This window comes from Protopterus annectens, chromosome 4.part0, assembly GCF_019279795.1.
Source record: "Protopterus annectens isolate FY-2018-M chromosome 4.part0, PAN1.0, whole genome shotgun sequence".
Classification (NCBI taxonomy): Eukaryota; Metazoa; Chordata; order Ceratodontiformes; family Protopteridae; genus Protopterus; species Protopterus annectens.
In genome coordinates this window covers 307,685,129-307,757,217 of record NC_056733.1, presented here as the reverse complement: position 1 = coordinate 307,757,217, position 72,089 = coordinate 307,685,129, and positions in this window count along the sequence as shown.

The window sequence follows — 72,089 nt, the reverse complement described above, 5'->3', positions numbered from 1 at the left end:
GTAAAAGACCTGGATAAGCATGGCTTGAAAGGTTCTAGCACTGGTTTATAGCTCACCATTTAAAAGACAAACCAAGACAGCATTTTATTTTAGGAATAGTATGTTAACAATACAACTCTTCTGTTTGAAGTGATATGAATCATGTGATTTTGTAGTATTTATTAAGTATTCAAAGAGCCAATAAGCAACCTCTGGCTGTATCTAACCGTGGTTGAAAGATAGAGAGGTCACTGTTTGTTCTGGATGGCTTAATCTACCTGCCAAGCTTCACCTAAATAACTCTTGCCAGCATTATGTTTAAATATTTAAAAATATTTTCAGTTTCTAGGAAGTAGTCCTTGGGTCATTCTGTTTACATCGAATGGTACGCTTACTGCAGTACAGACAGGCTGCCAAAATAAGCCTCTTTGTTCTGCATTACTTCCGCGGTGTTTATAAGTAAATACATTGTAGACATTGGTCAGACATGGGCTCTAGCTGATTTTGTGAAACACTGTGTGATACGATGTAACATGCACTACAAAGTTATCTGCATACACTGCTAGTGGGAGGTGAAAGACAGCATATGGGAGGGAACTTACAAATACAGAGAAAGTAACGGCTCTGATTTTACTGGACAGTCTTACACATTCACTGGTGATCCTGCACATGTGCAACTCCCTGGGCAGTTCATGCAGATGTGGGCACGTCGTGGGCTTCACGTGCATAATTGACATACCAAATGGCCATATCATCATATTTAAATTATGCTTGTGCAGATGTGACGGTGACATCATGCATGCAATTTACCCTTTTCCGCAATGTAGTGTGATCTCGGAGATGGCATATTTAATTTGCAGGGGGTTTTAGGGGGGTGCAGCCTCCCTGCAAAAACATAAAAAAACAAAATACATTACGTAACTGTAGTGCCCCCTTGAGCTAAGTGAATATTCATGTGGCCAGGGAAGACATCATCATGAATATTCAGAGTTTAGGCCGGACTTGCAACTGCATTCCTGAGGAGATACTCATGTACATGATTGCCCATTCATTAAGGGTTGCAGAAACTGTGCAACACTTTTGTGACTAAAGTTATTTTAGCCAGGTAGCTACTAAACAGTTAATGTTTGTGGAAAAGCCAGGCGTGAGCAGCTTTTAATTCAAAACAATTTCTATTTGAATGCTTAATCCTAAGCACCAAATAGAATTAGTGTGAAAATACAATTAAAACTTGTACTAAAATAACAAATAAACACAAAACCAATAAAGAAATGCAAGAAGCAAATGGCATCCGCAGTTAAAATGCTTAGCTACTTAATTTAAAATAGGCTTTGTGCAATATGCTGGTCTTTAAGGACCTCTTAAAAAGAATAATGTGTACTCTATTCAACACTTCTTTAACGCTGTTAAAAAATGAAGCAGCTAACCTTCAGATGACACAGCGGCAGTGCTAACATAAATTGCTTTTACAATGGAAATAACAGTGCCATACAGCTCCAGAGAAACTGATTCATTTGATTTCCGTGTGAGGTACAAACACTATAACTGTTTCTCACTGTATTTCATACTTTCTCCTGTCTGCCATTATATTTCCCACAAGTATAAAAAAGGCTTAATACAGAAAGTTAAGTAACTGTACACACAGAAATTTTAAGTTAGTTTAATGGACAACTGTTGTCAACCATGCTGGGGGTTTCTTAGCTGAAAAGATAAGACTCTTAAGGGAAAACTCAGCACCTATAAATTCAAATTGGTCTAGCTGCTGTGGCATCAGCAGAGTATTCTGGAAGTTATGTGATCAAGTCTCAAATGAGATATAATACTTTCCTTTTAATTCTATGATTCTAACAGTGCCTAATCACAGGGCTTTCTCTGTATTTGTGTGTGTTTATAATTTTTACTATGTAGCCCCAAGTCATGGCTGAAAAGGGCCCTCATACGGCCCACCTACTTGGTAAAGAGAGAGACAGACTGGTATGCAGTTAGGTATATACCTAGCTAGCTAGATAAATAGAAAGATAAAAACAGATGGTTTCTCAGCATCATCTAAGAGTCTGTTGTAATGGTTTGAGTGGCACTTGTGTCATTATATCTGCTAATCCTGTGAATAAAGCCCTCTACCTATGTGGATACTGGCTAACAACTTATCTGATTAATGTGTTGTAAGATTGCTCCCTGGGGTAGGTCTCTTAATTTTTTTTTTTTTTTCATAAAAAGAAAATATGAATTAAGTGAATTAAGGACATGATATTCCTTTAAAGTTGATGGCAGAGGTGCATTTCTGAAGCAGTGGAGACTGCGAGTTTCACAGCATCCGAGTGTAAGAGAATAAGGTCATCTGCTTGACATTGTTAAATGCATCCTATGAACCACTAGTAAGTCCCCCATCATCTGAGCAGAGACCTGAAGTAGATATAAGGTGACAAACACACCTTTACATTAATAGGATCAAGATGATGTAGGAAGCTGTGTGCTAATAGGAATATCTTGTAAGCCAACTTTCAGGCCAGTGTTAGCCAGTACACACCATGTCCAAGGTGCAATATAGACATGGCAGGTTAAACCTATCAAAAGTCTATCTTCTCAGAGATACCTTCAAGCGGTAGCATGAACAACTAGAAAGACATGACAAAGGTTTCACAGACCCAGTATTGTTAAATGGCCTTGAGGAAGTATTTATTCCTGAGCTGAGAGAGCTCCCTGTGAATACATTACAATGTAAGAGGATGGTCAAATGATAAGTGCAGCAGAATAAACAAATAAATAAAAGACCACAGGTCATCAGTCAAGGCACTGTAGTCCATGGTATCAAACATCAAAAAGAGGAGAAACAAGCTTGCAGCCCTCTTGATAGAGTTTATTTTCTTACTAAAAGAGGGTAGACATGGTGTAGTGACAGATACCAGAATGATAAGAAAAAAAAAATTCATGAGTAGTTCAAAAACTCAGGCTGTACTCATAAATACCTTATAAATAGCATTACAAATGAAAGGATGTTTAGGAGATAGAGTGGAAGTTTTCTAAGTTGTAGGACTCTACAGATGACATTTTGCAGGCTAGTGTGATAAAGGGCTCTTTTACTATTGCAATAAATGTACCAGTCTTTAGACAAGTATAGGCAGTCTGGAATATTACAAGACCAAAGACCTTCAAAGTATGACTGCATGAATCTAGTTGGATGAAGACACAGTCCACAAAATTGAAAATACACCTTAAATTAAATTCTCTGAGAAGTCAGTACAGTGAAACTCTGCCCAGCATCATGTTTGTGACACATACACAAGATCAGTGTCAAAGTGTAAAGGCTCCCCTGCAAAATTTTGACCATGGTTTGGTCAATATTACCAAAGAAATTATCAACAGCCATACATCTGGGGGGGGGGGGGGGTAAAGAAAAAATAAAAAGATTTCTAGTTCACAGCTCAGATTGTCCATGGTCTAATCAACACTGGTTAGCTTGAAGCCAGAGAGATCTTGCTGGACAAGAAGACTACCATTTTATTGGATATTTCTGACTGTCGGGTACAATAATGTTCACCTAATCTAAGACTGTCCTCAAACAAGCCAAGTGTTGTTCATCACTGCTCTGACATCTGTCCCAATGCTGTAAATCTACAGAGTTACGGCCATACCAAGCAATAAACAGTGTTCCAATGAGCTGCAAGTTCTTTCCAAATCTACAACTGCTGCTCCAGTGAGTTATCATTGCCCTATTCCACTGTAAATGGACTACGTCAAAATAATTACTGCTATTGAGGAGCAAAAGCCATTTCTAATTAATCTTTTTGTTAGTGTAATGGAATACAGCAGGACAGATAGTTATGAACCTAGTGGAAATGAGGGTGTCTAATTCAAAAGTAGAAGACGAGATGCATCAGCCTGTTAGAGGTAGTGGAAGAGTTGTTAGCTTTATATACAAGAACAACAAGGACAAGTTTCCAGTCATCAGGCAAGACAGAAAAACATACATGTTTATAGATGTGTACTGGAGCTACTGTTATGAGTTTTTCATATGTTTTAATCGTCAGTGGTGCAATAGGTAGCTTACTTGCCTTCAGTACAGAAGGCTATGGATTCTAGTCTCACACCAGGTAGGTCAATTACTGACATGGCAGTCGGGCATAAGGTGGGCACTCCACTGTACTCCTGAGTGTGTCATCCTCAAAACAGAGATTAAATTGAGGTTCCATCTGCTTGCACTGATGAAAGCTCGGGTGGATGTAAAAAAGATCCTATGGCACCTATCTTAAAGAGTAGTCGTCCTTTATTTATATACAAAAAAGAATTCCTACTTTGGCATATTTACAAATATTTACAAATGTACAAATGCACAGATATAGAAATATATTTACACATACTCATAATTGTCCTTACAATCATAGAACACTTCATCCTTATTAGACCCCCATTCCTTTTTCCATTACCACCATCTGATTTTACTTAATATTGTTGCGAAAATCCATTTACTATTAAACGCAATTTAATTTATTCTTTCATTCCATATGACAAAATAACTTATCTATTCTTTTAACATATTCTTTATCTGTGTTCTTATAATATCCATATTTAATCATATCCATATTCATTTAATCCACTTCTTTTAAATCTTTGAAGAAATCTTCTTTACACAGTTTCCCTTTAGCAGAAATCCTTGAAAAGTGCGCACATTTCCAAATGTTAGACTATATACATACACAAACTCCTGTCAAATTCTCAGCACGGCTTTCACCCCTTCCATAGTATCACCACTGCCCTTCTGTCCTTCACCAATACAGTAAACACTCATAGAAATAATGGTAAATTTGTTTCTGCCACCTTCCTTGACCTATCAAAGACCTTTGATATGGTTAGACATGACATTCTTATCAAAGAACTATCTGAAGTAGCACTTTCTCTATCCTCCATAGCCTGGTTCCAAAAATACCTAACTGGCCATCAGCAAGCAGTTCTGTGGAAACAAGAACTCCCACCACTTCTTCCAGTCACTCTTGGTGTTCCCTAGAGTTCCATATTAGGCCCATTACTTTGTACCTTCTACACCAACAAGCTCTATTCCTCCACTCCTAATGCATCTGTCATACAGTATGCAGATGATTCTACGTTAATTTGTGCAGCTTCCTCTCTACAGGAACTTCACACATTAACACAGGAATCTTTCCTCTCTATTGAATCATGGCTATCCAATATCCAACTTATCCTAAACCATGATAAAACCAAATTACTACTCTTTAAACCTACTAGGTCCACCTCATCAACTACCACCTTTCATATAATATCCAGCAACAAAACTACTATCTCCCCAACAGAACATACCAAACTTCTTGGTGTAGAGATTGATAATCTAAGATTTGATACTCACATCTCCCACACCATCAAGAAAGTCCACAAAAAACTAGGTACCCTCTATAGAAATAAACAATTCCTTACCCAACAAACTAAGGCAACCATAGCCCACACTCACCTTGTTGCTACCCTCCTCTATGCCTCCCCTATTCTTACCAACCTTAGAAAATCAGACCTAGCTAAGCTCAAGTCGTGCTACTACAAAATCACCAGATTCACCTCAGACTCTTCTTTTAGATCTCACCACTGCTCATCACTGAAACAGCTTAACTGGCTTGAACTTCCCCAACTGTTACACTACAATTAGCTCTCTCTAGCACATAAAATTATGTTTCAAACTTAAAAAATCCTGCATTAAAAAACGTACCCCCCCCCCCCAGCAATAACAGGACTCCTGTTTTAACTACCTCCCCCTCTCCTATAATCAAACCTTCTGAAACAATAAAATAACCTAGTTCAGTTCTATACATACCCCTTTGGAAAGTCAATGAATTGTTGGCCCAAAGTTTTAACATACCACATCTTATAACTTCTAACATTTTTCTTATATCATTTCCTTTCTTTTTATGCTTGTCTCTTAAGTCACAGCTAAAGTTTCCTGTTATTATAATATTCATAGTTAGTTTAAAATCTGATGAAATAAGCTTTTCCTTTTTTATATTTAGTATAAGCATACAGTGTTATATGGGTGGCCACGGTAGTGCTGCGGTTAGTGTTGCTGCCTTACAGCAAGAGGTTCTCCGGTTCGATCCTCAGCTGGAGTGCCTTCTGGGTGGAGTCTGCATGTCCTCCCTGTGGTCGCGTGGGTTTCCTTCGGGTGCTCCGGTTTCCTCCCACATCCCAAAGACATGCTGTAGGTGGATTGGACACACTAAATTGGCCCTAGGTGTGAGCGTGTGCCTTCTGTGGAAGGTTGGGTGCCGGGCTGGCAACTCGACACCGTAAAACTCCACTGCCAATCATGAGCGGACAGGTGATCCGCTGTGGCGGCCCCTAACTGGGAAAAAGCCGAAAGAAGAAGAAAATAAGCATACAGTGTTATAATTCTGTATACTTGTTCTTTCTACTTTGAATCTGCAGTGGTTAATCTTTCCATTTTTGCAAGTTACATCTAACATCTTTACTGTATTCGTATACAGTACATCTATCCAGAACACCTCTCATTTCACAAATTCCAGATTATCTTTCCTCCCCATCATTTCTCTGTAATATTTCTTAATTTGTTAAAAGTCTTGTATCTTCTAATATAATTGCATCTACATCACATGTACTATAACCAGTGTTCCACACCACAGGGTATCTATGACATTCCTTTTCCCTATTTAGTCACAAAGGACATTGGATTTAGACAGAACTTTTATACCCTTACTTAATCTTCTCTAAATTCCACTTATTGTTTTATACCACTTATATACTCTTTCATGTCCACAACTCAAGACGTTCTTGTTTACAAACGTCATCTCCTTCAAAAAAATATACTTCTTTCCTAAGGTGATATTTTCTACACTAGTGTAATATGTTGTTCTGATTGCTTCTATGATGTGATATACTTACTACAAATGGCATTAGAGCATTTATCATTTTACAAGCTGATTCATGTCTCCTATAATTGTTACTATAATACCACTCACTACTTAGCAATATAACATTATGTCCTTTACCTTAAGAACAAACATTGTATAAAGTTCTATTATGTCTTTGTAGCTTACGTATGTGCTTAGCTTCATACTGTATATTTCTATATACATTTTTTGTAACACAATGTATTCAGACTTACTTTTTGGAGTTTTTCACCACAGGCTACATTGAAAATGGGATTCTGACTCATATGGACTTTCCTGGTAAACAAATGCAAATAAAAAAATAAAATAATAGTAGATATGGAACTATAAGCTGGGGAGGGGTATACTGAGTCTAAGGCAGACTTTTCCAGCAAAAAAAAAAAAAGAAAGGTTCACTGATTATGTTGTACATGGAGTTTTGCTGTCAGCCAATGTGTTCTGGCAAGAGAAAAGTTGGCAGGTTTACTATCAAAAAGATGAACAGAGATGCTCTGCACATGGAAAATCGAAAGACAGATGTGTGATAGCTATTTCTGTGCATTTAAAGTGTTTTTTTGATTGTATCTGCTTTATTTTCTGAAAAAAAAAATATATATATACTTGTTTTCCCTCCGCTAGTTTAGTTCAGTTTTCAGGTTAGTGCTGAATTCAGGGCTGTGTTACAAGTTTCTATGTTTACCCATACCTTACTTGGATAGAAGGAAGTTTCTCTGTTCACTGTCAGAGAGGGAGCTTTGAGCAGCCTATCTGTCCCTGGAGGAGTGGTTTCAGCTCAGAAATTAGTAGTTTATTGGCGATTTTGGGCTAATTTCTATTTCTTTTATTTCCCTGCTATAAAAAATGCATTTGCAAGGTTTTTGTGCTAGTATACAGCTCAGCAAGCTCCTGCCTGGTGCTCTGCAGAGTTCTACAGCAGCAGAGAGACTGGAGCGATTAATTATGATTTTCTTGCTGCCTTTAGCTAATTCTGCCTAAAACACAGATTTTCTACAGTTTCTATGATTTAAAAAGCTTGTTTCAGCTACATATTGTACTTATTTTACTGCCTGCACTTTAACAAAATCATTTTTGTGTTTAAATTACCTGTTTAACTGTAGTAGGCAACACACTCAAGTATGATAGCCATTTCTGTACATTTAAAGTGTTTTTTTGATTGTATCTGCTTTATTTTCTGAAAAAAAAACAACCCCCCCCCAAAAAAAAAAATACTTGTTTTCCTGCCTTTCTAAGCTGGTTTAGTCCAGTTTTCAGGTTAGTGCTGAATTCAGAGCTGTGTTACAAGTTTCTGTGTTTGCCCATACCTTATTTGGACAGAAGGAAGTTTCTCTGTTCACTGTGAGAGGGAGCTTTGAGCAGCCTATCTGTCCCTGGAGGAGTGGTTTCAGCCCCAAAATTAGTAGTTTATTGGCTATTTTGGGCTAATTTCTCTCTCTTTCATTTCCCTGCTATAAAACCCGCATTTGCAAGGTTTTGCGTGCCAGGCAGCACCAGTTAGCTAGGGTATAACTATTTCCGGCTCCACAAAGTCTACTCCTAAATTTTTCCCTTGGAACCTGACAAACTTTCAACTTAAGCACTCAAATCATTCGCTTCTCAAACCGGCACTTGCTCAAAACTCATAGCAAGTACTAATAAACCTTAGCACTAGACCCCCCTATACTGTAGAGAAGGACAAAGCTCTCTATTCGACCTTACCAGCCAATCAGTAAAACAGTTCACTGTACCTATCCAGGCATGTCCAAAGGGCAGTTTCAGGTGTACTCTCTAGTCCAACTGATGAATCTGGGCATTTTGAGGCAATGTTACAATTGCCTCATGTACACAGACAACCCTCTCCTCCTTCCACCAAACACTACTACATGCAAGAGATGCAATTATACAGCCAAACTGGAGGCTAAGCTCTCTTAACCCAAGACTGGACCAGGCAGTCAAGAGGAGAAGGGAATTACTTGCATCACACTACCAGTCTCACATAGACCTATGAAACCAGCACTGGCAAAAAACACACATAAATACACAAAAACATACTCGGAGGCTCTAAATAAAAATCTGCAAAAGCAGATATCCAAGCAACCTCCACCCCCCAACACAAACCATGAAACACATACTTCACAAAACCAGTGTGCCACACAATCACAGCCCTTAAGGCAAAATAACATACCCAACATACTAGTAATAGGTGACTCTATAGTCAGGTACAGTAACGTCCTACTCACTAGGCTGAACAAGGAGAAGGCTACTGTTAGTTGCCTGTCGGGTGCCAGGATTCGCCACATAACACAATCACTCAGGTCACTCCAGAACAAGTACAAATATGACTCTGTCATTGTCCATGTTGGTGTGAATGACCTGAGCCGTACCTCCCTGGACTACATGAGGAGCTCTCTGATCACGTAGCCTAGGCCAGTATGACCCTAACCCTGAGTAGCATTCTGCCCTCACCAAGAATGATACCACGGTATAGAGAAAAAAATATCAATTTTAACAATTGGCTAAGCTTCTGGTGTCATTCAAAGGGGATCCAGTGTCTGCAGCATGGATGACATGCTCGACAAGCCATGCTGCTTCACTAGAGATGGCTTGCACTTGTCACCCTTAGGCTTTCGAATACTGGCCATGGCTCTTGCCACCCCCATAGTGCCTTTTTTAGGCAAGGCTTAAAAGACAAACCCACCGCTGTAAATTGCACAAGTAACAAAAAACTGAAGGTAATGCTGCTCAATGCCAGAAGTCTAAACCTCAAAATGCATGCACTCGAGGCACTCCTCAGTATGGAGAAAATCGATATATGTGCAGTAACAGAAACCTGGTTTAAGGCTCCAGAGAGCACCCCAGCACTACCAGGCTACAACTCATACCATACATTTCGACCACAAAACCCAGACCGAAATACAAAAGGTGGGGGGGTATCCATATTCATCAAGGATACCCACACCTCCACATTAGTGGCACAGCACAATGCTTCAGAGATCATCCACGTGCAACAAACAATGGGCAAAACTGCTGTTCAAATTATAGCTTGCTACAGATCACCCATCATTTCCAAGGACCCCCACTCTGCATTCCTGGAAAAATAAAGGTCCCACCAAACACCCTGATATTGGGTGATTTCAATTACCCAAACATTAATAGGGAGAACTACTCAAGTATGAACTCCCTTGCCCAACATTTTGTAGAATTTATAAACTCAAACACCCTGGATCAACTGGTCAACACCACCACCAGAGGTGACAACATATTGGACCTGGTCATCACCAACATGGGTGACCGGTGTTCCACACCGGAGGTCAACCCCTTGCTAGTTAGATCTGATCATAAACTAATCACTCTGGATATCCACATTCTGCCACCACCCTCGGTCAAAGAAACCACCATGAAAAACTTTTCAAAAGCAAACTTCACGTTACTTAAGACCGAGGTGGGAAGTTTCAAAGTCCCCATGCTAATTGATAACGTTGTCCAAGCTGCAAAATCCTTTACTAATGCACTCTACGGGCACCTACAAGAATGCTTGGATCATGCTATCCCAAACAAAACCAAGACTCACTCCTCCAAGAAAAGGAAACCAGTCTGGTGGACCCCTGCCATAAACAAGCTATACAATAGGGGGAGGAAACTAGTACAGAAAAGAGTAAAATCCCAAGAAGGGAAGACATCCCTGATCAATATCAGCAAGAAACTACGTTCCCTCATAAAATCATCCAAGGCTAGCTTCGAAAGAAAAATTGCCATGGACTCCAAAGATAACCACAAGGCATTCTTTAGCTATGTCAAGAATCTAAGTGGCAATTCTCAGATCTGCTCGGAGTTAGTGCAGAATGGCACAAAATACACTGAACTTGACCAATATAGCCAACATGCTGGCAGACAGGTTCAGCGCAAACTTCACCCCCCCCCTCTCACCCCTAAAAGGGCCCATAACTTTACCAGAAGAATGTAGTGCCTCTGAAATCACAGACACTCAGGATAAAACAGCCCTCTCCAAAGCCAAAAACACAGCATCAATGGGACTGGACTGTGTCCCAGGCTGCATTCTACACGAGCTCAAAGATGAACTAACCCCTCACCTAAACACACTGTTTAAACTCAGCCTCTCCACAGGCTACGTGCCCACAGAGTGGCGCACAGCAACGGTTATTCTGCTCCACAAAGGAGAAGCCACAACGGACCCTGGGAACCATTTCCCTATAAGCCTGACTAGCTTGGTCTGCAAAGCTATGGAGCGCATCATCATGGATATCATTAACAAAGACATTGGAAACCTCCAAACACTGGACCCTATCCAGTTTGGCTTTGTTAAGGGCAGATCGTGCCTCCTAAACCTGGTGGACTTCTTTGAGACAGTTACCAAGGCTATAGACAAGGGAAAGGTAGTCCACACAGCCTACCTAGACCTTGCAAAGGCCTTCAACACCATTCCACACTCAGGTATTATAGACAAGCTCACCAGCCTGAACATAAACCCCTACGTCATGAGATGGGCTGCCAACGAGCTCATGGACAGAACCCACATGGTAAGAGTTGCGGGAGCTAGGTCTGACACTAAACTGGTTACAAGTGGCATTCCCCAGGGCTCAGTCCTAGGACCCCTCCTGTTTGGCATATACTTCTCAGAGATACAGGCAAGCACAGGAGGACTACGGCTGACCAAGTTTGTAGATGACTGCAAACTAGGGGCTATAATTGACTCTCTGGCTGACACAGACAACCTCCAAAAGGGTCTCAGCGAAACAGATACCTAGTGTCAAAACCATGGCCTCAACCTAAATGCCAAAAAGTGCATAGTCATCCTCTTTGGAAAAAACAAAGTAACCACAAACTACCACATAGGTGGTAGCCCCCTAAATACAGAAGACATAATAAGGGATCTGGGGACCCAAGTAGATAGTAACCTCTCCTTTGATAACCACATTGCCAAAGTGGTTAGAAAATCTTTCTATGTAGCCTACCTAATCACAAAAGGGTTTGCATCCAGATCGAAAGAGGTCATTGGGCCCCTCTACGCATCACTCATCACACCCATCATAGAGTACAATGCCGCATTTGGGATGTACCTTACAAGACACCTGCAACAACTGGAAAGACCACAGAAGTTCCTAACCAAGAGGATCACTGGTCTCAAGCAGATGCCCTATGTAGCTTGACTGAAGAAACTCCAGCTGTACTCGGTTGCAAACAGCCTACTCAGAGGTGATCTCTGCCTGACATACAAGGCCATGTCCAACCCAGATTTGATGGACATGCTCCACCTAAAGAAAACCATATCCCCTCGAGCCACACGCTCCAGGGATCTAAACCTCACCACAACAATAAATAGGACGTGGTGGAGGGATAGATTCCTGTCCCAGAGACTTCCCATGCTCTGGAACAAGATTCCAATCTACATTAGGCAGAGCTCCTCGCTAACACTCTTCAAGAGAAACCCTGAAGAGTGGATGGGAAACAGAAAGTTTACCCCAGGGATCACTTTAATGGCTCTGCTGGACAGAGGCACAGGAAACTAATCTAAGGGAGCGGCGAAAGCCAGCACATTCCGGCTAGGCTTATAAATGCCTTCGGGCAGATAGCCTAGCACCTTCCTATGAACCATGTTTCTGAGAATTCCATGTTCAAAAGTTCATATCAGCAAATGTTACTGTACATTTGCTGATATGAACGAAGTACGGTACAGAGATTGCAGTACAGTGTGGTTTGGGACAATCATCCCTTTTCTCACTGTAGTGCAATCTCGGAGCTGGAATATATAGGTAACATGGGATGTGGGGGGTGCAAGGGGGCTTGCCCCTCCCTGCAAAAACGTGATGTGAGGTGTAGGAGTTTCTATATGGATATCATGTGCTCTGTTCGGCAAAAATGTCAAATCTGCTGAATTCATTCAGCAGATTCGACATTGTGTCCTGACATATATTTTTACTTTTGCTCTTTCCTTCCATGTTTTACATGGGAATTTGTTTTTAACGGTGACATTTTGATAGTAAACCAAGCTGGCAATTTGTATATCATCTTCAGTCCTGTATTCCAGTTATGATGCAGATCACTCTTACTTTAAGAATCCCCATTATGGAGCATTTTCAGATCTTTAATTTTCTTACTTGAATGCATCAGCTGGAAAAGAGGGTGTATAATCCTGGAGTTTAACTGTAAGCATAAAGCACTGTCAAGGTTTGAAGAAGAATATTTGGACAGCTTCTGTAGTTATGGTTTGTACATGTGTATGAGTGGCTATCTATCATTTTCTAAACACTGTTGTACTGAAATGCATTTTATTTAAGCTGGCTTCCTGAAAACTCAGTGCCAAGAGAACACAGATGTTTGAAGTGTATAGAAGAATTAGGAGGAGACACCAGTGAAAGAATTTGATTCAGGATTGCAGCAGCTTCAGGAACTGAATTACAGAATTTAAATTCATTAATTCTAGCAAATATGTTTCATTAACATGCATGATCTCTCTTAGACAGAGACAGACACACACACACGCCAACAGAGATAATACTATACAAGGGTCAAACCATATGTCGGTTTTAGGTTCCAGATGTTTAGAGAATATTACCTGGAGGGTAACAAATCAGAAGACATCTGGTTTCATTATGTCTCAACATATTATGTAAGCAGTGAATAACAGCTGTAAATATGCCCATATCATGGTGTCACTTGATCAGAGCTACTCCACTCAGTTCTCAGCACTGGGTAATTATTCCAAGTACTCACCATGCCATCAGAAGAAGCCATGTTACGTTTGCATCTCTTGTTACTCTGCACATGATGTTGCTACCTTCCCTACTTATCGTAGTACGCTACTCAATAGAAGCAGCAAGTCTTGTCCATGGCAGACATGTTTTATGGATTCAGTACACAGCACCTCTAAAGGCATGTCTACTATATGAAAGAAAACTCTCAGAGCCAAATTGAAAGGCCCTGTAAAGGTTGGAAAACTGCATTTGTGTTCCCTTTTATATAATAAGCAGAATGCTTAGGTTATTCAACATATGGAATGTAGAAAAACTCAAAGAATAAAGGCAACATCTTAAAATTTGAGATCAAGTCATTTAACTGGTTGTAGACAACAGAACTTGACAGGGTCACCAAGTATGACAAGAATTTATTAATGCTACAAGTAGGTGCCAAGAAACTGGCATATTTGTTAAAATTGAGCAGAAAGAAGGGCAGTAGAATAAAGCAAGAAAACAACCAGCATAAACAATACTAATGCAATAAAATGAAAAACTGTGATCTATCCAACTCAATTCTATGGAAAACAAGATGTTTGCACCTCAGGACAGGTGTGCCTTCCAACACATACACATTTGCTATAGTTTATACCCTGCAAGGAGTGCTACAATGCTAAGGATTCAGCTTTTAAAAAAGAAACAAATCTTTTATCTTTTAAACTGTATCTAATAGTCTATACTCTGAAGGCAGCACCATACTGCTCAGGTTTGACAACAAATGCAAGACATGCTTTTAAAAGCTGGTATTGCAGTAAAGGGCATTCATGAATCAGGATGTGGATTGGCTGACCGATCATGCCTAACACTTCACACTCTGGACAGTCGCCCCCTTCACGCTGCCCTACCTACACCACTGCTATGTAGCAGTGAGGTCTACCAAAAACTCTACAAAGATGCAATTACCATCTTCATTTGTGCAAAACACAATGGTTTTCAGGGGAAAGCAATGGAGTGAAATGTCCTCCGAGACCAAAAGAGACACTGGAATAAATAAGAAATATAAACAGAAAGAAAAATGAAGGAAGGAGGAGGGTGTTGATATAAAGGATTGTAGCAGCATATGATAACAACAGAAAAGCATACATATAGAGAAAAGGAATAAAGAAAATATTTAATCTTTTAGATCAGCATTTTTCATCAAGACCCTCTGGCCAGAAGTCCCCTTAGTTCCTCTTCTACACTGCTTGTCAAATTGAACTCTCGCACTTTATTTTTTTTATTTACCTCTCTAATGTTATTCTTAACTTCTTTCTTACAGGGGGCATATTGACTAGAAAATTCTACCTTGCATTTTTAGTTTAATTAATTAATTTGGCATTTGTTTACTGGGAAAGCCCAACAAGGATAATTTTAAATTTTCAGAGGAGGCCTGGGGAGAAAAGCTCCACTTTGGTATAACATGGTTACAGTTAGATGAAGTTATTATAATAACCAAAGACAAAACAATAGCATATTAATTAATTAAAACATTCAGCTTCAGATCATATAGTGTGAACCTATACAGACTGTCACAATAGGAGGTACTGCCAGCACAGCTAGCTGTATTTTTTAAATGATTATACGTCATTTGTGAATATCAGACTGATTTTTACAAGATGCTTGTGTTACAATGTATTAGAACTGTATGTGATGTGTATATTAAACTGATTTGCACAGATGTTTGTGTTGAAAATGTATTTGTGAAGTGCTTGTGTTTGCAATGTATCCACACTGTGCCCTACTGTAGAGAGCAGAAATCTACCTGCACTATTGTAACCATGTAATGTTTTAACAGAGGAAACTAGAAGGTTAACGTCAGTCCAGCAAACCTTAAAGTATATCGCTGAAATTAAATCACTTTACAGGCTAGGCCATAACTTTGCTATCTCACAGGTTTTCAAGGCAGCCAGAGACACAAAGTCTGTATTAGGAAGCTTTCTGCATTGTCTTTAGGGTGAAGTAATTATTACTCTGGAAGCATGGAGGTATGAAACTGTTTTAGAACTTCCAGCACCTGTCACAGACCTGAGCAAAAACCCTTGTGTGCGTATTTTTACAGGTAGGTGCTAAATCCTGCCAGCTTCCAGCAATGGGGGTTTGTATGAGAACTAGAAGTCAGATGACCAGGAGTGATGTCATTCTGCAAGCTATCCCAGAAGTAATGTTTTAGATATTATTTTGAGAAGTCTCTTAGTGAGACTGAGCATTCTGTATTCTGCCTTGGGCCAGACAACAACAAGGACCATTCAACACATCATCTGCCTTGCTCTATTAAGTAAGTAGGGAATAGTAATTCTCTTAGATTCAGTCAGGAATATATTGAAGCTTAGTTTAGCTATTGTTTTTCTTTATTTGTTTGAGTCTGTCCCTCAATGTTATTTTAAATATTGCCTGTGTTTTTAACTCTGATATCATTGTGAATATATACTTAATATTTTCTTGTTCTTTTGCTATTTATTATTAAATATATTTCAACCTTTCATTCTGGCTGATCTTTGTAGCAATATTTAAGTTTTGAGAATTTTTGCATATTTATTTGGTGACACTGTGTGGGCCACTCCTAATAGCCTTGACCTTGGATAAATTACCATTTGTATTACTATTAATTTCAGTCAGTATATTGGATACCCTTGGAAGAGCCTTAAGGTAGCTGCCAGGAGTGTCTGGTGGCAGTCATAACTACCTTATAAGCTGGGAAGAAGGAGGCATAGCTAGTAAACCTCTGCCAGCCTTTCCCAGGGGGGTGTGTGTAAACTAAACCTCAAAGAGTGTGTGCGTGTCAGCTACTTGGGCAGGGATGAGAAGCACTGGTTGGACAGAGAGGGTGCTGGAGGTCTTGGCTTGGACACTAAGCTGAGATCTCAGCTCTATAGCCATGCCAGTGGGGAGACTTACTGGAGATCTGGAGGAAGAGGGAGAAACTAGTCCCAGACTGACTGTACTCTTTGTGTGCTCTTAAGAAAAATTGCACTTGATGCAGAGAGCTGCATCTGAAAATACTGTGTGTATACCTGTTATCCTCTCAGTGAACATCCCCCACTGGTGCCAGTGGTGATGACTGATGCTTCTTGATTACTGGCCCAGAGGCGGGTTGTCACATATTGGTTGGCAGTGGTGGGATCCCCACATCACATAATGGTAACACTGGTATGGATACTGAACTTCTGTACCCTGTAAGCATTTGTCACGAAATAAGGTCTTTGTACTCTCAAGCAGTCACAGTGACCATTAAGAGTTTCATATTGCAATAGTTTTACTTATTTACTTTTGTTAGCTTAGTTAGGCAGGGAGACCAGGCAAGGATGTCACCAGAGGATTACGGCAAGCTGACAAGGACCCAGTTGCCTGAGATGTGCAAAGCCAAAGGACTGCTGCATGCCAACCTGATTAAAGGGGAAATGACTGCAGCCTTATTCTCAGCTGCAGCACAGACAAGCAACCAGAACGACAACCAGACTGACATTGGGGATGTACAACTTGCAGAAATCATACAGTTTAACTTTTCCTCACAGGATTTAAAAATCTATCTGGAGTTAAAGAAATTTGAACTGGAGTCCAAACATTTGGAATTAGAATCAGCAGAGACTGTGACATTTGGAAGTCAACGCAGAATCAGCAGAGAGAGACTGCAGCATTTGGATGCTGAAGTAAATGAGAGGCAACATGATAGGGAGATGCTGACTCTTCACCAGAGTCATGGAGCTAATGGGGAAGGGAATAATCGAGCCCCAGAAGGAATAAAAGTCAGTAAATTTTTTCCACAATTTACAGAGGGTGATAATTTTGATAGTTTTATTCATATGTTTGAAAGGGTATGTAAATAGTATAATGTTGACCAAGGGCTCTGGGTACCATTCCTGACACCCTTATTCCATGGTAAAGCTGTAAACGCTGTTTCTAAATTGTATGATATTGACTGTCTAGACTATAAAAAAATGTTCTTTACTTTGTTAGAGTATTTTAAGTTAACACATGAAGCTTACAGAAAAGAGTTTTGTGAGTATAGATGCAAGGCAGAAAAGTGTGTGTGATTACATTGCTGAGTTAAGCACTTATTTTCATAGGTGGATGAGTGTAAACCAAACCTCAAAGAGTGTGTGAGTGTGTGTGTGTGTGTGTGTGTGTGTGTCAGATACTTGGGCAGGGACAGAAAGCACTGGTTGGACAGAGAGGGCACTGAAGGTCTTGGCTTGGACACTCAGCTCAGATCTCAACTTTATAGCTGTGCTAGTGCGGAATTTTACTGAGGATCTGGAGAAAGAGGGAGAAACCAGCCCTGGACTGACTGTGTTCCCTGTGTGCTCTTAAGAGAAAGCTTGATGCAGACAGCTGCATCTGGAGATAGTGTGTGTAGAGCTGTTATCCTTGCAGTGAACATCCCCCACTAGTGCCAGTGGTGAGGATTGAGGCTCCTTGATTACTGCCCCAGAGGTGAGGCATCACACAGACAGTGCAAATATATTTCAACAGACATAACAAGCTGAAAAAGATCATTGTCAATAGTTGAAGTACTCACAATTTGCAGTTCATAGAAATAACATTAAAAACACTAGTACACTTGGTGGAACTGAGATGACTAGACAATATAGCCTAGGCAAAATTATATTTGTCCTTTATTTAAGAAACTGATTGTGCTTGGAAAGATGGATGCTGAGGGTGGAAGTGGGGAGGGACAAGTTCAGCCTGAGGTTGCAGCAGTAGGAATACATATGCTGGATCCCTATCCCACTGCTAATTGCTATCAGTATTTGCATTTTGTCTGAATTAATCAACATCATGGTTACTGTAAATATGTTTGCTACTCACTGTATACACCAAGGTCATGAAATTATATCTATATTCACTGTTCATTTCCATTGCTACACTACCAGATTTGCTTTTTGACAGATTATAGATTATTAATGCTGTATCAAACTGCAAAGTACAGTTGCGGCTGATCAGATATTGGATACATGAAGTTCTTCAGTTGTTGCTTATCTATTTATATTTCATTTATACTTTGCTGTCCACGTTAATCCCACTGGGCTACTGGTCTCTTTCCAGGGGAGACCCAGGGAGGTATTTTTACTCTTGAAATTCGGGCAGGGCATCAAGGAACCTCCACGTTTCTTTTCAATAGATGCTCTGTATCTCCTGCATCCATCTGAGCTACCACCAACTAAAGCAGATGGGACCTCAGTTTAATGTCTCATCTGATGGACAGCATGCTGAGGACTGCAGCACCTCCCGAATGTTGTAATGCTGCGTCAGCAACCCAGTCACTTGGAGTGGGGAATAGAAGACACAAGCTTCTGGTACTCTATCACCAAAGTTGTGTGCTACCTGTAGCAGCAGTGATATCACTCCACTCATGCATTTACTTCAAGCATATTCCAATGTGCATTCTGATTTCTGGAACTGCAGAAATTATGTTTATACAAGAGATTTTCTCTGTGCAAATCTCACAAAGCTGAAACTTTTCTCCCCTGGATTTCCACTGTAAATAGATACAGCCCAGCTGGTCTTCTTGAGTAGTAACAATGAATAAATGACTGAATAAACAAATAAATAAATTGACAATATGTATGCATAACTTGCGTTTTGTTTTGACTAATGTAATCCTTAAATGTCAAAGAGTTAAGCTGTCATTCTGACATGTCCATGTCTGAAAATTAGTGTTTCTTTAGTGGTGTTGTGATAGTTTTGTTTAGTAAATCAATCATTTGCTGTTCTTTAATGTGACTGTGCTTTTATTTCATGCAGGTTTTTTAATATGTTGTTGTGGCCAGATACGTAAGCATTTAAGCATTATTCCTTGGAGTGTTCTATGACATGATAAACATGGTTTATGTACATGCTGGGATCTGAATGGAAAAGGTCAGCATGAAAACTGTTTGCTGTTCCTTTGTTCTGTTATTGATCCATCCTTTAACTGCAGCCCATCTTTTTTTTTTCTGGTCACAAATGAAACAGAGCCTTATTGATAAGTCCACAGCAAATTAATAAATGCAATTAAAAAGAGATAACCACATGGGTATAGTCATCAAACATACTCATTTTCTAAAGCTTATACTATTTGCTGTACAGTGCCGTTGAATATTATATCTTTAGTATGCTACCAGAGTTTCTGTGCACAAGATTTTCAAAAAGGCAATGCATTATAGCAATGCATAGAGCAAAATAAAAAAATATATGAAGCATAAATTGTATTGTGAAACCAAAAACTGGATGAAGTAGAATAAAAAGAAAGTTAACATCGAAAAGAAGCTTATTAGGCATATATATATATATATATATATATATATATATATATATATATATATATATATATATACACACACACACTAACCAAAAATATACCTTTGTTAAACAAATACTTTGAGATCTGCAGAAAGCAACATTAGCTCACAAGAAAGTCTAACTACAGAGAGCATTATTTCTGCAGACATCAATGTGTAGAGTATTTAACTTGAACAAAGTGAACACTTTATAGAAGGTATGAATGCGTGAACAGCACAGCGAGTATTGTTCACTAGAATGTTTCGGACAGACACTGCAAAATGTCCCAATTGTCATACAAAACTGAAAAATACTAAGGATGTTTTCCACTGGAATGAAATACCCAGGATTGTTATTATAGCCAGGAAGCTCTGGGATGTACAGCATCAGTATGAAAGTCTGCAGTCCAGTGAAAGACGGCTTTACCTTTTGCAGGTTGCCATAGAAGACTGAATATTATTACTTCAGTGCAGGCCCATGCAATTTCATTTACAGTGTGTGGTGGGGATCCACAGAAGGATAAAAAAAAAACTCAAGTGGACTTGCAACACAACTGGTGAGGCCAATGGGCTCTCATTTCTTGACAGACTTCAGCCAAAATTTATTGATTCTCTAGTTAAATCAGTAATGTTTTCAAATTTTCAGGGGGTAACATCTATGCAAGGCTAAGTGGCTTTTCGTCATATTACTTCAGTTGCATTACCCATAAAAATGCTTCTGTTGTAAAAAGTGATAACAAAGCTCTTTGGTCTATCACTGAGAATGCTGTAAATAAAATGTAATCAGATAAAGGAAGGATGACATACTATTGTGAATAATGAAATAAATGCTACATCTGTCATTAGAACAGTGGTCTTCAAAAAATAATTTCATGTTCTGCCTACATACATGTGTATGTAAACATAACACTCAAAGGCATAGAAAATCACACATAAATATTGGTGTTCATAGGAAAAATCCATATATAATTTCTAGCAGTAAGGACAGGCATTCCCTACAACATAAAACACTGAGTGCCAATTATCTATTTTCACATGTAATGCAATAACATTTTGTAAGTTAAAATCCCACAAGTGGGAAGCATTGTAACATGAGACAGAGATCCACTGATAGACAGGAGGAGAAATTATAACATAAAAAGACAGTGAACAAAGGAAAGAGATACGGACCAACAGTGCAAGAGTGATAGGCAATACAAGGAAATGAATAGAGGATTAGGGAATAATGAGTGGATTAACAGGAGATAAAGGGAGGTGGAAAGTATATTGAATTATAGGTGATATGTTTATTGCCTGTGCATGCACACACTCCACAATAACTGTTTACAGAATGTGTAACATCATACATTCTACAAATCTTTGCTTTACAAATGTCCTTGAAATTATAAAAGGGGTCAAGTGTATGCGTGTGCATGGATTTTTGCAGGTCAGGGTTAGAGCACGGGCAACGGAACAGATGTTTTGGTATATCTAAATTGTGTGTGTGTGTGTGTGTGTGTGTGTGTGTCTGTTTTCAGTGACTACTTGATGGGTGGTTTTACAGATGCAGAGGTAAAGTTTCAAAAGTTCTGTTGGACAGCGATGGCAGTGAGGCCTCCAGTAATTGCAACACAGCCAACCTGCCAGGAGGAAGGGTTGCATTTTAAAATTGTGATCTTTATGGTCTGAAAAAGATAAAATGTTTTATTTTAAACTTTGATATATCACTATCATCACAAAAACCTAAAGGTTTGACTGACTGAGAGCTCTGTCAAAGTACATTTTGCAGTGCAAGTTTGATTCTCTTCGCTGTCTGTTTCTTCTGTCTTTACTTGTTTCTTTACTGGGTAGATGACCTGGTTCATGGTCCATTTTCAGACACAACCTGGACAATATGACAAAACAGAGTACATATTATAACACAGCTGTGACCACATTTAAAACTTGGTATGGTTGGATACTATATGGGATCAGTATATTTGGTCACATTTTTTTTGGCTGCAGGATTTTCCACTGTCAGAAATGGTTGAATGTTTGAGGGCTGAAGTGTGCAATGTTGAATATTAGGTAAGTGTAACAAATATTTCAGTATTACAGTTGGGTATGTGTGTGCATGAAATTTTGCAGGTCAGGGTTAGTGTATGGGCTAGGAAAGGGAATAGATGTTTTGTTATGTTTGAACTGTGGTGTGCACATGTGCGTGTGTGTGTGTATCCTATATAGTGTTAATTTTAGGAAAAGGATGATTAGTACCAAGGATAAGGTATAGATAAGTACTCCCCTACATACGTTTCTATGTGCTAGTCTTAATCCTAACAAACATGGATCCTATTCAGAGGCTGGACACATCAGAAAGTTGAACTTCATATGGTCTACACCACATGATCGGCTTTCTGAAAAGTCGAACTATGGAAAACAGCAAAATTCCCTACATCCCCTGCATATTACATATTCTAACTCCAAGATCGCACTACAGTGCGGAAAAGGATACATTCTCCACTCCCCACTGTACCGCAATCTCTATTCAAAAGCCTCAACTTATCGGGAAGTCGATCATATGGTCTTAACCATACGAGGTTTGACTTTCCGATGAGTCGAGCTTCTGAATGGGACTCACATAAATACAAATATAGTCTAATTGATCAGAAAAGGAAAACATTTTCCTTTTCTTGATAGGTTTAGCAGTACCAGGGATTAGCATTTTAATGAAAGATAAATGCAACAACTGTCTGATTAAACGTATCTCAACAATATATGTGCAGCACCAATGGTAATATACTCATGTGTATACATTACACAGACAATTGTTCAGGTGACAAACTTGATTACTAGTAAACTTAGGTGCAAACTTTTCATGGACTTTAATGAACTAAATTCCAAGCATGTGGACATGCTGTTTAAGCTGAGGACAGAGAAATGGTACAAAACAAACCTGGCTCAGAAAAGGTAGACAAACGTTCTATTAACCTTTTTTACTGCATGGCTTTATCTCTAAATAGTAAGGAATAACAGCATATTTATAGAAGTATGTTGCAAACCATGACCTGTATTAAATAATGAAGAGCAACATACCTTCAGTAAAAGGTTAACACATTTAAAGTTGTGCTGCTGAGATGGAAACAAAAAAGGCCATTTTGATGACTTCATGCTAAAATAGTTTTTGGGGCATAGAGCTTAATTTCTGGAATTCTGATCCATCTATTGATGGATTTAAGAATCTCTGGTTTTAAAGTATATAAAAATAAGGTGAATGCTCCTATGCAATCATATCCATATGCAGTTCATTACAGGAATGAGCTTCCTTCTATAGGCAGGAGAAGTCCACCAAGCAATGGTTTATTACAGCGGATAGACATCAAAACAGAGCTGATACTGCAGAGAAATGCAGGATTAGACTTTACCTGCAACACAGGTAATATTCTGCTCTGTCTCTCAAAAAAAATGATAGAGCTCTTTATTACAACTAGCTCAAGTTTAAAGGTTCAAACCACATACGTTGCTTTTGGAGTGACACTGTCCACATTGCTGGTTGATGAAGATTCTATTGCAAAACACTTCAAAAATCCTCTAGTCTTTGTTTACAAGATTTTTTCATATGGTCTTCATATCATATTAGCTTATTCTGTTTAAATGGTTTCCGGTGCATCTATGTACCATTTTAGTTAAAACTCTCTTTACATAAATCTTGGTGCAATCCCTTGAACCACCACAGATTATTTTTTTTCATCTTGTATTCTTTCTGGGGTAGTCCCAGTACCACATTATTTTATTTTCTCTGCTTGGCTTGTGGAGTATTCTCTGTACCACATCAGTTCATTTTTCATTTACAATGTTTCTGCTGCAGTCCTTGCATCACTTTATTCATGCTCTTTCTTTACATGTTTTAGTGGGCTCCCCTATACCTTTTTGGAATTAAAATTAGATGAGATTTCATCTACTTGTAAACTCCTCATTTTCTGGATTTCCTTAGAAAATCACTACCAGTGTAGTTTCTACATAAAACATGGACAATGATTCCTGTGCTTACATAGATCCCCCTTTATATGTCACTTTGACTTGAGGTGCTAAAGGCAGTCACCTTCATGCAGAGGTGTTTGCATTCCTTAAAAAAAGCTTATGTTTTCACTTGGTTAAGCTCCTATGCAGTTGTACTCAAAGGTGTAGGTCTGTGCTGAGGTGTAATTTGACATGTCATAGTGGAAAGCCTTCTGATGCAGCTCCTAAATTGGTTTATTTTATTCCCTCTTTACATGGCTACTGGTGCAGTCCCTGCACCACATTAGTAATTCTTGTCTTTTCAGCCCTGTTGGCTTACGGGAATAAAATACTGACTATGACCCAGGTAACCTGGACTCAGTTAGCATCCCAGGTACCTGCCAGAGCAGACAGGCTGAAGGGAGGGGAGGAGTCATGCAACTCTGTCAGCTCATCTCCTCAGGAGGAGAATACAGGATGCATCCCTATGGTGTTTATTTCCATGCTCCTCTCCTTAAGTGGAGATCAAAGACAACAAAGAGCGCTAGCTTTGAAGGGGTAAAGTCAACATATGGGATTGCTTCATACTTGCATGGATAGTAACTGCATACTGAGCTGGGCATGAGCAGCGGGGTTAGGCAACTTAGTAGAGATGCTTCACTCTTGCAGATGATGAAATTAGTCTCCAGTGATTGTCTCTACCCTGAATAGAAATGAATGAGATTCTTGAGAGAATGAAACAGCAATTAGTGTTAAGTGGAGAGAGAGGTTTGATGTTCAGGGGAGGACAGAGTTAAAAAAAAAAAAAAAAAAAAAAAAAAGTTATTTATCGAATTGAAAAACCTCTGGTGTACTATTCTGGCTTATTCTCCACTTGCAAGGCTTTTCTGCAGCCCTTGCATCACTTCAATTTATTCCTTCTTCACATGGCATGGCTTTGGGCTTTCCCGATAGTACATTAATTTATTATTTTTAGTTTCTGGCACAACCCAATGCACTAGACTTTCTATTAACTCTTAACTGTTATCTGATTGACAATCAAACATGATCACAAAACAGTGTCACTAGAATGTAAAAAGTACTTGAAATGAGAAAAGTGCTAAATGTAGTACTCATTTCCATACACTCTCCCACAATCCTGCTACTTATATATACCAACTCTATGGTGGCTGTGTCTCAGAGAAAAGAGAAATCCCTCAGATGCCGCAACCTTACTGATAGCTGCACAGAATTGCGTGCACAAATGAATGTTGATCAAAAGTGTACCAATAACAAGGATGACACAGGATACAAACCCATGTTAATTTATTCTCTGCTTACATAGCTTTTACTGCAGCCATAGTACCATTTCAAGATTATTTTGTTTCCATATCTGTAGCCTATGCACTCTGCAATCAGACTGCCTCAAGCTTTCTTGCAGAGGCTGGTACTGCACAGTTGCACAGCATTCTGCAGATTGAGATCACTGCTTGCACTGTGCAATGAAAAGCTGTTTTTTAGAAATAATTCTTCTCATCATGCATCTGAAAATTGCCTTTGGGTTCTTACAGCCTGTTTACCACTTACCTACTGTAAATAATCTGAAATAATTATTCCAAGCCTGGCATGTCATTTGCAAAGCACCACAATACCTCAGAATAATTAACAGATGGGGAAGGCTGAAAGCAGCCTTAGGTAGTGTACCACAAGAAAAGAAGGGCCATGGAAACATACAGATGTATGCACAAACTTCTTGTACATGGGTATGGACAGAATCATAGGACAAACAGAATGGAAATTTATTATCTATTGTATGCTCCGCCAATTAATAAACACAACAATAGTGCAAATGTAGAATTACAGTGTTACACAATTAAAATTAAAGCTGTGCATACAGTAAAATAGTTAATAAACAATGCAAGTCCACAAGCTTTATGCCAAGCATGCTGGTAAACAGAAAAAAATAAACAAAACTGAATATTTGTTTTATTTATTTCTGTGTTCTTAAGCTACACCACTATATAAAAAAATCAAAAGCATTTTATTTTTTGTCACTTGATTTCCATCAATCTATGATGCATTTACACACCACAGCTTAATATTGCAATGTTTTCTGGTTACATAGTAAATGAATTGTACCCCTTCTCTACACAGGCCACATTATGTACCATATATCTCATCATGACTGAAGAAATCTCACCCTGATTAAAATGCTTGCTATTCAGGTTAGTTTAGTAAAATCAAGAGAAATGTGGTATTGCAGCTTAATTAAAATTTAATATTTTGCTCTGGCTGTCTCATAATGTTCTCAGTTCTCCTGTTAGTAGAGTAAAACTAAAACTCTCTGTGACAAAGTAAACTTGGCATTGAAAAGTGGTACACAGCTCAGCAGATGACCTGTCAAGATAGCTATCGTGTGCTCACACAGCGTTGTCCCCTGGAGTGACAAAGTGATAATATTCTCTGAAATGACAGGAAAATATTTCTCCTCCAGATCCTTTAAACTGATGGTTTGAAAAAGCCATCCTAAATGCACAACAAGGCAGCTGAGAATAAAAGAACAGTTTTGCCACTGTCATTTCAGTAATGTGTTACTCATGTCCCCTGAAGGCTGCATTATCACTTCATAAGAACTATTCCAATGACATCATTGCATAAACACACAGAAGTCATCTTTGTAGCTACTAAAACACAGATTGAATACTAAGCCATGCTTTATTTGTGCATCACAGAAATCATTTTAATTAAATACAGATAATGTATAACACTTGCTTCTAACTACAAAGCAATGTTATGTGCAACTCTACTCTACAGTGCTGTATTTGTCTCAAACTGATTCTCACATCTGTATCCGTGCTTTCTTCTAGTCACACACACACAATCCTTTGCTACATATGCCAATGCATCGGGATGCCTAATTGGCACAGTATCATTAAAGCACTGTTCTTGTTCTCTCTCTCTCTTTCTATCTCCACAGAAGGCATCTGGAGTGTTGCTGAGGAGTTCTTCATTCAGCTTTACTGCACTGCATTGATTTTTAACATGCAGTACCTTTCTCAAAGCTTAATGAATTTCAAATACATTACAGAAAACACTAACAACATCTGGCACATGCAAGGATAGGATTAATTGTTTCATTTAACCCAGATTTCTTAAGTGCCAGTACTTCTTACACATAATGTGTATAACTTGAGGCAAAACACGAAGTATGACTGAGCTGTGCATTCTTAAAATGGGATCCTTGAAACTGCGCTATTGTGACTGAGCTACGCATTCCTGAAATGGGATCCTTGAAACTGCTCTACTCCAAATGAATTGTGCATTCTGAAAATGCGACCTTTGAAACTACTCTACTGGGAGCGGGTTGTGCATTCCAAAAATGGGATTCTGGAAAATGCTCTACTTCTGATGGGTCAATTCCTCTGTTTTGTTCAAAATAGCTATTGATCTAGGAATTATTGGACTGTAACAGGATTCAAAAGTGGGAAGAGAGAATTATGAAGATATGTATGGGTTCATGGTTAAATACTAGGTTAACAATGTGCATAATATTACAGGCCTAGCCAATTGCCAGAGGTAATAATTAAACCCTGTACCTTGTATCTGTAAGGTAAAGATCTCAAGCACTATGCTAACCCTGCCCCCAGAGTCAAATCCTGTACCTTGTGTCTGTGATGTAAACACCTTAACCACTTTTGCCAACCTCCAACCCTGTATACTACCAGAAATAAGACAAGTCATTAGTGGAAGTAGCCTTCAACTTGTCTGTTTCAAAAGTATGTGAGGGGAAAGAACATCATCATAATTATCTTCTTTGTAGGTGACAGAAAGACAACTGCAGCAGTGCAAAAAATAGTTGAATCGTCTAACGATGGACACAGTAATTCTAAATGCAAAGTACTGCAAATGGGTCTCAGCTGTCCAGATATGAAGCATCAGCTACAGGTAGTGGACCTTATGCTGGAAAGAGAGCAGGAAAAGGACAGAGGGAGCAGACTACAAGCAACATAGCAGCAATAAACTGAATATTGGAAGTGTAACCTAAACAGGACAAACTCTAGAAAAGACAGTACAATGTTCTGACATACAAAGTTCTGGGCAGGACACAGACAAAAGACTCGGTACAGTTCTCAACATCAGGAGGTTAGTAAGAGTCCAAAAGAGAGCTACCAAAAGGGTTAGGGGACTGAGGAAGAAGGATATGACCAGAAATTAAACCAGCTAATGGTCTTGTCAACACAGACCAGAAGCAATGAGGGTGTGTGCATTTTCTGGATCACCCAAAGTGTTAATTGATGCAGCGGGGGGTGGGGTAGGATCATGGAATAGACTATCAAAGTGGCTGATGGACAATCGGCAGACAGATTCAATACAGTGTGATACAGATGGAGAAAGACTAAAGGTAGAAGTAAAGGATGGAAGAGAGGTACAATATTGAAGTCATTAAAGGGCAAACTAGACAATCTGATTTTCTTTTCTCGCTTTCATGCAAGTGTGGCGTAATGTAAAGGTTTCCTTTAGGCTCAGTGTAAGCAGCTGATTACGAGTATTGTTTTGTATAAGAGGATATTCTAGGTAACGACATTAGTGAGTTGAGTAGGGACTGTCCGTATGCGATGCACCACACCTCCTCCACAAACATGGCCTAGTATGAAGTTGAGCAACTGTATCATAAAATACACAGACGCATACCCAGTATTCACAGGCACAATATGCTAACCTACAAAATATTTACCAGACTACTAAATAAACTGTGATTTCCATTTAAATCAGTATGCATTCACCTGAACCTACCCTATAATTTCCTAATATTTATTTCATATGTCCATCATTTATCTCAGTTTTTGCACAGAGTACCCCTGAGGAATATAGCTTTATGCAGCGTCCACTGTCCCTGTAAAAATACATCACCCATCTCATTTTCTTTCAGCTCCTCCCTCATCATCAAGTCATGTACCTTATTCTTAAACAAACCTCTTTTCCAAAATAAGTTACTCTAGCAGGCATAATCTTTCTTGGGGTATATAAACATTTCTGTTCTGCTCTCCTTTCCTTTCTTTCTGAAAGGATATGAACATTAAGGATCTGTACTTCCATCACAGGGTTGGGTTTGCCCTTTTCATCAAGTTTGCTGTCCTCCTCTGACCTGCCTTGGTTTATGCATTTCCTGATACTGATTTCACAAAATAAACAGTGAAAGAATGACACAGTGGAACAAATATATAAAATAGTAAATGTCTTTATAAAGAAAAAAAATGTACAAAGAACTGCGGCAAAACAACTTAATTTCCTTTACCTCAATTTCATGTTGGATTTGGCTCTCATTTATTGACTCTCATGCATTTTGGCTCTCATCTAATTGTAAAATTAGTGCTACAACTGGTAATATGTAATGGAACATAAGTTTAATGTTATTATAGGACCTAGAGAGAAATAAATCTGTAGAGAAATTTCACTCTATTATATCATACAACTCTTTGGTATTTTACTGCACTAAGCAAAAGGAAAGGAAAACTGAAGTAATAATATATCTATAAAGAGACAAAGGAAAGACGTCTGATCCATTTGTAGGGGGTCAAAATATAATCTGTTTCCTTGGCTGAGTCACCATGCCTAGCGATACTTACATCAGCTTGATTCGCCCACAAAAAGGAACTTCAAGTATCTTCTGAAAAACCACAAGATGTGCTCAGAAGGGTGATATATTACTGCTGGGCTTCTGGGACAACAATGACATTTCCCTACTTGAAGTACTTTTATAATGGGGCAATTCCTATATTTTGTATGTTAATTAGCAGTTGCATCTGAAGTATCATATCCCCCTGGGGTGGTCTTTTCTTCTTACGTTCACTTGGATCCATGTTTATGTTATGTAATATTTATATAAGCTAGTAGCATGCTGGCATGAAACTAAAACCAGACATCACAGTAATGCTTTTAAACTTGACTCATTTCCAGAAACATCTTTTGAAACAGCAGTATACATAATGCATTTTGCTTACTCATCACTCCTAGGCACACAAGTACACCTCACAAACCTGGCAAGCAGATAAACTGGGGACTACATAAAAAAGAAATACAGTGATCCCATCAGAGAATAAAATAATGAGGAGGCTGGAAGAGAAGGCTGTAAAGCTAAATGACAAACACAGTAATAATTTCTGCATCCAGCTGCCAAGTTTCTATAATAGAGCAGATAATTCAACATCAAAAAGGAGGCCCTGCAGCAGATCTATAGGATGACAGCACTTTTGGTGAATAATGTGTTCAGATACTAAGAGCACATGTATGTACCGGTCAAATACCCCCCTCACTGGAGGAAAATAGACTTGACTTCCAGATTGTATGTCATTTTGTCCTCTGAAATATGGTAAAGCCATTCAAATTTGTATTTATTTAACATTTGTTAACCGTGAAAGTCCGACTTGAAACAAAGCCAATTTTCAGCAGAGGCCCGGAAAGAAACGCTTCAGACACGTCTTTGTAACGTGGGAGGAAACCGGAGCACCCGGAGGAAACCCACAAGAATGCAGAGAGGATATGCAGAATCCTCACAGAAGGCTCCCCAGCTGAGAATCGAACCTGAGAACCTCTTGCTGTGAGGCAACAACGCTACCACTACACTACTATGTAAGAGAACACTTGCCATTTTAAATATTATTATTATTAATAATAAATTATTATTATTAAATTGTAGTGATCATCTGATAGAAAGAGTAGCAGCAACATTTGAAATAATCAGACTGTCAGTATACATAAAAGCTTCCCTTAAAGGAATTCAAAATCTTTACAACATAACAAAATGCAAAGTGAAACATCAGAATTACAGAATTACAGAAATATATCCAACGAACTAGCAGGTGAAAATTAGGATTTACAATAAAACGTTAACTGATGAAAGTAAAAAAATTACTTTATTCGACCAGTACAAAACATATGCATAAAGCTATGGCATTAAGCGCTTTCATCCACCATAGTGGACTTCTTCAGAATGCCATAATACACAGCAAACAAACATTTAAAAACTTTTTGGCGCCAAACCCGCCAACATTCCATACTGACAAAGTCGTATACCTCTAGTGTATGCTAAATTGATACATACACTAAATCCGTATAGGCGTCAGTAATCTAACTTGCAATGAAAATGTACATTCATCAAATATAATAAATAAATAATGATATAAAGAATTTTTCTTAAAAAACTTATTAAAATACAATACATTTTAAATGTATATAAAATAACCTATAAGCATAACTTCATATATTCCGAATGGATACCATATGTATTTGATGAATGTACATTTTCATTAGAAGTTAGATTACTGACACCTATACGGCTATATTATAAAAATAAAAACAAAAATATAACTGCACTATTCAATTTTATACAAAAGCACAAATAAAATGAAAGAGAATTAACAGGGTTATTCAGCCCACTACAGTTACTTCAGCTACTCCATTGTAAGCTTTTACCTTCTGTCACCCAAACCTTGCTTCCATCATTTCGTCTGACGATATTTTTCAGAACACACTGCCTCACAAAGTAATCCCCTCATTCTAACACCCAGTTCTGAGAAAAAAAAGATCTTCAAGTCATATTTCAATCTGTAGATGTACACTCATCCTTATTTTTATAAGTCCATTCGGCTGATATCTTCACCTCCCTTATTTTCACATCTCTAACTCCCCAAACTGTACAGTCTTGCAAAGTGTTATATTAAATCTTCTTTTCAACATTTCTGTCTGCAGAATTGCTGCAGCCTCTCTCTCTCTGTCTTCCAACTACATCTCCACTGTAGATGTCACTGACAAACAAATGAATCTTGTTCTCCAACTTCCTTAGTTATAGTAAATGGATCTGCTAGGACTAATGCTAACAATGATCCCTGGGGCCCCCAGATCATCACTGGCTTTTCACCAGCCCACTCTTCATGCAGCAGGCCCTCTCTTTCCTGTTAACCACCTGCCTTTACACAATACCCACTTGTGACCCAGTGTCCCCATTTCACCCACTAGCTGGCTGTATGGTAGAACATTCAGTGAGTGCTCAGAGTGCCTCAGCTGTTACCAAGCTACACATCTTCCTTGAAATTATATGTAATGTCCTTGGATATCCATCTGACAGGCTGTTACCATTACAAAACAGATCAGACTAAACTGCAGACATCTTTTCATTGCCTTTGCCAAGATGGAACCTGGCTTAAACAGTGTACACTTCACCGCATTTGCATGGCGGCATCATCCCAGCCCAGTTCCTGTCCTTTGGTGAGATTCCTGATAGCACTGAATGGCTACAGAAGATTACTACAGTTGAACGTCCATTCAGCACCTAAGGTAGTAAATTGTCTGGATCTGTGCCTTCTGATGTCTCAGCAATGAAAAATCATAGTTCTCTTCTTGGCTTGTCACCATCTACTTATCCACCATTAACCTCTGCTAGTAACTACTACTTCTTCCCATGCTGCTATCTTGGCCAACAATTTATTTTTGAATATAAAAGTAAATAAAGTGTGCACTGCCTGCTTGTGCTGTGGCTTCTTCATACCTTCTCCCCACCTACATCCACGATTCCAACCTCACATCATACCCTCCAGCATACCTCCGTCGATTCTAACACCATTTTTGTTTTGTTGGTTGGTTGGTCAGTTGGTTTATTTACTTACTTTATGTTTGCTTGTTCACATGGTTCGTACAATGATCACAACAGATCATTTGCAACAAAGAAATAAAACAGAACTAATTCACAAACAAGGATAATCACAGAAGGTAGAAGAGTCCAGTATTCTATTAAATCAATGACCAAATATTACTGATAGTGGAGAAAAACAAAAAAAGATGTGGATTAATTTTAGGAGTAAATATGGGAGATAAACATTGAAAGATCACAGTCTGTTATTCCAACATTAACTACTGTTGGTAGTAAAACTCTTATTTTTGCACATATCTTAATTTTGGCTAGAGGTTTTCATCAACCTCTGCTTCATCTGGTGGCCTGTATGCAGTGGATAATGGCCAGGAATTGTCCGACTTCTTACTTTTTTTGTATCCACCAGTGAAATTCATTCTCAAATTCTGATTGGAGTTTCCACAGCAGTCATATTTTACAATTTCCAACACACTATACGAGTGCTTTCCTTTCCTGTGTATCTCCATACACATCTGCTTTCTGTCACATTTCCTCATCTTCCTCAGATGAACTGTTTTTGCCTTTCAGTAGTCCTAGCTAAAAACTTCTCATTTTTTCATGGTCTGCTATCCCACAATCCCTTTCTAGATTAATCACTCCCTTCCAAGGAAAGGCAGTCCTGTGAGAGTCCAAGACTTCTTTCATAGTCTATCTTCCTAACCTTTCAATGTGGACAGCACTAATTATAATCACCAACCCACATTTCTACTAAGATGTAAAACACCCCAAGTGACCCAGGTAATAGTACGAGGAAATAGAAAACATTTTAAACTTAATAACTGGACCTAAAAAGCTGTAACTGGACCCCCTTGAAAAAATTAACACTCGACAATGCAGTCTCATACTTTAATACAACCTTCATAAATATATTTAACTACCATACCCCCTCCCCCCAAAATCACTAGAATTAAAACTAAATATGCCCCCTGGTTAACTATAGACATGAAAGCATTACTCAAAAATAGGAACAGAGCCTGGACACAATTTCATAAGAGTAAAACACAAATAGACAAACAAAACTACCTTGAACTATGCAACAAGGCCAAAAAACGTATTAAACCAGATAAAATCTACTATCAACATATTCAAAATAAATATTCAAATAACCCCCAAAAATTCTGGGTAGCAATCAACTCTGTTTTACAACAGGGAAAACTTCCATCCCCAATACAGAAACAGTAAACAACCATGACAATATCCCCACACAATTCAACATGTTCTTTACAGAAACTATCCAAGCCCTTGCAAATAACCAAACTAGCTTTAATAACCCCACTCCAACAAAATCATCTTCTCCACATGAAACTAAAAGCTATGGCTCCCACTTTAACTTTCATTCAGTATCAATCAAAACTTGACCACCCAAGCAGCCGACAATCTACCCACAGAATATCTACAACTAGCCGCTGAAGCTATAGCCTATCCTGTCACTATCCTAATTAATAGATCCATCTCCAAGTGTACAGTACCCCACTTATGGAAAATATCCCATATAATACCACTTCACAAAGAGGGTAACTCTTTTAAACTCAATAACTATCGGCCTATAGCTATACTATCCCTTTATCAAAAATTCACACACAACTGATGGAATATCTGCTAGAAAACTACTGTCTATACAGCCATATGGCTTTAGAGCCTTCCATAGCACTATCACCACACTTGCATCATTCACTGACACCATTAATAATCACAGAAATAATGGACTGCTCGTATCTGCTACATTCTTAGATTTATCAAAGCTTTTGACATGACACCCAAAACTCTTACATGCACTCTCCTCCCTAAACCTCAGTACCTCTTCTATGTCTTGGTTTAAGTGTTATCTGTCTGGGAGACAGCAAGCAGTAAAATGGCAAAACCAAATATCCTCCTTGCTACCTGTTTCCCTTGGGGTCCCCCAAGGCTCCATCTTAGGTCCTTTACTATTCACCATGTTCACTAATCAACTTCCATCCACCACACCTAAGGCCTCTATAGTACAATATGCTGATAAGACTATAATATGCGCAGCCCCTGCACTAGATCACCTTCTCTCCCAAACACAAAAGAGTGCTTCTCTCTAGCCGAAACTTGGTTCACCAACCCAACAGCTCATTCTTAACCCATCCAAAAACAAAATTACTCCTCTTTAACTCACACAGATCCCTACCCCCCCCCCCCACAGACAACTTCACAATCTTCACTACCAACAATACCAATATTACCCCTACCAATCATACCAAGCTGCTACATGTGGAAATAGACAATCACCTTAGATTTGACCTACACATTGCCCAAACTATAAAAAAACTTCATAAAAAACTCAGACTACTCTATCGTAACAAACACTTTCTCTCAAATTACTCTGAAATTACAATAGCTAAAACACACCTACTATCTACCTTACTCTGTGCCTCCCCTATTCTCACTAACTTTCATAAAACTGATCTAAACAAACTTGAATCCTGCTATAATACGATAGCTCATCCTATAGAACACATCACTGAGAGTGTCTCAACAAGCTTAACTGGTTAGAGCTTCCACTCATACTTCAAACCAATCTGCTTTCACTAGCCCACAAAATACTACACCACTCAGATAAAATCCCAACTCTACAACACCCTCACACCACTACAAGAACCTTAAAGATCTAGCACCCAAAATCACCTTCAGGTCACCAAATTTAACAATGAGGCAGGAAAATCCATCTATAGCCACTCTATCTCTATACTCTGGAACTCCCTTCCTGCCCACTTAACATCCAACAACTCCACCACTCAATTTAGGAAACTCCTTAAAATTCACTTTAGGAACAACAGGCTATGCTCTTGTCTCACCCCTGGATAATGCTCTAGAATATTGCTAATATCACAGCTTGTCTAATAACTACTGAAATGGACTCTATGTATGCTTGACATATTTAGGAATGTGATATGTACTGTCTTACCTGTTGTTCTCAATAATCACTTAGAGTGCATACTAAATGCTGTCCCTTAGCTCACAGTGTTAGTCTGCCTGAATGTATGTCTCTTCTCCCCGGGCCTCCGCTGAAAATGGACCTGTATCCAGTCAGACTCTCCCAGTTAACAAATGTAAAATAAAATAAATAAATAAAATAAATAATGTGCCATTAGTTCATAATTCACCTTTACTTTTTGGTGAAGACCAACTACAAAACATATATACCCCCAGAATCCCAGTCCCAGATGAGGGCCTTGCCTTTTGCAGATGCCTTATGTTACCATCGCAACCACCATTTCATTTTCCTTAAGTATGCTTGAGAGTGGCATACCATGATTTGCTGCTGAAAGGCTGGGATATCCAATTATTAAAATTCTTGTTTATTTTACATACATACATGCAAATATTTCAAGCAGGGGCATTAATGCCCTTCTAGCCTGCCAATATGCCAAAACACTTGTTCCCATAATAAGTGTCCAGGCTGTTCTTAAAAATATCTAAACTAGTACTTACTTTTATGTAATTTGGGAGTCTGTTCCATGCATCAGCTGCTCTCCCAGAGAGCCAATTAGTACATGTTTCATTCGTATAGAATCTTCTATATAGGTTGACTGATGATTCTCTACTACTTTTTGACAACCCCAAACATTCCCAGAGGTAGTTGTCTCTAAATGCCCTATATACTCAAATAAGATCTCCTCTTAAATATCTATGAGACACTGTACAAGTTCAGATATTTTAGTCTTTCATAAAGTAATGTCTTTCGGCTTTTCCCAGTTAGGGGTTGCCACAGCGGAACTCCGGTCTACTAATGATTGGCAGTGGATTTTTAGGGTGCCGAGTTGCCAGCCTGATGCCCAATCTTAAAGGAAGGCACACCCATTCACACTCGCACCTATCTGCATCTCTTTAACGTCACTCGAGCACAGGGAGGACATGCAGACTCTACACACAATAACTTAAATTTTCACATCCATGGATGCCCTAGGTAAATTTCCACTATACTCTTTCCAGTTTACAATTGCTTGTTTTCTTTTAAGGTTTCCATAACGTTACTCCATACTCAAGTCTGGGTCTAATGTAACTAAAAATGACTTCATGATTTCTGTTTTTCTAGACTTTATAAATCTTTTTTTATACAACCTATAGTTCTATATCTGTCATTAACCAATTGGTTGATATGATTAGAAAAACTTGAAGCTGGATCTACCCATACATCCAGGTCCTTAAATGAATCTACAGTTTCAATCACTATGTGCTGTATTAAATATTCACCTTTCGATTTATGTCTCCCAAATCTTATATGCTTAGTTTTTGATGTATTTATCAGCATATTTTTCTTCTGCACCCAAATAATCAATTTAGTCAAGTTCTTTTGCAGACATGGCCTATCTGTAAACACATGTAATCAGTTTAACCAATTTCAAATCATCTGCATACAGACTGTAGAACACCACACATGAAAAAAGTTATGTATGCACGATACAATCTAAGGGCCTAGGACAGAGCCCTGTGTGACACCCTGACTATAACCAAGGATTTCACCTGTCGAATTGCTGTATGATACTTGCCATACCCTATCTGTAAGTCATGCAGCTATCCATCTTGTCAAGAGTACCATCAATACCTAGTTGTTCTAATTTATTGATCAGTGTTTTGTGTATGCTGAAGTTAAATCTATATAAATTACATCACAGCCCAATTTTTATTCATAGCTATTATACTGTTATAGAACATCATGTTACAGGTGGTATTAGGTCTGTTTTCAACATATGCATGCTGATATGGTTTCAAGTCCCAACCTATCTATTTCTGACAATAACTTATCCAATATTATCTTCTCCATTATTTTTCCAAAACGTAAAAGTAGATTTAAGGGTCTATATGACTTTGGGTTTGTCCCTTAAAGACAGGTTTAATAAGTGCATGTCACCGGTCATGAGGAATCTCCCCATATTTATATGACCTAGGAAACAACCGATAAAATGGTATTGTAAGTTCTTGCTGAAGTGCTTGTCAGGTCATTATTACTATTTGCATCTCCTCTCTGTATTTTGTTTGGATCCAGTTTGAGCAGTTCTTTTTCAACATCATCTAATTTGATTCCAGTATCTGAGGTTACCTGGATATCACTAGGATGACATATCACCCCCTTTGTGATCCCAAACTGTTTTGCATAAGATTTTGTAAATATATCTATAATCTGTTGTGTCTGAGAATAAATTTTAGAATCTACATATAATTTATCAATTTGTATGTCTTTACTCCTTCCACATCTTATGCATCTATAAAAAGGTTTCCTATTATGCTCAATATCTTTATATACATTTTCTTCAAATTTTTCTTGATCTCATCTCACAGTATGCTTAATTTGTTTGCACATATCCTGATTTGGCTACAAGTCTTCCATCATCCTCTGCTCCATCAGGTGATCTGTGTACTGTGTAAAACAACCAGGAATTCCCTGATAGCACTTGTAGTCCTAAGGCTCAGCATCACGGCTACCTGCTCCTTCTCCAATAGATCCAAAAAAGTGCTTCTTATCTCTTGTTTCCTGTATACTGGAACATTTCACCAGACTTAACATACATTTCTTATGTATCTGCCATATCAGTGTCTCTCTGCATTAGTAGTGCATATAATGGATCAGTTATTTCCCAGGTTCCAGGCCCTGTACAGCAAGACACCTCATTACACGAGACACTTCAGCACTTCTTAACCTGTTTCATTTTTTCCTGTAATCACCTTAATGTATTTTTCTCCCCCATGGTTGTCCCATCACTGGCTTTTCCTTATTTCTTACCTTTCTGTCATCCTTTAAAAGTTGCATATACTCCCCCATTCTTCTCCAGTTTTCATTTTTTGAAGTGTCCCTGGATGTAATGCAGTTCTCAATGACTATGGAGGCATACATTTCCATCAGTGTAAATCTCCACATTCTCCTATTTTGCATCTCTAGAAACAGCTTACTCCACGCACAGCTTTCTCAGTGGCTTATTACATTTTATAATTTTGGCTTCATAAGCAGGGCACAGACAACAATTCTGAGAAAGTTTCTGAGTACCCTGCTTTTTTCCCATCTACTCAAACTATTTGTTCATTGTTCTATCCCCTCTAATTCTTTCATGGACAAGATTATTTTTCCCACATCCCAACCCATACTGAGATCACTACTTTGATTGTGGCTGCTTCTGGTAATGTTTGGCATGTACATTTTTTTTTAAATCAGCATTCGCAAAATTCAAACTCAAACCATTCACAAATTCCATATCCTAATAACCTACCCTAATTTCCATCCCCATTAGATAGTTTCCTACTATCAGCAACTGATCAGAACAAGGGATGGTGATTTTCGACTTCCAGAAAAACGATCAATAAATCCCAAATTTGGACTGTATGAGTACTAGAAATAAAACAAACAAAGAAAAGGAGTTTTCATGGTATTAGCATATCCATTCATTTCTATAAGTCTGGGAGTGTCTAAGAAGTGGGCTTTATCTATAGTTCTGTGTTAGAAATTTGTATTTTAGACCATAACACTCATTGGATACCACCTGCATTTCCTTTCATATGTATTCCTTATAATACTGCTACTGTATTATATGGCATGTCCTATACACAGAATCTGTTTTAAATAAGCGTGTGTGTATATGTATATGTATATATATATATATATATATATATATATATATATATATATATATATGTATCTACACACACAAACTATTAGGCATTGAAATCAATAATAATCTAAAATTTGAAAGTTAACAAAAAGCTCGGTCTCCTATACAAGAACAGACAGTTCATCACTAAACCTACCAAAGCCACTTTAGCAAGGACTCACCTCTTATTCATTCTCCTTTATGCCTCCCCTATTTTAACTAACCTTCGCCACACTGAACTAAGCAAATTGGAATCCTGCTACAACAAGATTGCCAAGTTTGCTACCGATGCTTCTCACAGATCCCATCACTGCCTAGTCCTCATGCAACTTAACTGGCTTGAGTTACCTCAACTAGTCCTACTCAACCAGGTCTCAATAGCTCACAAGCTCTACTACTTTCCCAACAAAACCCCTGCACTTCATAGGTTGGTACTACACTATCGGCCCTAGGGCCTATACAAGCCTAGCTATAACAATTCCCTGGCTATTTCTTCCCACACTATTTACTTCCTTGGACCCCTGTCTAGCAGGGCAACTGACATGATCCCCGGGGTGAATTTCCTTTCTCCCATCCAGTCATCAAGGTTCCTTTTGAAGAAGACCAAAGAGGCACTCTGCTTGACATGTATGGGCATTCTATTCCAGAGTCTGGGGAGTCTCTGGGTCAGGAACCTATCCCTCCAGCATGTTTTGTTTATTGTGATGACCAGGTTTGATCCCTGGGGCATGTGGCTCTGAGGGATTGGGATTTCTTTAAGTGTAGCATTTCCAACAACTCTGGGTTTGACATGGCCTTGTATGTTAAGCAGAGATCGCCTTGGAGTAGACTATATGCGACAGAGTATAGCTTGAGTTTTTTAAGGCGGTCAGCACAGGCCATCTGCTTTAGACCTGTGATTCTTTTAGTGAGGGATTTCTGCAGCCTTAGCAGTTGTTGCAGATGTCTTGAGAGGTACATACCAAATGGGGCATTGTATTCTATAATGGGTCTAATGTGGAATGAATACAGTGGGACAATGACCTCCTTTTTTCTGGATGAAAAGCCCTTAGTGATGAGGTGTGCCACTTCAGAATCTAATTCACCCCTACACCACCACTAGAACCTTAAGATCTAGTTCTCAGAACCACATTAATGTCATCAAACATAAAAATGATGCTGGTAAATCTCTCTTTGCCTGCTCTATTGCCAGAACCTGGAATCCACTTCCATGCCACTTAACTTCCACCACCTCTACTTCCCAATTTAAAAAAAAACTTCTCAAAACCCACTACATTAATAACTGGCATTGCTCATGTTACTCCCCAGGCTAGGCCATGCCACTGCACTGTTGCTAAGATTCACTAAGGATCAAAAGGTTGCTCCCCAAGTCCCACTTGTAAAAATATTTACGTGGGTAGCTTACTGCCAGAAATTTAGACATTGTTAATCTCTGCTATCTATACTCAAATATATTCTTAACATGTATGACTCTGTTTTCTTCTTTGGTACTACTTCTGTCTCCTTGGAACTGTAGTAGTGTTGGGAGCTTTTGTCCCCAGGCCTAGCTATGCTCAATTGTAATGTATTTTTAATGTATTTTCAACATGTATTGTACTATGTTTCCTTATATGAGACTGTTTTTATCTCCTTTAACTGTATTAATGTTCGGAGCCTTTCTCCCTGGGCCTTCGCTGAAAATGGACCTGTGTCCAGTCGGACTTTCCTGGTAAAAAAAATGTAAAATAAATAAATATATATAGGTCATAAGATGGGTTGCAAACTGGCTCAAGGACAAAACCCACAAGGTCAGAATTGCTGGAGCCATGTCAGACTCTAAGCCAGTCTGGCGGTGTCCCACAGGGCTCGGTCCTGGGACCCCTCTTGTTCGGCATTTATTTTTCCGAGGTGCAAGCTAACATAGGAGGATTGTGGCTGACAAAGTTCGCAGATGACTGCAAACTGGGCGCCATAATTGATACTCCAGCGGACACAAGCATCCTTCAGAAAGGCCTCATAGAAATGGAAAACTGGTGCCAGAGCTATGGCCTTAAACTGAACGCCAAAAAATGCATAGTCATACCCTTTGGGAAAAACAAAGCACCCACAAATTACCACATAGGTGGTAATCCATTAAGTATGGAAGAAGTAATCAGGGACCTATGGACCCAAGTTGGCAGTAACCTCTCATTTGACACTCACATTGCCAAAGTGGTTAGGAAGACCTTCTATATTGCCCACCTTATCATGAAAGGATTCACATCTAGATCAAGAGAGGTCATTGTGCCGCTATACTCTTCCCTTATCAGGCCCATAATTGAGTACAATGCCCCATTTGAGATGTACCTTACCCAACACCTGCAGCAGTTAGAAAGACCCCAAAAGTACCTCACCAAGAGGATCAAGGGTCTCAAACATATGTCATATGCTGCCCGGCTGAAGAAACTCCAGCTCTATTCAGTCGCATACCGCCTACTCAGAGGCGATCTATGCCTGACGTACAAAGCCATGTCCAATCCGGAATTAATAGACATGCTCCACCTCAGGAAATCCAAATCCACCAGAGCCACGAGAGCGAGAGATTTGAACCTCAACACAGAAATAAATAGGACGTGCTGGAGTGACAGATTCATAACCCAAAGGCTCCCTACACTCTGGAACAGAATCCCAGTCCATGTTAGGCAGAGCCCCTCACTGACTCTCTTCAAGAGAAATCTTGACGAGTGGATGGGAGATCGTAGATTTACCCCGAGGGTCATCTCTGTGTCACTACTAGACAGAGGCACAGTAAACTAAACCCTAAATAGGCACAGTATTCTCATTCCAAGGGGTGGCGAAAGCCACACACACTCTAGCTAGGCTTATAAATGCCCTAGGGCAGATAGCCTAGTACGAACCTATGAACCTATATATATATATATATATATATATATATATATATATATATATATATATATATATATATATACATACATAGAGACACACACACATATATATGTGTATGTACACTTAAAAATTATAATTAATAATGATAAGGGTTGGAGATTACACTTAAAAATCGCTGTTATAATTTGTACATTTCATCTCATAAAAAAGGAATATTATCTTCTTTTGGAACTGTAAAACAGTGGCCCTAAACCTAACCAGATGAAGACATTCTTTTGCTCTTGTCTTAGGACCCTTTCTGTGCACTTATTTCTTTCTTCTTTTCATCTCTTTGCCTTAATGCCACATCTGACTTCTGTTACCCTCCCCTCTTAAAACACTGCTCATCTTTCTGTCAGCCTTTCTTGGCACCACAGTCATCCCAAATCCCCAACACCCTTTCCCACTAACCATAAATTCCTCAACATAGTCAATACCTACCTTTACGAATTCTTTTCGTGTTACCTTCCTTTCCATGCCCTCTCTCCTTCCTGTTATACTCATTATAATCTCTACTACTTTGACTCTGACATCTAAAACAATTGTCATTCTCCTTTATTTGGCCTCTACCGTGAATACTGACAATACTCCATTTAATCTCCATTACCGCTTTCTTCTGCACCTCTCACACCACTAATCTTTTTATAAGGAAAGGGCTGTCAAGTTTGTAAGAGTCTTAAAAAATTTCAAACTTGGTAGTGAAGTTGTCCAGTTTTGGACATTACAATTACTTGAATCAGGTCTAGTTACAGCTTCTTTTCAACAACTTGTTCCTTGTTTTCTACAACAATAGTCAGAAAACCAAGGAAAGGGGAAGAAAATATTATACTGAGTCCGTGCAGCCCAAATTTAATGCTCCTGGGTTCCGTGTTCAATGTATACTCCTCCTTAATCAGGACCATAGGACTTCTGTATTTCCATTACCTTCAGTTTCATAAATAACTTGCATCCTCTTTTCTACAAACCTGCCTAAACCACACTGCTGTCCCACTGTTATTAGATCCTACCCACAATGAACATACTCTTACCATCTTCCTCACTGTAATGTTTGCAGTTCCCTTGGCTGAGCACTGCAAAAATGTATGTATCACATATATAATTTTTCACTTTCTGTTTTGTAGAAAGTCAGAACTGTGCATAAACCAGACCCCTTCCTCTTAGACTAAGACAATTGAAAAGGAATGTCTCTCAGTTAGCCTGTATGACATGAAGTTTCTAATTTTCTTTCTGTCAATGGTAATTTAAAGTTGCAGTATGACATCTGGTTCCCAGAGACTGTGACAGAATTTTCCCATGGGAACATTTCTCTGTAATTGCTGGATAATTACTTTCCAAAAAATCCTACATGGCCATATGACACTAGGCACGTGTGATATTCTTTTTGTCAACAGTTAAATTATAGAATGTACGATTATTTAAACTAAACTGAAGTAGAATGCAACAGACACAATGGATCATTTAGCAAGCACATTACCTTGGTAGAAAGTACAGCAATGTTGCAGTCAGGAAAATGTATGAAATTTTGTTCCAGTCATGCAGAAGAGAATATTAGTCCCTGGTTAGAGCTCAGATGACCAGAGTTCAGTTCTCAGTCTCAGAACTAGAGGACTTGGCTATATATGGTTGTGACAATGGTGATACTAATGACTCATCAATCCTGCGGAGGGGTTCAGAGTTTTAGATTAAACCCTCCATAGAAACACCATGGAGTAGAAAACCCAGAAGTGCAGCTCCTGTACTTTAGATCCATGGGATGTAAACAAAACAAGAAAGGAAAACAGCAGTCTAGTTGGGAATAAAGGGTTTGTGAAAATATGCACCAGCAGGGAACATGGCAAGCAATGGATAACACATTCTAGCAAAATGGGAGGGGGTCTTTTAACTCCTAGTGGATAACAGCCATGATACCTCACTCTCACCTCTGATGGACACAAATGGGCTTACAGGTAATGGAAGTGGGGATCAATGGTCACTGGAGGCAACAAATAAATAAAAATGTACTAAATAAAACAATCATCAGAATCTGTAATGGTAGAGCAAGTGTTGAAAGGGTGCCATGTACCATCTCAAGCACAACTTACTATTTTCCACAGTTCACTGTACTAATATGTGCTTGCATTCATTCTTGGGAATGCTTAAAAAATGAAGCGTTACTAACTAATCATATAAATAAATAAATATATATAGCTACATATATACACACACACGGCAGCCACGGTGGTGCAGCGGCTAGCATTGCCGCTTCACAGCAGGAGGTTCTCTGGTTCGATTCTCAGCTGGGGTGCCTTCTGTGCAGAGTCTGCATGTCCTCCCTGTGGTCACGTGGGTTTCCTCCGGGTGTTCCGGTTTCCTCCCACATCCCAAAGACATGCAGTAGGTGGATTGGACACACTAAATTGGCCCTAGGTGTGAGTGTGTGCATGTGTGTGCCTTCTGTGGAAGGTTGGGCGCCGGGCTGGCAACTTGACACTGTAAAACTCCACTGCCAATCATGAGCGGACAGTGATCCACTGTGGCGACCCCTAACAGGGAAAAGCCGAAAGAAGAAGAAGATATATACACACACACATATGCATACATATAAACACACACACACACACACACACAGTTTGTCAAGAGAAATAATATTTTCCCAATTAAAATTGTCAGATTACTTCATTTGTATAGCCATTACCTACTGATTACAAATAATGAAAGTATCTGTGAATCTAGAAGCCTCTTACACAGTACAAGAGTCTATATCTGGAGGTATAACAAGGTGCACCAAAGATGTAAAGCACTAGGATTTCGGTTTTGTGCCTCATTATGCCTTCCTCGGTCTCATGGCATATAATGGAACATTATAATGCATACATCACCAAGGTCTTACAACATTTCGGTACTGTACTTAATACTTATTGCTTATTATTTTTATTAGCTATTACTTCAATTTAAAAACAAAGTAAATGTGATGTTTTTATACATACCGGGGTCTTCTTGCAGTGATAAAATATTTAGATAACATGACTTGCAAACAGCCACATTGAGCACCCAAGCTTGATTCATAGTTACATGAGCATAATGGGTTTAGTTGTCATAGGCCTATGTCTGTTGCTCACTTCTTTGTACAGCAAGACTGTATATAATCTCCATTCTGCTGAGATGTATATTATACTGGGGATTGTGCACACAGAGAAAGATAGAATAATGATAAGGCCATCATTACGAAAAAATCCCACCACCTCCCCAATGAGAGACTAAATATCTTTTTTGTTTGTTTTTATTACCACACTTGCTCACGTACTGGGCAGCTTGAGTATGTGCATAATGAGAATCTGTGTACCTCCGCGGTTATTTATGACCTTGTGTGATTAGGTTAGTCTAAAATTCGATGAACTGAACATATGCATTGGATGGGAAAAAATAGCAGCAATATACAACGTGTAAATCACTGATATTAGAGATACTGAATGTGAACTAGTAAATATTAGATAGCCCACAAATTCTGGCCATCAAACTATAGACCCTCTGAATATCTGAAAAGTGATCACATCCTATCTTCACAGGCAGTATCAGGCAAGGTGAAAAAATTTCAAGAAATCGATCACAATCAGTCATCACAAACAATAAGTGATCAAACACTGTCTCACATACAGTACCTGCTTAATGATCACACAATGTCTTACAAATAGTACCTAATCAGCGACCACAGCAGGACTCACATGAAGCTCGTCTCTAAGACACATACCTGGTATGTGATCATACACTGTTCTCACTGACAGTTTTTGGGTCACTGATCATAAAATGTCCTATGAACAGTAACTATTCAGTGACTGCATTCTGTTTTACAGAAATTATATGGCAAGTTTGACCCAGCTCTGTTAGAAATGCTACATCTGAAGAAATCCCAGTCCCTCCACACCACACGCTCCATAGACCTCAACCTCATTACCACAAGCAACAGAACATGCTGGAGGGACAGGTTCCTCACACAGAGACTGCCCATGCTATGGAATAAGTATAACAAAAAGCACGAGTGCAGCAAAAGTAAGGTCTATAACAACGTAGTTTAATTCCCAGTTAGTGTGCACAAACGGATGAGCGCTTTCACAATAAATGCTTCTTCAGATCCTTCTAGTGAACACAAGAGTCGCTCTTTATATAATAGATCCAATTAACCAATTAGTAACTGCTCATCTATATTTAAACATATATATATATAAAAAAACAAATATCAGGCATATATAACCTGAATTAAATAAAAACTAAATACATCAATGAACATCTATGAATTGTACTATATATATTAAAATCATCAGAAATATCAAAGTTCATTATAAACAGTGTATCAAAAGCAGCAAATATGTGTATATAAAAAAAAACCTAAGTATAGAAAAATATACTGGACACATCAGCAAACATCTATAAAAAATACTGTATGGACCTAGCCATTATGAGGTGACCAGCAATCACATGATTCACAAACCTGTTAAATTTTCTACTTATTTTACCTCAGATTTACCTTACTTGAAGGAAATTATTAATAGACATTGGAATATTCTTCTTATCGATGATGAGTTGAGATGTATCGTGGGTGAGACACCTGGCTTTTTGTTTAGGAATAAGAGTAATTTAAAGCGATTATTATGTTATCCCAGATTTGACAGGACCATGAAGGTAAATGGACACACCAAACCCTGTGGACGCTGTAATTTCTGTTCATTTATAGATAGCAGTGAAATGTTCATTCATCCTGATGAACATGTTACATTTTCCACCAGAATAGATGCTGATTGCATGACATGCAATGTGGTGTATTTAGCCACTTGTCAGGCCTGTCCCTGCTTCTATGTTGGTAAAACCAATCGTCCACTGCTGGACAGAATGAGGGAACACATCTACCACATGAAGAAAGGTAGCCCTCATAATGCCCTTGCCAGGCACGTTGTTTCCAATGATGGTGATCATACTTTTTTGTTTCGGGTGTTGGAGAATATAACTGCTAATAAGAGGGGTGGTGACATTATGAATTTTACAGAAGCCAAGGAGACTGACTGGATCATTACTCTAAAGGCAGACAGGGGTCATGGTTTGAATGATAGAGCATCTATCAAACCCAAGTTAAAACAGCGCAGGAACATCAAATAGTTTGGATGTTTTTATATTTTTTATATATATTTTTTATACACTCACACTGTTGATTGGGAATGTTGTTTTTAGACACTTAGTTCATAATACATGTGATAGATATGTTTTACATATATATACTTTTTAATGAATTTTGATATATACTGCACGTTAAAATATACAGTATTTTTTATAGATGTTTGCTGATGTGTCCAGTATATTTTTCTATACTTAGGTTTTTTTTTTTTATATAAACATATTTGCTGCTTTTGATGCACTGTTTATAATGAACTTTGATATTTCTGATGATTTTAATATATATAGTACAATTCATAGATGTTCATTGATGTATTTAGTTTTTATTTAATTCAGGTTATATATGCCTGATATTTGTTTTTTTATATATATATGTTTAAATACAGATGAGCAGTTACTAATTGGTTAATTGGATCTATTATATAAAGAGCGACTCTTGTGTTCACTAGAAGGATCTGAAGAAGCATTTATTGTGAAAGCGCTCATCCGTTTGTGCACACTAACTGGGAATTAAACTGCGTTGTTATAGACCTTACTTTTGCTGCACTCGTGCTTTTTGTTATACTTATTTAATCTACTCTTCACGGAGTGACAGCATTTACTTGTGGAACGATAGATTTTGTTCACATGCTATGGAATAGACTTCCCATACATGTCAAGAAGAGGACCTCACTGGCCCTCTTCAAGAGAAATCTTGATGAGTGGATGGGAAATAGAAAATTCACCCCAGTGATCACTCCAGTGGCTTTACTCGACAGAGGCATTGGGAACTAAGGTCGGGTGGCACGATGCCAGGGTAATCCTATGGATAGGCTTGTAAAGGCTCCAGGACCATTAGCCTAGTACACACCTGTGAACCTATAAACCTAAGTGATCATGCCTCACAGCACAGACACACTCCTAAGCAGTGAATTTGCAATTTCTACACTGTTATGCAATCTCAGAGTTGGTACATACAAGTGGCAAAAAATAAGTTTTAATTTATTTATTTAAGGATTTATATAATCTGACTTTTGATATTTTTAGATATGTATTTTTACATTATACATTATACATTGTAAGTGTTCAATTACATGTATGACACTTTCTTACAGACATGTACCTAATCAGCGATCACAGACCTGTAAAACCAGTTTGTGATCACATTTAGTCCTACAGTCTGTGGAGTAATCAAACGCTGTCCCAACAACACAACTTGCTTATTGATTACACACGCTACCTGACAGACTGACGTAATGGTGTCGGCTGCCTTACTTTATACTACTGACGACCTGATGTCAGTCTTCAAGCGAGAGCAACCGACACAGAAATACTAAGTCTCTGGTATTCGGGCCGGCCGAGCATCTGCTCACTGATCACAACCTATCTCAGAGAAAGTATCTAACCAGTGATCACACCCTGTCTGACAGGGAGTCATATGGTCAATAATCACACACAGCCTCACAGACGTGTACCTAGTCAGTAATCAGACACTATTTGCAGACATTATCTGATCAGTGATGTCATCTGGTCTCCCATAACAGCCTGTTTCATAAACAGTACCTGAACACTGATAACAGACATATATCTAATCAATTACCACACTTCACTGTACGACAAGTATGGCTCGTGATCACACCCAGTCTCAGAAAGAATACCTTGTCAATCATCACTGATGCATCCTAATCAGGAATTACACTCAGTCTCACATACAGTATCTAGTTAGAGATCACAGCCAGTCTCACAAAGAGTAAATGGTCAGTGGCCACTGACATAACTAATTAGTAGTTATACCAAGTCTCACAAAGTATGCAACCAGAAAGCATACAGTGTCTTAGAGAAAGGTCTTGATAGTGACAGCACCCTATTTCTGTAACAGTAGCCAGTCAATGATAAATAATGCCCTTTACTTGGGCAATGACCAAAGTCATCGTACCTCATCTCTAATGTGGCAGCAAGTACAACTGATGATTGGAAGGCTCTGATCTATTGAGAAGGTGGGGTTTAAAAAAGGGCCAACAGTATGGTGTCAACTGGTTCTGCCACAAATCCCAAAAAAAGATGGTTACTTAGCTCTGAGTAGAGTGAGATTCTCAGATACAGATCTTTTTCAAAGCACTAATAATATTCTCCAATATCAGTGTAACATGCTGGGGAGGGTCAATAAAATAAAGACTAGTCACTTCTGGAACTTCCTGTCTCCTCTACATGCATGAGCACCCATCATTTACAGTGTCACTATAATTCTCATCTCTGTAGGACTCACTAAAACAACAGTAATCACTGTTCATAACCAGCTAACCTGCTTATAGTACTGAGAAGGGAAAAGTAATCTCAACTCCCATGACCCCTCTCACCCTAAAAACAGAGAAGCGACATTAATGTACAGCACTTGAATATTTGTCTTGTAGAAATTTAACTAAGTGTATGGTCAAGATTCCAAAACAATTAACACTCAAAGCAAAGTGCTTCCCAGGGTTTGCAGAACATATTGGAAAAGTTAAAATTCTAAAAAGGAGATCTGGACATATTTGCATGTTTAGTAGTATGCAAGCCTTCAGTCATTAGTAATCAATACCCACAACTCCAAGACAGCTATGTTAGTGTATCACACAATGTAACACAAAAATAAGGATTGAAATTACACAGCCAAAAGTTCCAGTGTGCCAAAGCAAGGCATCTCTCTATTGTGGACAGAAGCTTAAGTAAAGTGAATGGGCAGATGACCAAACAGCTATTCCACACAGGAGAGAGAGAGAGACAGACAGAGAAGCGAGAGAGAGACTAATGGATCACATCTCAAGATTACATAGTTCTATCTGCTATGCAATTTACTTGTAATCATAATTTGATCACATTGACGGATAACTGGTGCCAGAGCCATGGCCTAAAGCTAAATGCCAAAAAGTGCATAGTCATCCCCTTTGGGAAAAACAAAGTGCCCACAAATTACCACATAGGTGGTAATCCATTAAGTACGGAAGAAGTAATTAGGGATTTGGGGACCCAAGTAGATAGCAATCTCTCCTTTGACAATCATGTTGCCAAAGTGGTTAGAAAGACCTTCTATATAGCCCACCTTATCACAAAAGGGTTCACATCTAGAGCAAGAGAGGTCATTGTGCCCCTCTACTCATCAGGCCCATAATTGAATACAATGCCCCATTTGGGATGTACCTTACCCGACACCTGCAGCAACTGGAAAGACCCCAAAAGTACCTCACCAAGAGGATCAAGGGACTCAAACAGATGCCCTACGAAGTTAGGCTAAAGAAACTCCAGCTCTACTCAGTTACTTACCGCCTACTCAGAGGCGATCTGTGCCTGACGTATAAAGCCATGTCCAACCCAGAATTAATGGACATGCTCCACCTCAGGAAATCCAAATCCCTTAGAGCTACACGCTCCAGAGACTTAAACCTCAGCAATAAACAGGACATGCTGGAGGGACAGATTCATTTCCCAGAGGCTCCCCTCACTCTGGAACAAAATCCCAATCCATGTTAGGCAGAGCCCCTCAATGACCCTCAAGAGAAATCTTGACGAGTGGATGGGAGATTGTAGGTTTACCCCTGGGATCTCTTCTGTGTCCCTACTAGACAGAGGCACAGTAAACTAACCTTAAAAGGGCTATCTTCTGTGACCTACTATACAGAGGCACAGTCAACTAATCTAAAAGGGTGGCGAAAGCCAAACACACTCTGGTTAGGCTTATAAATGCCCTAGGGCGGATAGCCTAGTATCAACCTATGAACCTATAAAATGGATTATAAACAAAAAGAAATACATGCCTATAAAGATAAAAACTATAGATACACAAACAAACTGAACATATCTTTCTCACAAATGTACAGCATACTGCAGACCATAGGTGAATGGCATCCACATCAAGGTACTTTAATGCAAACCTAGATTGTCACTGCCGCTGTACTATTTTCCAGATGGGTTAACAGTAGTGCTGTGCAAAATGTACAATCACTGCCCAACAACTACAGAATGAAGACTGGCATAGAAGGTTAATGTGATGCCCACAACCTCGGCTGCATTTTAGTGTAGATGTGTTCTTCAGCTGACAAGGCAATGGTGATTTGTACTGTAAATTAATGAGTTTTAACAGGAGGAAGAAACGTGAGAGAGAGGGAGTCAGATCTGCAGACAAGGTAGAACAATCTGAAACAACATGTAGAATACACACAGTTAGTGATTTCCCAAGGCACTTCTGAAAATGAATGACTACATAGCTATAATGATAATGCTGTACTTTGAATTCCAACATTTCTTTTATCAAAAGATAACTGTAACAGAAACAAAGTAAAGAATAATGCTTTATCAGGGACTGAGGAGCACAGCTAGATCTACAAGGAATAATAATGCTTCAGATAATGAACTGAGAAACACTCTTACATTTTGATATAAGCCATCCTACAAAAGTAATACGTACATTGATTGCAATCAATACACGCAGTTTCCCACTGACTGTTCATATTTGCTCTTAATATTAGTATATTCCCTAATGAGACTGGCAACCACACCATTACTTTTGTCTCATCTTTCTGAGTTTTGCTTTAACAACATATTGCTGAGCTGTAAAAGGATGTCACAGCTGACATGGTTATGTAATACAGTACTGAACTCCTTCACTCGCTCTACTTGTGATCCAAGCACAAAGATTATCCATGCATATTTATTGTGGACAAAAGATCACTTGGTAAAATAACAGAATCAATCTAAGACTCAAAACACAGCTTCCAAGAGATCTGCTAAAGTGCATTTACTTTTTTCGTATAAAGCACAGTACGTCCACAAAACATATCAACGTAATGATTCACCCTGTGCTAGGATCCATGCTGCAGAAGTGTAGCAATGGAAAGCGTGTGTAAGAAGTGGTGAACAGATAATAAAGTTAATCTGCAATGAATGTGTGGACCTGTATTCTGTACCAGCAGTGTCACTCTCACTTTTGGAGGGGTAACCACCGACTGAGGTGTGCGTGTGGATAATGGGTCTCCACAATGCTTTCACTCATGTGCATCCATGCCTTATTCCATCTGACTAGTTATTCTCACTTTTTCATCTACAGTCAAGTATTCAAGAGAGTCTGCAAACCAGCATAGCTGTTTCTACTTAGCATTCCTTTTATGTCACACTGTCTTGATCTTTTGGGATCTGGCCCAATGTAAAAGATGACATCTAACATCAATATAACATGAGAGATTTTAAACTAACAGTCTGAGAGAGAGAGCAGTGCCATCTATAATTGATAGCAATGCCCTTTCGTCTTGTGATTTTCATTCATATTAAAGTATAATACTTACCTCCCCATTTTATCTCGCAAAGGCTGTAATAATGCATTTTTGATAGTCTGCTTGATAACCAAAATTCAGCAGAGTTTGCTTGCAGAAGAGGATTATATTAAATGTGAATGTTATTATCAAGTCAAGATTAAATTAAAGTGTTTCACACATACAAAGAGCTGGACTCGGGGGGTGGGGTGGGGGTGTTAATTATGTAAGTTTTCCGAGTAACAAAACCCAAGGCTTTTTTCAGTGGCTCTTGACATTTATTCACTTACTGGAACAATAACAAGTAATTATTTGTTAAAGCAGACCTCTTACAGCCATAACAACAGGGAATAAAGCACTACAGTGATAATTCCTATTTTTGATAACAAATGGAGTGCTGTACAAACATTGCTGCATTAGCCTTTCTGCAGACTGCGTACGCAGAATGAGTGCATAAGTGCACATGGTAAAACAGAAATTTCTTTAAAATGAAGATAATCACATACACGCACACATTTACTTACATACATTTGCTGTACATTTATGTACTGTATGACACAAGTCTACGTCCCCAGCACTAAAACTGGCCAGAGGTCACTAAACCTAGCTGTGATGTTATATGCTGCATCACTTATATTTGTACAGTAGGCAGTGTTTCCATGGTGGAGAAGAATTAAGCCTCAACTGTGATCTGGAAAATTTTGGATCAACTAGCAAAGAGAAAACAGGCCCTTCTGAAAACCCTTCCCCTAGCCTGCAAACCATTCTCTGTTAGTGCCTTTAGGACAAAGTCCATTCTTCTAGGGTGAGTAAAACTGACAGAAAAACCTATTCTATTCCTGTTCAGCCTCCTAAAGTCAGAAATATAGTTTACAATCACTGACTCGACAAACAGGTAGTAGAATCCACCAGTGCCCAAAACCATTTCTTGACAGTTGGAATACAGAATACTGGTTTACCTGACACAAATACCAAACCCTGAAACTCCCTACCACTCTGGACCCAGAAACAAGCATTACCAGGTTCAGAAGGGGGGCAAATTTGGACAGTTGGCAATGTAGGTTTTTGGCATTCCTCCATTTGCAGTTGGGACTTACTCAGGTGAACTCGGCAACTGTTGGTCAAGTTAGTGATAGGAAACCCAGAAATATCTATACTCTGTTGTCCAGACACCAACGCGGATTCTGTGCAGGAAGAATCAGACTGACAGCTTCACAAGTACAACAAATATCAGAAAGTCCCTATAGATATCAGAAAAGCTTTTAACCTAACAGGTCATGCTTTCTTCACAGATGGCCTTCTAGCAGCCAAAACAATTATCAAGGATTCTCTCTGCTTCAGTAACTCATAGGTTGGTTCTAGGCTATAGGCCCTAGGGCCTATACAAGCCTATCCATAACAATTTCCTGGATATTTCTTCCCACAATATTTACTTCCCTGGAGCCCTGTCTAGCAGAGCTAGAAACTCCATTTCTAATACAGATTTCAAAGAGAAGATGGGCTCCAGAACCTTAACATCATTCTCCCACCCAAAGCATTTCCCTGAGGTGCAGCTCTATCCTGTCTTTTGTCTTCCTTCTTCAAGTATAAACTTCTAACGGACCTTCTTCATCCTTCACCTATAATCGTCCAATGGGCCTCCCTGAATTGTCCATTTTACTATGAGACAATAGATGTATCTAAAGATCCATTCCAAAATACTTCAATGCAAAGAAAGAACTAGAAAATGATCTTAAAGTACTATGCAAATGTTTGTAAAACACACACAAAAAACAAAACAGTAATTTTCATGATAAAACTAAAAGGAGCCTCTGGTCCATCAATCTGGTCCACAGCACATAACTATCAACTCCTCACAGAAACCTCAAATCTCTTTGGATATCTAAGAGTCTGTCTAGACCAAAATATGAAATTTCAACACCATATTGACACAGCCACATTACACTAATTCATGTAGTTTAAAACGTTAAAGATCAAAACAGAATGGGCTATAACTATTCAAGAAAAGGAGGGACCACAAAAAGTTTTGTTTATTTGTATTTAACAAATGGGTAGAGCAGTGATGCATCCTGACCATTTTTAGATTTATCCTAGGAGCACTGTCTAACTCTAAGCGATTTGCTCAGTTGCACTGCAGGCAAATACAGGCTGAGAGAATCAAACCTTGGACTAAAAGAAGTAGTTTGTTAACAGCACTTTCTTAATCCTTTGTACTGTCAGATTTATAATGTTAAGAGGCACAAACAGAGGAAAAAAACAGAACAGACCATACCTCTCAAACTTCTCTACACAAGAAATCTGGACAAAGCCTAAAATAAGTGTGCGGGGGGGGGGGGGTAAAAGCCCCAGAAATTGGGACAGATTTTAAATATTACTCTTATAAACTTAGAAAGTTGCTAGAACAACAGGATTTGTACTAGCATTCATTTTGTGAACAGTTAGAAATCCGAAACTCAAATGTATGCCATTATTTATTTACTTCAATATGCAGTAGTTTACCAGAAAACTACAACTTTTATGAGGAAAAGAACAATATGAGGCAAAAATTTGGACATTCTGTGAAAATCTGGACATTTGAGAGCTATGTAACAGACGGGAAAGATGTGCAGTCACAGAAACAGTGAACATTTAGAAAGTAATGATACTGCCATTCCAAAACAATTGTGGAATAATTACGGTAATGTCAACAGAAGATTGATCTTTGCCAGTGAACTATGATGTGTAATTGGCAGTCTGTGTGATTTCATTGATTTGTTAGATCTTTAGACACTCAGACATTGAAATTTCCACAATACTGTTTTAAACTTACTGAAGAGAGAAGACTAAGCCAGTAAGTTTAATATAAGTAAGAGCAGAATATGATGACTGATTAGACTGAGTTTCTTAGCTACAAACAGGTGGTCCAGCACTGTCAATGAGTAGAACACACTAACTGCATGAAATCATGCTGCACTGGTATGGCTGCAAATCTATGCCTGGTTCACAAGCAATGCCAGAGAGAGAGAAACACAAAACAAAAACAACTTTAGCAAGTACTAGGGCATGTCATTTGGAAGTATATGGCACAATATAAATCTTTAAGGAAGGAGATACACAATGGTCAGTCAGCACCCAAGCATGTAAAGGTGAAACACGTATTCGGTTCTCTGCAGAATGAGGTAAAGGCCAAACTACACAGTCATTTGAAGTCAACAGTTCTTTCTATACTGGATGGAAGTCAAAGTGCAGCCCCCAGCCCCCTCATGTTATCACTGTCAAGGAACAATAACAATGCCTAGAGACTGAAATGAAACAACAAAACACATGTATTCTCCAAAAGCATCTTTAAAAAACTCATAATTGTTTTCTTTTCTCCATTTAAAACATAATTATAAAACTGTAAATACATACTGTATGCACCACCTGTCATATGTTATTCATTAATGATATATTATATTTATTATATCCTCTAATGTTAACTGAATTAGAGCTTTGTAACAAAGACCATTAATGAAAAAAGAAAATGGACTTGGCTTGGCCAACTTATTATGGTTAATGAACTGAAATCAATAAATAATTGCATACATATTAAACACACATACATGTACACAAATATCAGCACAGCTATGAGCTTTCACCAAGCTGCTTCCTGTAGGTAGTGGTCCTGTAGCCCAGTGTTTGATTTTCACAGCCTCCCTTGCCTACTGTCCAAGTATGAGCAAGTCATTTAACTAGAGAGCACTTCCATATCTCTCCAGAAATCTGTCTAGTAGAAGGCTTATCCAGTTAACAAACAAATTAAAATAAAAACAGACATGCCAACCACTGCCTTGTAGTGCTCATTGCATGTCATATTGTACATGCAGTGTACGCAATAATGCTACATTTTGCTACAAGTATTCTTCTTTATTGGTCTGTATGTTATTGCACTATTTTCAAATATTTCATAGTCATCACATTTTTAAAATTATATACGAAGAGAGACATAACCATCATTTTTTTAAATTTTCTGTTTAGATTACGAGTAAATCAAAAGAACACCCTCCTGCACGAACGGCTGGTGCACAGCTGAAAAACCCATCCAAAGTGAAAAAACGAGCCAGCACTCCACTCAATGACACAGGCGAAAGTTGTTTTATTTAAACTAAAAGACAGCAGAAAAACATATAACTGTACACCAACATGGTTGTACCGGTTTCGGCAAAGCCTTCATCAGTAAACAAACATGATGTAGAAAGTGAAAACAAAACCTAACTTGCTGTCTTCAAACTTGTACAAAATTCATATGGAATGCATGGAGCGCCCTCTAGTACATCCATCAATAATGCACTAATTCATCAATACATGAAATATAATAAAAATAAACACAAATATCCCAAAAAATATAAAGTTCCCCATTGTATCAACAAACAGGTAAAGTGGATGCTTCAAAAATGATCATTCAAACCAGGGGGAAAAAGAACCCCTAGTTTGATGATCCACATTTTTTCTTTATAGGTGAGCCTATCATTTAAAACATGAGATACCAAGTAAGCCTTAATTATCTTGCAAAATTCGGGTCTATACTGAATAATCTAAAAGTTAATTAACCAAACGGTATTTACATCAAAAATACCATTCAGCAAATTCACTCTTGTGGGGGGCTGTGCCAACCACACCCCCCGCTAATTATATATACCAACTCCGAGATCACACTACAGTGAGGAAAGGGTACATTTTCTGATCTTTACTGTATTGCAATCTCACTTTTAACAGTTCGCTGAATGGTATTTTTGATGTAAATACCGTTTGCTTAATTCACTTTTTGATTATTCAATATAGACCCTGCAAATTCGGATTTATGTGGTTCCTGAGTGAGAAATACATATAACAAGTTTGCCTGTAGGTGCAAGAGGTGACACTGTCATCACTGAAAATGTGGCACTTCTAAAATTGTGGACTAGTGATCCAAGGACCATGCAATCACCCACAAGATAACGTAGGGATCTGATAAATTCTGTCCCCAGTCCTCCATGCAAACATCATGTTTCTGTTCCTCTTGTCCGGTCATTTTTACAGACCTCTAGGCCCCTAAAATATTAGGAGAGTAAGTCAGGAATTGGGGACTGTGGCTACTAAAAACTAGGGATTGGGAGATTTTTTGTATCCCTCTAACATCCTACCTGTTGGCCATAAAGTGCTGTGCAACACCTACACTGCTGAGCCTAAAGTGAGTTTCTGCACATCTGTGGATCAATAGTGAATGACTGCTCCTTATCTGATCAGTCTGCACCCCCCCGCCACACACACGCACACACACATACACAACAGAGTCCCTTATGCATCTGCTAAAATCCTAGACATTTACTCACGTGAGCACTCTGTACTTGGATAATGCCAACATTCGTCACCCTATCATGAGTGACCTCGTGGTGGCCACTTACTCCCATTTCATCCCTAGAAAGATCTTTCAGTGTCTGGGCTGCTTATCAATTTACAGCTACTAAATATATATTTGCACTGCAGGGTGTACGGCTTCAAGGTGTCAATTTTTGAAGTTTTCTGTGTATCTGCTCTCCATTGTCAGTTTCATGTCAACATAAAATTCATTATGTAATTGTAGTGACTGAGAAGTAGGTATAGATTGATTACATAGGGTGGTGAATCTTTCTGTAAAAATTATATCAAGAATGAAGCACAACTACAGACAATACTTTCTCCATATTAACAAATCTGAATCAAATAAAATACTCAGCTCTGAAAAAAACAGTGGACTTTCTGCATACTCCCGCTGCAGAGTCCATGTAGCAACATTGTGTTAACAGTAAATTAAATATGACCATTTCAGTCATGGAGATAAGGTTATATCAGTACTTTCTGAAAAGGATACAGAGCCTGAATTGCCTAGACAGAGTAAGGTCTTAAGTTTAATTCTGATGATTGCCAAAAAATAAACAATTACTAGAAAATGGAAGCAACTGCATTTGAAGTAGTGAACACTGCAACAGAGATAAAAGAACTGTAAGTGGGATCTATAGAAAAAGGTAGGAGCAAATTGCACAGAAAAAAATGAAAATTGTTCATAGGTGTGTACTAGCCTAATGGCCCTGGGGCCTTTACAAGCCTAGCCTTAGTATTACCCTAGCGTATTGTCACCCAATCTTAGTTCCCAGTGCCTCTGTTGAGTAGAGCCACTGGAGTAATCCCCGGGGTGAATTTTCTGTTTCCCATCCACTCATCAAGATTTCTCTTGAAAAGGGTCAGCGAGGTGCTCTGCTTGACATATAAGGGAAGTCTATTCCATAGCATGTGTAGTCTCAGGGTTATGAACCTATCCCTCCAGCATGTTCTATTAATTGTGATAATGAGAGTCTCTACGGAGGGACTGGGATTTCTTTAGATGTAGCATTTCTAACAGAGCTGGGTCAGACATAGCTTTGTAAGGCAAGCAGAGATCGCCTCTAAGTAGATGATATGAGACAGAGATTAGTTGGAGTTTTTTCAGTCTGTCCATATAGGACAAGTGTTTAAGGCCTAGGATCCTCTTTGTGAGCTACTTTTCCGGCCTCTCCAGTTGTTGCAAGTGTCTAGTGAGGTATATGCCAAATGGGGCATTGTACTCGATGACAGGCCTAATGAGGGAAGAGTAGAGGGAGACTATGACCTCTTTCTTCCTGGATGCAAAACCCTTAGTAATGAAATGTGCCACATAGAAGGACTTTCTGACCACAGTGACAATGTGGTGATTAAAAGAGAGGTTGATGTCAGCCTGTGTTCCCAGATCTCTTACAACAACGTTTGTGTTCAGTGGACTACCATCAATGTGGTAATTCATGGGAACTGGGTTTTTCCCAAAGGGGATGACGACATTTTTTGGCATTGAGCTTAAGGCCATGGTTCTGACACCAGTCATTGGTCTCAGTGAGGCCATTCTGTAGGATTGTCAACATCACTTCGGGAGTTAATAATAGCTCTCAACTTGCAATTGTCTGCAAACTTTCATAGCCAGAGTCCATTTGTGTTAGCCTGGACTTCAAAGAAGTAGATTCCAAACAGAAGCGGTCCAAGGAGCGAACCCTGTGGGACTCCACTCGTGAAGAGTTGGCAGTCTGACTTGGAGTCAACTACTTTCACACTGTGGGTTCTATCTGTGAGCCAGTTTGCAACCCACCTAGTGATATAGGGGTCGATGCCTAGCTTAGTGAGTTTTTCCATGATTCCTGAGTGGGGAATGTTATAAAGGCCTTGGCCAGATCAAGGTAGGCTGTATGAACCACCTTGCCTTCATCCACAGCTCTGGTGACTAAGTGAAAGCAGTCAACCAAGTTGAACAGGCATGATCTATCCTTCACAAAACCAAATTGTGTGGGATCCAGAGTTTGAAGATTCCCTATGTCCTTGTTTATTAGGTCCATGATGATGCGTTCCATAGCTTTGCATATCAGACTCGTCAGGTTAAAGGGGCGATAGTTCCCAGGGTCTGTAAGTTGCTCCTCCTTTGTGGAGAGGGATGACTGCAGCAGTGCACCATTTGCTAGGGACAAAGCCTGAGGTGAGGCTGTGATTGAACAGGGCACGAAGGTGAGGTGCCAGTTCACTCTGTAGTTCATGTAGAACACAGGCAGGGATATTGTCAGGTCCCATAGAAGCTGTATTCTTGGCCTCGGACAGTGCTATTTTAACCTCTGCAGCAGTAATACTGGGTGCCTGGCAATCTACTGGTATTGTGATTCGTCCTTTGGGGGGGAGGGGTAAAGTTGGCACTGAATCTGTCGGCCAGTATACTGGCAATATCTGTTGGCTCAAGTATAGAAGGTACCATTGTGTAGTATCTCAGAGCAAATCTGGGTATTGCCGTGGAGATTTTTTACATAACTATGTGGGAACAATACATGCAAAATAATATTTTAGAGGAGAAATTATGGTTAAAGGAAAGCAGACCAATTTATATAACTTTGGACTGACTGTATTGTACAAAAGAATATATGTGATGTACAAAGTTTGTAACAGTGAACACATTCATTTTGCTTTATTTTCTTTTATCTATGTGTAGGTTTGACTGTCACAGGTGATTCAATAAAGGTGTTTAAAAAAGTGTGTTGATAACATCTTGATGGAGATACAAAATACTCATGATTTTTTTATCAAATATTAAACTGACTGAAAATAATTAAAAGTGTAATCACATAGCTAAAAAAATGCTAATTGCAACATGCAGTGCTACCTGAGGTGTAAGTTACTTACCAATGGATAATGTCAGACTGGACCCTTATAATTGCCAGTTTATTATTTTGAACAGATCTGTTTTTCATACTGCTATACCTTAAGCATTTCAAGCCTGTACATGGTTACCTTAGCAGTCATAACCAATTTCCCAAGTAAGTTGCCAGCTCAGTGATACAGAAGAATAAAGCCTTGAGTGTCACCTAGATAACCCATAACTAAACAGCAAGCTAGAAATTTAACGAGTCAGAAAGAGAGGATGATGAGTGTGTGGCTGGCACTGGTTTGACCATCCTGGAGAAGGGACAGACCCAGCAAAGATGTATTGGGGCAGAACTCATTATGGGTCAAGTCAGGCAGGCCCACTAATTAGCAGGTTTGCTTTAATCATGGTTAAATGCATGTACAGAAGTATGCATGTATCACTGGGCCTGCAGCATAAGATTATTATTTTTTTAATTTACCCTTTTATTGATTAGGTTAGTCAAACTAGGCTAGTGGTCTCATTTCAGGGGAGACCCAATGTGATATTTATAGGAAAAGGGAACATTTGGTCATTGCAGTGCCGAACAAGTGAATGGGAACTATTTTAGAGGAGCACTTTCTGTTTCCATTCTTAGTGCAGAGGTGGCCCAGAGAAACAAGGCGGCAGATGGAGAGAGAAGGAGATGATGGAGCAGTGAAATAAATAAAGGAGAAAGCAAATACTGAGACCGGAGAATGTTGCAGGATTCTGAGGAAAGATTTCAAAGAAACCCATTTGACGGAGACAAGTCAGCAAATGATGGATGTATAATTACAACCCTCCAGTTGGGAGGGATGATTTATTTAAAGGAATAGTGGTGCAGAGCGAGCCAGAAAATGAAGGAGATGTTTCCTACGGGGACATTATGAAGGAAATACAAAAGGAGGATGCAGAGACAATCCTGAAAAATCGTGGTGAGAAGGAAAAGAAAACATAAGCACAGAAAGTAAAAGAAGGCAAAAGTGGAGCATCAGAAAAGATAGAAGAAAATGAAAAATAGAAGCACATGGTAAGGATTCAAAGTAAAGAAGACAAAGACATGGACAGGTATGTGGCAATTTAATAGCTCCTTTGGATGTAAAAGCACATGAGGTAAAAAGCATTTATTCTTATTAACAAAGACATTTTGTGACATTATATTTGAGACTGTTTTTTTAATGGAAAATTTTCTTGGAGAATATAAACAAAAGACTGCAACCCATGGAGTCTTTATGTGATAAAAGCATTTAACGGGGAAACAAAAAAGAAGATTTATCTACAATTTTGAACAGAAGTAGAAAGAGAGACTTTGAAAGGACATTCAAAAGCTTTATGTAAAGAAGTACTGGACATTGCTAAAGTTCATGACAAAAGGGGTTTATGGGCTGGTGCCTGGGATTGTAATAGTATGGTAAAAATTGAAAGAGAAAAAGTATACATATACTTGTTGTTGCTTGTCTTTCGGCTTTTTCCCCGGTAAGGGGTCGCCACAGCAGAACTGCGGTCCGCTAATGATTGGCAGTAAATTTTTACAAAACACTGAGGTGCCAGCTCGATGCCCAACCTTCAACGAAGGCACGCCCATTTACACATGCATGTCTTTCGAACGCTACCCAACCACGGGGAGGACATGCAGACTCCACACAGAAGGCACTCCGAAGCCAAGCCGAGAATCGAACGGGAGAACCTCTTGCTGTGAGGTAACAATGCTACCACCGTACCATGATAAATATGGAGGGGAATAGTGGTATTGTAAAATACTGAGGACAACCCAAAACATTTTGTAGTGTGTGGAAAAGAAGGACATTTGATAAGTAACTGTGACAAAAGAAAATGTTATATTTGTGGGGAAATGGGACATGATGCAAAAATGTCAATTGAAATGTTATAAATGTAACAAAACTGCACATTTGTGGATTGATTGCAAAAATGAAAATAAGGAAAAAGAAAAAAAAGAAAGACAAGAAAATGAACAAGGAGAATAAACTTTAGAATTAGTAGAAATAGAAGAAAAAAGAGGTGAAAAAATAACAAAGAGGATATAGAAGAAGGTTCTGAAATAAGTGACAAAGAAGACATACACTGGGATGAGGTAAAAAGAAAAACAAAGAATTCTATTCATAAAAGTGTAAAAGATATAAAAAAATTAAAGGGATAAGTACAAAAGAAAAAAAGAAAGGAAAGGGATGAAAAAGAATCTATCCAGCTAAAGACTGGGCTTGGTATAATGTTTAAGGTGTTGACTCCAAAGTACAATGTTTGATTCTCTCCTTTGGAAATAAATTGGTCAGGCTTACAATGGCCTGTTATGAAAGCTAGCCTAGTAATTAGATGTGATCTTATGAAACCATAACTCTAAGGAAAAAGGGAAAATTAAAATTTTAGAGTGCATTCTGTAAATGTTAATTGTATTAAGAATATAGTAAGAAGAATTGGAATTTTGCAGTGGTGTAATACATGTGATGAAGATGTAATTATATTAGAAGACACAAGCTTTTTAACAAATGGAGAAAGATTACAAAGAAAATATGGAGAGGAACAATAATTTGGAGTTTGGGAAATGACAGATGTTCTGGATTAGCCATATTCTGCAGAATTACAGTAAAGATATTACATATAACTTTAGCAAAAATGGGAAGATTAACCATTGCAAACTTAAAATGGAAAGAACAAGTAAACAGAATTATAACATTATATTGCTTATACTAATTGTAAAGAAAGGGAAAGCTTATTTCATTAGATTTTAGACTATGCAGTGATAAATGGGAATATTATAATGACAGGAGACATTAACAGTGATTTAAGAGGCAAGCGTAAAAAAAGGAAAAGATAAGAAAAATATTAGAAGTTATACAATGTGGTAATTTAAATCTTTGGGACAAAAATTCATGTACTTACAAAAGGGGTATGTATAGAACTAAAATAGATCACTTTTACAGTATCAGATGGTTTAGTTATACGAGAAGGGGAGGTAGTCTAAACAGGATTTTCTTATCATCTTGCAATACGGCTAGAGATAAAAGAAAACAAGGAATATATAAAATAGGCAGAGGAATAAAAAGGATAAATGAGAAAGCATGGAATGAAGTAGGAAAGAGATTAATAATACAGTTATGAAATGATCATATTACTGTGAGAACATTTTATAAAAACTGGTGTGAATGGTGGATATTTAAGGAATATATACATATATTTATATATATATATATATATATATATATATATATATATATATAAAACTATATATATAGTGGTAATATGATGCAAGAAAAGTAGACAATGAAAAATATAAAAGAACATATAATGACGTATTAGAAGATTTAGAACATAATGACAGAAAGTACTTTGACATAGAAAAGAATTACATGAAAGAAATCAAGAAAAATGCAAGAATTATTAAATAAGCAAAGATATTTTTACAAGGAAAAAGAAGTATCATGTTACCTAAGCAGATTAGTAAAGAAAGATGGTACAGTAATGACAGAAATAAAAAAAAAATGTAACAGAGGAAATAGAAAGAATTCAGTAAAATATTATGAATAGTGCAGTAAAATATGTGCATGAAATATTTAAAGAAAAAAAGAAGGTAGTCAAAAGACATGGAAAGTAAAAAGGTTAACAGAAAAAGAGAATAAAGAATTGGAAAAGGAGATGTCCTAATACTTTATCAAAATCATTTAGACAAGTAAATATAGATTTGGCTATAGGCCCAGATGCACTAAGGTATGACATGTATAAAGATTTAAGGGCATGGCAAAAAAAAAATTAAAGATTTTGAATGAATAGTTAAATGAGAGTTTTATGTATAAAGAATTATGTAGTGTAATGCTTAAATTCATGGAAGAAGGAAGACAGAAGAGAATTAAAAAATGAAGACCAATAGTATTGAATAATAATGATTATAAGATCTTTATGAAAATAATACAATAAAGATTTGAAACTAATATGGAAAATATTATGGAAGATAGCATATATAGTATAAAGGGGAAGTGTTGTCAAGAATTATTAATGCCCTTCCTCCGATTAGCTCAGTGGATATTATGAACAGAAGAGAGGAAGTGAGAGTCATGATAGAAGATCTTAATAAGGCATTTAACACAATTGGACATGAAATCTTATGGATAATAATGAAAGAATATAAGTCAGAAAGTTAGGAAATTATGTATGTCAGCTTATAGCAGTAATAATGTAAAAATGATTATAAATGGCAGGTTAAGCCAAGAGGTACAAAGTACAATGTTTGATTCTCTCCTTTGGAAATAAATTGGTCAGGCTTGAAGACTTGTGTAAGACAGGGATGTCCAATGAGTTGTATACTCTTTGCATCAGTTATGAATGTGATAGTATGTGAAATAAATTACAAAATGGAGGAGGTGGGTTATATAAAACTTGAAGGGTTAAGAATTCCAGTTCTGTTAACATATGGAGATGACATTATAACAACTGCAAAAAAACAAAAACACAAAATGTGGATAAAAGAAGTAATAATTTACACAAATGCATGTCTAGAGGTGGAAGGGATGGCTTTAAATAAACAGAAAAGTAAAGGTTTAGATGATGTAGAAAAGACTGGGGTATATATTTTACAATGAATGAAATTTGTGTGTTAGGTATAAAATTTGGGAATAAAGATGTAAGTAGAATTCAATGGGAAAAAAACAATAGAATAAATAAAGAAAACATGCCTTTTCTGGAGAACATATAAATTATCATTCAGAAAAAAGGTGTATTTGATAAATTCAGCATTGATGGGAAAAATAGCATACTTAGCAAGTGTATTTATCTTGCCAAAAGCATTTAAAAATGAATTTTGCAGATATTTTCATTTATATGAGGATCTAGATTAAACTCAGTAAAAAGACTGTATATAAATAAAGGAGGAGGAGGTTTAGGCTTAATTAACCCAGCGGTTTGTGCTGTTTCATTAAATTTGTACAAAGTGTTAAAATGGATAAATGAAAAAGATGAGAGATTAGTAGTAAAACTGTATAAATATAAGCATGATAAATTTGGGGTATGGTAAAAAGAGTAAAAGAGAAAAACTGTGAATAAATGAAGAAATAACATGTTACTAAAAATATTTTTGTGGAAAATAAAAATTGATGCTATAGAAAAAGATAGAAAAGTATGGTATAAGGGTGTAATAATACAGCATTACTATGCAAAACCATGGGAAAATCTAACACATGAACAAAATTAAAGCTATAAAAATAAGAAGCAAATCGTGTAATCAGAAAGTCGAATATCAAGGATTTTGGCAACTCAACACTGCACAAATTCTTTGCCAATCATTAGAGGAATAGAGTTCCGCTGTAGCGACCCCTAACCGAGAAAAGCCGAAAGACAGTTTTATATATATATATATATATATATATATATGTATGTATATTTACACACACACACAAATACATATGTGAACACACAAATATTGTAGCACTATAATATTTAGTCCCTTTTTAATGTGCTAGGCTGGCTGGAATGGTCACTTGTGATAGTAGTGGGTAGTCCTTTTTAGGAGATTAACTTAATAAGGGACAGCTGCACAGAGGGGTATTTTGAAGTATAGTGCTCAAATGCACAACAGACTTATGACTTTTGGAGATGAGAAGGGCCTGAGGAAAACAACAGCTGGAGTTACATAACCAGGAAGAAGTCAACCAGAGGGTATCTGAATGAGAGAGGAGACCTGATCTTTGAGAGAAGCCATTTGGAATTGCTAGTGCCTATGCAGAAAGTAAAGCTGTTTTGTTGCTCAGTGTTTCTAGCAAAGGAAAAAGAAAGAGTTGGCTATCTAGATGGGTCTGGAAGTACTGTTTTAGTTTTCCAAGCTACTTTGTCAGAGTCCTGTTTGGAAAGGAACACTGCAGCTAAATATAACATTTTGTTTTATTCTGAAACAGTATACCTTAAAAGGTAATGTTTTATGTTGGAACTACAGATTTTATTGTAACTGTGTTTCTGTTCTGAACTTTATTTATCAATATATATAGAATTTTTTTTAACTTTACAAACCTGAGTTCAAGTAATGCTTGTTTTGTCACAAAGCACCATATATATTAACACGGTTGCTTTCATTTTTCCTTGCTATGGAGTTTCTTAAAATGGCTCCTTTATAGCAGAAGCAGATTGCTTGCTACACTTGCTCCAGTTTATACCTTGCCTGCACAGAGTACCATGGTGCTCATGTTTTAGTTAAAAATGATCTTATTTCAAACTTTAGCAGACTGTTTACAATTTATGCCCTTGTCTGCATGGAATACTATAATTTTCAGGTTTTAGTTAAAAAAAAAAAAAAAAAAAAAAAAAAAAGAGTTTTTTTTTTTTTTTTTACTTTAACCTGTCTCAAACTGCTTGCTACAAAGTAAAAAGAGACGCCATTAGTTAACAATATAGTAAGACAAACAGGCACATAAACTGAGGAAGAGAAAAAGGGACTTCATATTGAAAAAAGAAACGGGGGGGGGGGATTTTGAAGTGTGTTATGCTACTGTCCACTCCACCAAAGGAAACAGCTAGCAAACCAGAATCAAGACTGTAAGACAAGTAGGCAAAATCCCTCTGAGGAAAAAAGTGAAAAAGCCACTACCCTCAGTTGGGAAGAAAGCTTTCAGAAGTTGACCTTCACAGTGGAAAAACTAGATGGATGAAGAAAAGTGTTTACTTGTATTTTTAGAAGTCATCACATTCCTCACTTCACATCAGGTTACTGAGGAAAATACCAGCTTCACTTGACTGACCCAGATATAAACATTGTCATTTCCACAAAGTTCAGTGGAAGGTCAAAGTCATAAGTACAGCTAAAGTGACAACATAGAGCAGATGGGAAACTTTTATGATGCTTCCAAAACAACCACAATTTTTTTTTGTCTCTTAGCTACCCCATGATTAAAAACTGTCAGATGAATGTCACTTTACAAATAGCATCATCTTCTTTTGGCTGTTCCCGTTAGGGGTCACCACAGCGGATCACCTGTTTCCATTTCTTCCTGTCCTCAGCATCTTGCTCGGTGACACCAACCACCTGCATGTCCTCTCTTACCACATCCATAAACTTTATCTTAGGCCTTCCTCTTTTCCTGTTACCTGGTAGCTTCATCCTTAGCATCTTTTTCCCAATATACTCAGCATCCCTCCTCAGCACATGTCCAAACCAACGTAATCTTGCCTCTCTGGCTTTGTCTCCAAACCTTCCAACCTGGGCTGACCCTCTAATATACTTATTCCTAATCCTGTCCAACCTCATCACACCCAGTGCAAATCTTAACATCTTTAACTCTGCCACATCCAGCTCAAACTCTTGCCTTTTTGTCAATGCAACTGTCTCCAACCCATATAACATAGCTGGTCTCACTACCCTCTTGTAGACCTTCCCTTTCACTCTTACAGGTACTCTTCTGTCACAAATCACTCCTGACACTCTTCTCCACCCACTCCATCCTGCCTGTACTCGCTTTTTCACCTCTCTTCCACTCTCACCATTACTCTGAACTATTGACCCCAAGTATTTAAACTCATCCACCTTCGCCACCTCTACTCCTTGCATCCTCAGCATTCCTCTATCCTCCCTCTCATTCACACACACATATTCTCTTAGTCCTGCTGACCTTCATTCCTCTTCTCTCTAGAGCATATCTCCATCTCTCCAGGGTCTCCTCCACCTGTTCCCTACTGTCACTACATATCACAATGTCCTCTGCAAACATCATAGTCCACAGAAACTCCCGTCTGATCTCGTCCATCAACCTGTCCATCACCATTGCAAATAAGAAAGGGCTCAGAGATGATCCTTGATGTAACCCCACCTCCACCTTAAATGCATCCGTCACTCCCACTGCAGACCTCACCACTGTCACACTACCCTCGTACATATCATGTACCACTCTTACATACTTCTCTGACACTCCTGACTTCCTCATACAATACCACAACTCCTCTCTAGGCACCCTGTCATATGCTTTCTCTAAGTCTAGAAAAACACAATGCAACTCCTTCTGACATGCGCTGTACTTCTCCATCAACACTCTCAGAGCAAACATCGCATCTGTAGTGCTCTTTCCCAGCATGAAACCATACTGTTGATCACTAATCATCATGTCCCTTCTTAACCTAGCTTCCACTACTCTTTCCCATAACTTCATGCTGTGACTGATCAATTTAATCCCTCTGTAGTTACTACAGCTCTGCACATCACCCTTATTCTTAAAAATCGATACCAAAACACTTTTTCTCCATTCCTCAGGCATCCTCTCACTTTCTAAGATTTCATTAAACAATCTGGTTAAAAACTCCACTGCCATTTCACCTAAACACCTCCATGCTTCCACAGGGCCTTTCCATTCTTCATTCTCTTCATAGCTATCCTTACTTCCTCCTTGCTAATCCATTGTACTTCATGATTCACTATCCCTACATCATCCAACCTTCTCTCCCTCTCATTCTCTTCATTCATCAACCCCTCAAAGTACTCTTTCCATCTCCTCAACACACTCTCCTCACTTGTATGTTTCCCTCATTATCCTTTATCACCTTTACCAGCTGCACATCTTTCCTAGCTCATTCCCTCTGTCTAGCCAATCAGTACAGGTCCTTTTCTCCCTCCTTAGTGTCCAACTTTTCATACAACTCTTCATATGCCTTATCCTTAGCCTTCGCCACCTCTCTCTTTGCCATGCACCTCATCTCCTTATACTCCTGTCTACTTTCTTCATCTCTCTGACAATCCCACTTCTTCTTTGCCAACCTCTTTGCCTGTATACTCTCCTGTACTTCCTCATTCCACCACCATGTCTCCTTGTCGTCCTTCCTCTGTCCCGATGTGATACCAAGCACCTTTCTAGCCGTTTCCCTTACTAGCTCTGCTGTAGTTACCCAGCTATTTGGTAACTCTTCACTGCCACCCAGTGCCTGTCTTAACTCATCCCTGGACTCCACCTCTCAATTACCTTTTTTCAATTTCCACCATTTGATCCTTGGTGCTGCCCTCACACTCCTCCTCCTCTTCTTGATCACCAACATCATCCTACAAACCACCATCCTATCCTGCCTAACTACACTTTCTCCGGTCACCACTTTACAGTCTCCAAACAAATAGCATATTATTTTGCAGATTATTATTGAGAGCCTCCGCGAATGTTTTTGCGTTTCTATGTGTGGATTTTGGTGGTGTAGGTTTAGTGGGACTATGTGATGAGTGTGGTGTGGTGCAAGTGTATTCCTCCGCTTGACTGTCAAGTTCAGTCTTGGTTGGAGAGAGCTTTACCTCCAGTTTGGCTAGATAAGTGCATCTCTCACAGGTTGTGGTGTTGGGTGGTAGGATGAGAGGGTTGTCTGTGTACATGAGGCAATTGCTACATTGCCCTAATATGCCCAGATTCATCAGATAGACAGGAGCTAACACTGGGAGCTGACCCTTGGACATGCCTGAATAAAAAAACTACTTTCCTCTAGACAAATGAGGAAAGTGAGTATAAGAGCTGTTTTTCTCTAAGCAAGTGAGGAAAGTAAGTACAAAAATTGTTTTCTTTAGGTAAAGAGGAAGGTTGAGTGGTGTAGTAATTTGTAGCTTATTTATTGCTAACAACAAGTGCTGAGCACGAATAAGCAAATTCAAGTGTGAAAACTAAGAATCTGTACCTGGATCTTGTGCTAGATAGGCAACCTAGTGCTTACCACTCCCACTGATAAGCTAGAATGCTTCTCTCCAACACAGAAAGGCTTGGGGGGCTCAGAAGCTTACGCGCAGTCCTGGATACACCAAATCTGTATCTGGACTAGACTAGTTACAGGAAAGGTGGGAAACAAGCGCAAATGTGGGCTTTTAAACCAGAAGGTTGAAAAAGATGGAAAAACTGCCCAAACGGCCAATAAACTGCAATTTCTGGGCCAAAAACCACTCCTGTGGTAGATAGGCTACCTAGTGCTTGCCACTCCCACTGATAAGCTAGAAGGGATCACCTGTTTCTAGTGCAGATGTCCACTGTCCACTGAGGGTTTTACTTAAACCCTCACCTATTCCCAATGCAGACATCTACTATCACACTCAGGGTTTCACTTAAGCCCTGCTAAACCCTCACCTGTGCTCACTTGATACCCACTGTCACATGCAGCACTTATGTGTTTCCAATGTAGAAGTTTGCTATCACAATTAAGATTTAGGATGCAATGGACCAAAACAAGGGCATATCACCTACTTATAAGAATGATGTAACCCCTCAGCAGACCCTAACTCCTTAGGAGCAACCACTTTTGTCTCTCTGGTATCCACTGAGGACTCTATCATGGATACTGTACACTGAATATATGCTAGCTTTCACTCCTCTTCCCCCCATGAGGTAGATGCGCAAGTGTTATCACTTCCCTCCGTCTCCAGTTCTTCCACTGGCCAGGACAGTAGTTCAACCATTGTTGTCAGGGACACAGTTAGGGTTTAACTGCTCTAGTCAGTGGAGCCAACAAAGTCCTATAGTTGGAAGAATTTGGAGATTTTCACTCTTTAAGGGGTTCCAGTAGCATACATACTGGTTCTTAAGTTGACAATTCACTTGGTACTAAGCCAGTTCTAGAATATGAAGATATTGTATGCAGGTATGATTGCACAATACAGTACAGTTTGGATTCACATGGTAACCCTTTGAAATGTCAGGACCCATTACAGCATGTCCAGAAACATAGGACTGAACCACTGGAAAAAAAAAATGGACTTAACAGTTTGAGATGGCCATATCTTGGAATACTCCCTTTTCCCCAAGGTATGGCGATCATAGATTTAGTATATATAAGTTTGGAGAGTGCAGGGAGACAAGCCTTACAAAAATGATGTTTAAAGGAGAACAATGAGACTCTCTCTACTCCGGCATTTTCTTTCTTTTTCTGTTTTCTGAATGTGGGCACTTGGTATTTCAAATGCAGACAATTCAATAAGGAGATAATTCATAAGTGTGCACATGCTTTGAAGTGGTCATGCAGGAGGTATGTTTTCAGTTATTTAGTAAATACAGAGAAAAGTAGAGGGACCAGAACAGGGCCCTGAGGGACACATGGAAGGGAAATTCTAAGCTGCGCTTGCTGATTGTTGGCTGTGATAAAGTTCTGATATGCAAGTAGTTTCTGATTCAGTTTGGGGAACCTTGACCAAAATTGAAGTTTTAAAGTTTGTTGATTAGTTCATGTAGCAGACTACTTCACATGTAGAACAGCAGCTCTTGTATTTTTTTTTTTCTCCATGACATAACAATGTATTGTGTAATACATTAGGTACACTGAAGAAATATAAAGTGATTCACTACAGCTACCATAAACAGCAACCATGTTGAAATCAAATAGAATATATCACAACATATACGGCATCAGTATTGTACTGGACACAATAAATTGGCTGTAGGCATGAGTGTGCATGCATGTGTGTGTGCCCTGTGGAAGAACTGTGACAGAGACAGCCACTCAGTGGTGGATCTAGATGACTGATATGACACCCCAACCCCATGTGCAAAAAATGGGAAATGGGGTTGTGGAAGCAGATATTGCCG